The sequence below is a fragment of the Neltuma alba genome, unplaced genomic scaffold (assembly GCF_004799145.2).
Source record: "Neltuma alba isolate B1F8T4 unplaced genomic scaffold, ASM479914v2 tig00004558_pilon, whole genome shotgun sequence".
Lineage (NCBI taxonomy): Eukaryota > Viridiplantae > Streptophyta > Magnoliopsida > Fabales > Fabaceae > Neltuma > Neltuma alba.
The window spans coordinates 292,551-360,465 of NW_021633765.1; the positions used below are offsets into that span (position 1 = coordinate 292,551).

Genomic DNA, 67,915 nt, shown 5'->3' on the forward strand with positions numbered 1-67,915 from the left:
AAAGTATTGTAATTCCAATGAAGGGGTAAAGGGACATTTTCTGAGGATGTTGTTCTTTTATTCCTCGTTCCCCATCAATTGTTCCAGCTTCACACCAAGTAATGATTGACAGATTCCAAACAAAGAGGACGCACGCTAGAACCTGCTATCTTAGAAGCCCAGTGAAATAAAATCTTAAAGTTTATAACTGAAAAACTTTCGGTTTATTGAACTAGTGCTACCCATTTGCGATATCCACTGTCATCACATATATGTACCAAAATACACGCATGCACGCACAATGCAAACTTCGGAATCAAAATTTCACTAGTCGGCAACTTCTCCTAATTAAATGAGACTAAGTAAACCATGTTTGCTCTAGAAAAGTAATTCATGTCTCATGCCAAATGTTTTTGTCAACCATCACAAATAGCGGCCTTTATTGGCTCAATAAATGAACTTAAAAACGCTGATAAAATTGTTTTAATTCGTCATGCATTTTCCTAGCCGCAAGCACATAAGTCGAAATTTAAGAAAAGAAGAAGAATACAGTTTCAGGAAAGAATCTTGGGAATCTGTTCTCAATTGTCGACCGATAAGTCATAATGAATATATTTTTCCCTTAACTACTTGTACCCCCTAATTCGCTAAATGCTTTGTCGATTTGCAAAACAAAAGCTCAACGGCTTTCGGGCCAAATTTCACATACCTGAAGAACCAATGCCCCCATTATCAACTGAAAGTCCAGTGCCAACATCTGTAACACCATCCACTTCCTTACTAGTTCTTCCGCTTCCAACACTTACTTCACGCTGGACACTAACAGAGAGATCGCTAGAACTGGTGGAACTGGAAGAAGAGCTCCGGCGGATTCTGGACAAGTCCGCCATTGCCACTGTCAGCCCGAGGAAGCTATATCGATGGCGTTGATCTGGATCCGGCGTGCTGTCCAGAAGAACAGGGATAGCATATAGAGACGAGAGAGAAAGGAATATATATATATATAATCGAAGAAGCGAGAATTCAGAGACAGAATCTTTCGCCGAGATTCATGACATGGCACATCCAGAGGGTAAGAGAGAGAATACGTGAAAAGGCTTGTTGGCGAAGAAAGAAACCGAATGGTGGTGGCTCGAGAGTGACGCACGTATGTGTTTGCGTGCTGCGTGGGGTGATTTTAGAAACCTTTTCCGACAATACACGGACAAACAAAAACAATAAAAATGGTAAATATTCATTAAAAAAATACAACCTCGGCTTCAAAACAAAAGTTAAATTTTATTAGAATACCTAGTTTTTTTTATAAAATAATATTTATTCTTATCTAAGTATTTAATGATTTTTTTAATTGTATTTCCCATATATTACATCTTTTACTTATTTTCTTTATTAATAGAGCAATCTGGGGAAAAAAAATACATGTCTAATGTGTTTATTATTTTAAACTAATTTTAACTAATTTCTTAATAAATGTAAATAGACAAAGTTTTTCTTATATTTTGAACTGGAGGGCGTACTAGCTCAAGTTTCTTATTTATTATATTATCTCACATTCTTAATATAAGAGTTTGTTTGACTTTTATTTTGATTATAAATATAGAACTTTAATCCATTTTGTCTTTCATATTTATCTATTTTTTTAAAGATAGTTCTTATAACAATGGTAGCTTTAGCCAATATATTTGATTAACAATGATATTTTAGAAAATATAACACATATTTATTATAAATAACTAACTTACCTAATTTTCTTAATCTATTCAAATTAATCAACTAATTTTTATATTAAAGATAAAAGATAGTATCAAGTTTTCAATCACACATCATTATAAGTTCTATTTATTTTATTTGAATTTATAATTAAATAATAATATTTTAAAAATAGACATATTACCATATTTAATTATAGAATTTGATACAATAAATATAAAGAATTTGATTTAAGTCTTGTCCATATACATATTAGTTTTGTTCAAAAATGATTAAATTTTTTAAGAATTTGTAACTAAAATGTTGTTATCATTATGATTTATCTCTTTTGTTAGCTAGGACGTGATATTTGTTTTACTAATTTATAGAACTAGGTATAATCATATATTTGCACAGAATTTAAAAAATATGAGAAAATTAATTTTTTGTGTTGTTATAGTGTTGACTCTACTATAATTCAATTTCTAAATTTTAACATAGTGTAACTCAATTTTTATAATTTTGACTAGATTATAATTTAGTCCCTAATTTTTAACTCTATATAACCTAGTCCTTTATTTTAACTATTTAAAATATTAGTTTCTATATTTTAGAAAATAAAATTATATATTTTATAAAGTTCAGAGATTAAAATTTTAAAGATTAAAACTAGAAAAAATGTCAAAAAAATTTGAAAATTAAAAAATTACATACAAGGATCTGTTTAAAAAAATTATTGTCATTTGGTTATCAGTTGTTATCAAAACTAATAACAATGTTATAATGGGTCTCTATTTACAATTTTTCTATTTTTAAGGTCTTTTTTTAACAATTTTTCTTTAAAATTATGGGAATTAATTTGCAGGAAATTAATATTCAGAAACTGAATTTTTAAGTGAATTAAAATCACATGCATTGAGTTGTTGAAAGTCAAAATTTCAGGACTTAGTTCTTCGAATCAAAATTCAAGAACCATGTTAAAACGTAATCAAAATTATATGGACTAGAAGATTAATTATTTTAAGAAGATATCATACTATAAATTACTTATAAAAAATACTATTTGTAGAAATTTTTATATTTTTTATTGATATTTATTATATTATCATAATCATAATTCATTTCTTCTTTTATACGAAAATCCTTTTTTTAAACCAAAATAGAGCAAAGGTTGTAATTTTATTTTTAAGAAAATTATGTACTCCAATCGTTAATATAAAACCTATTTAACTAATTTAATTAGATTTAAAAAAATTAGGTAAATTAGTTAATTATAAAAAATATGACATGTTTTTTCTCAAATACCATAATTATCTTTCTTAATATTCTTCCTCCCTGACTTAATTAATTATGGTTGAGGGAATATTCATAAAGGTAATTTAGAAAAAATGATAAATATGATAAATAGATCTTATATTTAGAATCAAAATTAACTTAATAATTAATTTTTATATTAAGTATTAAGGATTGGAGGAGTATGAAAGTAGTTTTAGAATCTTACTTTACGGAATGGGTGGGCACCCGGGGATCTGGAGTTTTATTCCCAAAACAGGAATAAAAATTTTTCATCTAAACGTGGAAAAGAATCCACGCAGGTCATGTTTCACTATCTCACGCAATAATAGGTGGGGGTTAGCTTTCTTCGATTCTCAAATCTAAATTTTCTTTTTTCTAGCAGTTTTTTGTTTTTTGGGCCAGCTTTTCCAGCGGCCTTTTGGTTTGCTTCAAGCATAAGAATTAATTAGAAGGTTAATTTTAATGAAAACTAATGGGAAAATGATTTTTTTTTGGTGAACGGAAAAGTGATTTTTTAGTGAAAACTGAGATTTACTTAGGGGGTGTTTAGATGAAACCAAACTATAGTTTGAAGAATAGGTTCTGGAGAATAGATTCTGAAAAAAATGGATTTTGTGAAGAATAGATTTTGTGAAAAAGTGATTCTGAAAAGTGAGAGTGTTTGGATAGTTGTTATCAGAAACACTTTTTATATATACAAATTATTAAAAAAACATAAGTTAATATGATAATTACATAAAACATAGATTGTATGATATATCTTAATTTGAAGGAATAAAATTATTAATAATATATTTTTTACACCATAATTAATAATACATAAGATAATATAATTAATAAATAATTAATATGTGTATATTTATTTATAAGATGTAAGATTAAATATGTTTATAAAAAATTAATTAAAGGGTGTTAAAGTCATATTATTGTTGAGATTTACTCTAATAGGCACAATCATACTCTCCAATTTGAGCCAGAAGCAGAATAAATTCACTTTTCTCGAAACTATGGTTTCAGATAATTTATGCCTGTTTGGTTTGTTTTTTTCCCCAAACTATGGTTTGGATTTCCAAACCATAGTTTGGCCTGCTATTCAAACTGGCCTTAATCGTGTTAAGGAAGAAAAAAACAAAATAAATAGCAATCTCACTTTCCTCATTAATTTCCATCTTTTGCCCGAGAGATAAGAGGGTCATCAAAGATATGAATTAAAGTTTCCTTTGAGACATCTTAGTTAAATGATTTACAAGTGTAATATATTTAAATGATTTACTAGTGTAATATATTTCCCATGTACATTGCTAAATAAGATTTATCAATCCCCGTAAACAAATAATTTCGTAAACAAATAATTTAGTTTCATCCATAATACTCCTCCAATTCTTAATATAGGACCTAATTTTTGAATTGGTTTTGATCCTAAATATAAAACCTATTTCTCATATTTATTAATTTTCTCTAAATTACTCCTATAGATACTCCATCAACTATAATCAAATAGAAGAGGGAGAGAGAGTATTAAGAAAGATAATTGTGGTGTTTTAAAAAAAATGTGTCACTTTTCTTATAATTAACTAACTTACCTCCTTAATCTAATCAAATTAGTTAAATGGATCTTATATTAAAGACTGAATGAATATCTTTACAAAGATTATTATTATCATAATTATAAAGTATTTTGACCAACACAAATTGAGTCTATAGCCTATGTGTGGTCTGATCATTTTTGCAATAGCTAAAAGACTACTGTAAGTTGTCAATAGGAGTTAGTTTGGTTGGTAAAAAATCATCTCATAATTTATAAGATTGTGAATTCAAATTTTATTACTGATGTGAAAATATTATTGAAGGGTAATTATGAATACATCTATAAACATACTCCAAGTCTGAAAGTATGCCTAGATCATAATAAATCTCAACGCTCAACTCACCTAAACTTTTGTCTCACGTTGAAGAAACACTATTATGAGTTTATGATTATACTTACAAATCCGTTTGTCTTCATTGTCCTGCTGCATCTACTTCAATCTCAATGAAACATTATCCAATAACATGCCTCTCCTGTCCTCATGAGTGAATTGTGTTTAATCAAAAGAACTAATCAGACAATCCAAAGCAGTTGCTTGTGCTTAATCTCCCTCAAATTTCGAGATTTCAACAAGAAGGATGAAGAAGGATGGATAATGATGACGCTATTTGATCATATATATGATTCACTATTTTATTTTTAAGTAAAAAAAAAAATTTTACTTACCCGTATGATGTACAGAGAGATTACATTTCAGTTCCTTAATATTTCAAACAAGTAAATTGCATTCTTAAAAAAAAAAAAATAGATCCCATATATTTAAGTGCTTAATAAGGTGTGATTGGGTTTGGTTTTGACCAAAATTTAAACCAAACCAAACCGACTACTTTGAACAAGAAATATATACTTGATCAGTTTTTTATTGAGGTCAATCTGGTTTGGTTTTTATGCGTTTGGTTCATATATGAATCAAGTTTCATTTTTGAATATTTAAAATTATATGCTAGGACTAAGCATAATCTCTCTCTCTCTCTCTGTTTGAAGTCACTTTGATGACATCAAGATTCATGAAGGACAATGAACATTCTCATATCCAAAATAGAAAGGTTCAAATTTCATTATTAGTAAAAAAAATTAGAGTATATGCATTTGTAAGTAGCTTCGTTAAATTTCATTGTAAATTGTGGGGATGACTATAATGAAGTGTAACTCATCCTTAAATTTCATTACAAATTGCATGAATTAGTATTTTTGTTTTTAAATTTCTTAAGCATTTTGGGCTACGCTTTAGTTGAACTGAGAAAGTAAAAACTAATAGACTAATAGCTTATATTACCAACCATAAAATATATATATATTTAAAAATATAAGACGCTGTCCTTCAAGTTTGGTTTGGGAGGCAACAAACCAAAACTTAAACCAAACCATTTTGTTTTAGAATGACAAAATACCAAACCAAGGTGCGTGGTTTCATTAGGGCTGAGAAAATACATTTATAATTAGGGAAAATTGGGGAGAAGTTAATTAATAAATGATGTAAGGACTTTATGTAACTTAATACGGGCAATCCGTCTTTCTTTATGCGCAATTAATATTTCTTGTACCATTACAACTGAACTTTTTTTGTATATAATATTTTTCTGTTTCTAAATATCAAACTCTTATACTAATATGTATAGAGTCTTACATTTAAGATTGAAGGAGTATATCTTTTCTTATGTACAAGTTATATTTGTCATGTGCAAATTAATCTCTTATATTCAATAAATAATGTTTTGTACAAGTAGTCTTTTTTATGCGCAATCCAATTTTTTTTTATGTACAACCTATTTAATTTTCAGTTTTACCTTATAATTATGATTTTAAGAATAGATTGGTTATAATTGATTCATTAGATGGAGTTTGGGTATAGTTAAAAAAAACATAATTAAAAACTCAAAATTAAAATTTTTTTTTAAAAAATCCAAATATCCTAATACATGCTAAAACTAATTAGCTATTTAAAATCACTGTTACCTTATAGGGTATCTTATGTGTTTTTTAATTCTAAATTAATACAAGGCGACAAGCCCACCAACATAACCCATCCGTATTTTTGTCTTTTTCCTTTTCTAATTCTTTCCTGGTATAAACCGCCTTTAATATTATTTTTGACGGCCCCACACACGTGCTGAACGGATCAGTGCGCAACATTAAGGTCCAGAACCTAGACAGTAATAATCAATGATGACTTTTAGCGGTGGAGGCTGATGAGTGATACTTCACCCCGTGAATGAGAGTGTGTAGTTTCTAATAATCCCCATCAAATCTCCGATCATCAAACTCGAAACGCATTAATTAAACCATCCCTCTCACTTTACAGATATTGAGTCTACTGTCTCCCATTTTCAGTTGTTGCCCTCGCATTTTCCTCGGGTGTCTTTCATTTTCATTCCTTTGTCCAATCTCCTTCTGGTTGCGGACCATGAGCTAACATTTGTTTTTTCTTTCTGAACTCATCCTGATAGAATAAGAGTTGCAAGATTCTTTCTTTTCTTGCAGCTCTTTTCGTGTCACTCTTCTTCGATTTGCGGTGAGTGGCGTCTTATACAAAATCAGATCTTGCACTGTGCTCTGTTTGTGAGGCAGAGTACATATAAGATGGAGAAGAAGCTGCATGCGGTGTTTGTGTTGGTGGGTGTGCTTGTGTTCGCCATCTCAGGTACCGCGACGGCGAAAAATCATGTCTCTGCGGTCGGAGACCCGGGAATGCGGCGAGATGGACTGAGAGTTGCCTTCGAAGCTTGGAACTTTTGCAATGAAGTTGGACAAGAAGCTCCTCACATGGGAAGCCCAAGGGCTGCAGATTGTTTTGATTTTCCCAGTAAGTCAAATCACATAATCCACACTGATTAATACCACATTGTTCAGTAAATTCACTCTCCATTCCAATACTGTATTAATTGTTCAAATTTGTAACTGTCTGGTACATCTCATTGTTGTTTCCCTTTCAATCCCTCTTCCCTGATTCCCAACAATTTCCAGTCTTCCCACATTTCTGTGATCACCTCGTGTTTTTCCTAGAAAATATATAGATCTTATTCTGTTGTTGAAAGCTGAATCTGGGTTCTCATGAACAGGTACTCTGGAACAGAAAGTTAAGGAACATGATAACAGACTAGGGGTAGGGGAACCATTTCCTGGTTTGAGTAAAGAAGATATAAACAACACGGACTTATATGCTGCTGATAAGGAACTGTATCTGGGTTCTTTGTGTGAGGTGAAAGACACCCCGAGACCTTGGCAATTTTGGATGATTATGCTTAAAAATGGAAACTATGACACACGATCTGGTTTATGCCCTGAGAATGGGAAAAAGGCTCCTCCTTTTAGACCAGGAAGGTTTCCTTGCTTTGGACCTGGGTGTATGAACCAGCCTATCTTATGTCATCAATGGACCCAGCTAAAAGATGGTACATTGCGAGGAAGTTTCAGTGGTACTTATGATTTGGATTCCAGTTGTGGGGATGAACGTGATGGCCTCTCTTACTATGAGGTAATCTGGGAAAAGCAGGTCAATGTTGGGAGTTGGGTTTTCAAACATAAGCTAAAGACTTCAAAGAAATACCCATGGCTGATGTTGTACCTCAGAGCTGATGCGACCAAAGGATTTTCTGGAGGTTACCATTATGACACAAGAGGAATGCTCAAAATTGTAAGCTTGTTTAATCAGATTCAATGTTTAATACTTGCATTTCTTTCTGATTAATTAATTAATCAATAGTGTTCATGACTCAGCTTCCAGAGTCACCCAATTTCAAGGTAAGGTTGAGCTTAGATATCAAGAAAGGTGGAGGACCAAAGAGCCAGTTCTATCTCCTAGACATTGGAAGCTGCTGGAAGAACAATGGCGCTCCATGTGATGGAGATGTTGTTACAGATGTTACCAGATACAGTGAGATGATCATTAACCCAGAGATTCCAGCTTGGTGCAGCCCCAAGGGTTTGGTGAATTGTCCACCTTATCACATCACACCAGATGACAGAAAAATATACAGAAACGACACCGCCAATTTCCCATACTTGGCTTATCACTATTACTGTGCCCCAGGGAATGCCCAGTACTTAGAGCAGCCTGTGAGCACTTGTGATCCTTACAGCAATCCTCAGGCACAAGAGATAGTTCAGTTGCTTCCTCATCCTATATGGGGTGAATATGGCTATCCCACTAAAAAAGGGGATGGTTGGGTCGGGGATGCAAGGACTTGGGAACTTGATGTTGGTAGGCTAGCTAGCAGACTTCACTTCTATCAGGTCAGATTACTAGCTAACTCCCTTTTTTGCTATTGAAATCTCTCAAAGTCAATGCAAGTTTTCTGATGAAATTTGTTTGTTGCAGGACCCAGGGACTCCTCCTGCCAAGAGAATATGGACATCCATTGATACAGGTACAGAGATATTTGTTAGTGACCATGATGAAGTAGCAGAGTGGAGTGTCAGCGACTTTGATGTTATTCTAAGAAAACCAAATCAATCGATCTGATTTTCCTTTCTTTGGATATTTCCTTAGCCAATTCATTCTTGCCAATCTAGTTGTGATTCTAGCTGGGCAAGTCTAGAACCAGGATCATCTCATTCCTGAATTCCCTTGAAAGATTGATAGCCAAGCATAGAAGGCCCCACAATGTGGAATTTGGCACCTAACTTGATTGGCTCATATATATAGTGAAATTCCCTGCTATGGCTCTTTTATGCCATCTGTATGATCTTTACCTCAATTCTAGTCTATTCATAATCCATAGTTCAGAATTCTCTCTTTTCAACTTGTTATTTTGGACCACTTGATATTCCTCAGTGGTGGAATAATCATAGTCAATCAAGTGAAGACTTAGACAACTGATCATGTGATGTTAGGTGATTTTTGTTTGGTGTCCAGCTAGTTGCTGCAAAATGATTGCTGTATTAGTGGACACATTGATTTGTTGATATTGCACCTCCATTTTGACTTTTTTTGTTGCTAGTTATGCTGCTTTGCCTATTCACTTCCAGTGTAACTGGATTTTTAATTTTTTTTCCTAATTTTATTTTGTGAAGAAGTAAAAATTATTGGATGGGTTTAGACAGTCGGAGAAAAAAGACCCAAGAAATGTTGTTAGATTTTTCTTAAAAAATATTTTTCTTAAAAATTAGTGGTAATTCTTAAAAATATGATGATAACTTTTTTCTTTCGCAAGTTAATTATATTTTTTTGAAGAAAATAACATATTTTCATTAATTAGAAATATTCATAATATTGTATTTCGTAGTCTCAGGATGAGTGGTAATATTTTTCCAGGGACGATATTTGTGCAGCCTATTGTAAGAATCAATTTATTGCAACTAAAATAAATATACCTTATTCATATTCTAACTGTATAGAATGAAATTTAGCACTACCAGAAATTGGTGATTAGAGATATGATTAGCTTGCCATTATAAAAGATGTCCAGGTGCCTGATAAACCCATTAGTTATCGGTTCATTCGAACCGGGTTCGGGCCTGCAAAAATGTTAAAATATGAGTATTTATTAATAATTCATTAATTTTGCTTTTCCGGAATCTACGACTACCTTGAGCCTAACTTTTGTGTTCGTGGCATGGATACGATCAAGGAAGAGTTGGTGCTGGCTTTTTGACTGTATACAGCTATTTTCCCATCGCCTGACAACTCTTTTTCGGCCCTTTTCTTTTTGAGCAAATTTTCTTCGGTCCTTTTTGTTTTTGAAATAAACTAAGTACAAACCATTACTAGCGACTAAAGAAGAAACAAAGGTTTTTGGCCACTTTCTTTCTATAACATAAATTTATCTAATTTATAAATATTAAAAAAAATTAAGGTGCATTTAGTACTCGAAGTATTTTTTTGCATGCATATAATATCTTAAAATATTTTGTAATATATCTAGCAACTTGAAATATTTTTTAAAATGTGTTCATCTCTGTAAAAGATTTTTTGGTATATCTAGTACCCTTAAGTATTTTATTTAAGTTCATTTAGCACACAAAAATAATTTTTGCTACATCTGGCACCAAGGTTAAAAAAAAAAAAAACTTCAAGTTGCTGGACACATATGAAAAATATTTTTAGATGTTGGATGCATTACAAAATATTTAGTATGTTAGATGCACTCGAGAACATATTTGAGGTATTGGATGTAATTTAATGCTTTTAAAAAAATAGTTTTAACCCATTTGTGTCTTCACTTTTTTTTTTTTAAATTTTTATTTCCATCCTCAAATAATTACCGATGGGTTAGTTATTTTTATTCATTAATAAGGGGCATATATAAGAATACCACATTCTTTCGTCTTATAATAAAGAGGGAATAATTTATAAGTACATTATTCACAATTTATAATTAAATTATTTGAATCTTTTATGCATTAATTAAAAAAAGGATTGATCCCACCCAATTTGCTGCTTCCTCAAACAATGTCATTTGGAGGGACGTGAATGTATTGCCCAGCTTATTCTCTCATGTTTCTGTTTTCACTGCTTCTTCTGTTTTATTTAATAATCTTGTTAATTTCTCCCCTCATCTTCATCTTCATTGTACTTTGTAGAGTACTCTTTTATTTCTTAATATCATTTTGCTTTATTGTAAAAAAAAATTGATTTTTTCTTAATTTGTGAATACAATATTTATTAAGACCGGTCTAGTTAAAGAAGTTGGTTATTAATTTGCGAATACAATATTAATTTTTCTTCTATACAGAAGAGAGGGCTACGTGTTTATTGTTTATCCTTTGATAGCATCATATCAATTAAATTCTTAAAATGCGATTTAATAATAACTTTTTCGAATTCTAAATCACAAACCAATCTTAATTCCTTAAAAACAGCTCACTCTTCACACCTCCACACCCCGTCATAGAATTAGCAGCAGTCATAGCACCATCTTAATTCATTCACTAGGAGGAGGATGTCAAGTTGGGTTTCTGGTTATAGGATCAAGAGGTACCATGGTTTTGTTCTTCACTAATCCTGTCCTTGTTATAAGTAATAAACACTTCCAACATGTTTCATAATATCACATATTTTACTTAAGACATCAATTTTTCCTATCTAGAATAAACACTTCCAACATGTTTCATAATATTATACCACCTCCAATCCTTAATATAAGATCTTATTTTATTTTTATTTTGGTCCTAAATATAAGACCCTTTTGTCTCTTATATTTATACTTTTTTTTTTCTCAAAATCGCCCTTCTAATAATGATAGTTCTAGTTAATACACTTGATTAGCAATGATATTTTGGGAAAGATAACACCTATTTAGGACGAACAACTAACTCAACTTACTTCATTGATCTCCTCAAATTAGTCAACTGGCTCTTATAATTAGGACCGGAGGTAGTATATTTTACTTAAGACATTAGTTTTTCCCGTCTAGTATCTCTAACTAATTACAATTTTTTCCTCTAATTAACTAAACTCCTCTAACTGATAATGATGTTTTATAGGAATTAATTAATTTAACTAATTTTATTAATTTAATTATGTTAAGTTGTTATTATGTGCTTATGATAAGGATTGGACTGAGCAGTTCCTAACATAAAATAATTGGAGTAGGTGTCCCCACGGACGTGTTGGCTTTTTGCAATCTACGACTTGAGGGTGGTACTTGGGATTTGACAAGCTGGAATGTGTTATCTTCCACTTCTCCATTGCTAAGAATCTTCCACAACTTCAATAATATCTCCAACTAGAACAAAACAAGGATGGACCAGGACGTGAAACTCCCATATCTCAGCTTAATCATCATCTCACCTCCCTTGTTAAAATGACAATGCAGGGAACTATTATTTCATTATGTTCTTAATACAAGAGTTAGACAGTAAATTTAATTTGGTTTTAAATATAATATCTCAGTCTACTTTATTACTCAAATTTATAATTTTATCCTCTAAAATATATTCCTATCAATTGTACATGTTAAGAAGTTAATCTAAAGTCAGTTTCGATGTACATGATTAATAAAAATATTTTAAGAATCCAACATCTATTTATTATAAATGACTAATTTAACTATTTTTTATAACATTTTTTAATTAATTATATAGTTTTTTATTAAAAAAATATTATAAATGCACATATGCTTCCTTCCCCGCTACTCAAGCTATGTATTCAAAACAAAAAAATATTAAATATATTTATTAATAATTCATTAATTTTGCTTTTCCGGAATCTACGACGACCTTGAGTCTAACTTTTGTGTTCGTGGCATGCATACGATCAAAGAAGAGTTGGTGCTGGCTTTTTGACTGTATACCGCTATTTTGCCATCGTCTAACAACTTTTTCTTGGCCCTTTTCTCTCTGAGCAATTTTTTTTCGGTCCCTTTTTTTTTTTTTTTGAAATAAACCGAGTAGAAACCATTACTAACGACTAAAGAAGAAACAAAGGTTTTTGGCCCCTTTCTTTTCTATAACATAACTTTATCTAATTTATAAATATTAAAAAAAAAGGTTAAGGTGCATTTAGTACTCACAGTGTTTTTCTGCATGCATCCAATATCCTAAAATATTTTATGGTACATCTAGCAACTTGAAGTTTTTTTTTTAAATGTGTTCATCTCCATAAAGGATTTTTTGGTACATCCACCTTTAAGTATTTTATTTAGGTTTATTTAGCACACAAAAATAATTTTTGCTGCATCTAGCACCAAGGTAAAAAAAAAAAAAAAACTTCAAGTTGCTGGACACATATGAAAAATATTTTTAGATACTGGACGTATTATAAAATATTTAGTATGTTAGATGCACTTGAGAAAGTATTTTGGAGTGTTAGATGTAATTTAACCTTTTTTTCCCTTTGTATTTCCATCCTCAAATAATTACCGATGGGTTAGTTATTTTTATTCATTAATTAGGGGCATATAAAAGAATATCACATTCTTTCGTCTTATAATAAAGAGGGAATAATTTATAAGTCCATTATTCACAATTTATAATTAAATTATTTGAATCTTTTATGCATTAATAAAAAAAAGGATTGATCCCACCCAATTTGCTGCTTCCTCAAACAATGTCATTTGGAGGGACGTGAATGTATTACTCAACTTATTCTCTCATGCTTCTGTCACTGCTTCTTCTGTTTTATTTAATAATCTTGTTAATTTCTCCCCTCATCTTCATCTTCATTGTACTTTGTAGAGTACTCTTTTATTTCTTAATATCATTTTGCTTTATTGTAAAAAAAAAAAAGAATTTTTCTCAATTTGTGAATAAAATATTTATTAAGACCGGTCTAGTTAAAGAAGTTGGTTATTAATTTGCGAATACAATATTAATTTTCTTCTATACAGAAGAGAGGGCTACGTGTCTATTGTTTATCCTTTGACACCATCATATGAATTAAATTCTTAAAATCTGATTTAATAATAACTTTTTCGAATTCTAAATCACAAACCAATCTTAATTCCTTAAAAGCAGCTCACTCTTCACACCTCCACACCCAGTCATAGAATTAGCAGCAGTCATAGCACCATCTTAATTCATTCACTAGGAGGATGATGTCAAGTTGGATTTCTGGTTATAGGATCAAGAGGTACCATGATTTTGTTCTTCACTAATCCTGTCCCTGTTATAAGTAATAAACACTTTCAATATGTTTCATAATATCACATATTTTACTTAAGACATCAATTTTTCCTATCTAGAATAAACACTTCCAACATATTTCATAATATTATACCACCTCCCTTCGATTCTTAATATAAAATCCTATTTGATTTTTATTTTGGTCCTAAATATAAGACCCTAATGTATTTTGTCTCTCATATTTATACATTTTTTTTTCAAAGTCGCCCTTCTAATAATGATAGTTCTAGTTAATACACTTGATTAGCAAGGATATTTTGGGAAAGATAACACCTATTTAGGATAAATAACTAACTCAACTTACTTCATTAATCTCCTCAAATTAGTCAACTGGCTCTTATAATTAGGACCGGGGGTAGTATATTTTACTTAAGACATTAGTTTTTCCCGTCTAGTATCTCTAACTAATTACAATTTTTTCCTCTAATTAACTAAACTCCTCTAACTGATAATAATGTTTTATAGGACTTAATTAATTTAACTAATTTAACTAATTTAATTATGTGAAGTTGTTATTATGTGCTTATGATAAGGATTGGACTGAGCAGTTCCTACCATAAAATAATTGGAGTAGGTGTCCCCACGGACGTGTTGGCTTTTTGCAATCTACGACTTGAGGGTGGTACGTAGGACTTGACAAGCTGGAATGTATTATCTTCCACTTCTCCATTGCTAAGAATCTTCCACAATTGCAATAATATCTCCAAGTAGAACAAAACAAGGATGGACCAGGACGTGAAACTCCCATATCTCAGCTTAATCATCATCTCACCTCCCTTGTTAAGATGACAATCCAGGGAACTATTATTTTATCATGTTCTTAATATAAGAGTTACACAGTAAATTTATTTTAGTCTTAAATATGATATCTCACTCTACTCTGTTATTCAAATTTATAATTTTATCCTCTAAAATATATTCTTATCAATTGTACATGTTAAGGAGTTAATCTAAAGTCAGTTTCAATGTACATGATTAATAAAAATATTTTAAGAAGTCTAACATCCATTTATTATAAATGACTAATTTAACTATTTTTTTAATAATATTTTTAGATTAATTATATAGTTTTTATATTAAAAAAATATTATAAATGCACATATGCTTCCTTCCCCGCTACTCAAGCTATGTATTCAAAACAAAACAAAATAGGATGTAGAGGAGCAATCAAACAAATATATAAATCATGCCTCGGGTTTGGACGGCATTTTTTTTTCCCCGCTAAAGTATAAATATCCTCCTATTAGAGGTATTCATATTCAAAACATTGTCAGATATTAAATGTAGACACTTTTTCTAGTTGGAATTCGAATTTTGGATTGTTATGTTATGATAGACTAACTCTTTTTTTTAACTAGACCCAAGTCTTGGGTCTGGACGGTGTGGTGTGGACATAATCAAGAAAATCGGTTTAGGCCCAAGTCGAAACTATGAGACGAAAGAGACATATGTTGGGTTGGTATAATAAAATCAGGCTTTTTGGTGGTTGTTACCTATTCATCACTTGCATTGATAGACACGTTGTTGGTGCCCATATAAATGATTGAAAGAATGAGATCCTAAATATGAACCACCAATCTCTAATTAGTTCTAGTGTTTATCGTTGTTATGAGATTTATACTGCTTAAATAAAATATCCACTACTCTTTTTTTTTTACCAGAATAAAAATCCACTACTTATATTTAAAATTTTCGATATAAATAATTTAAATTAGATCTAGACAGTATATAATAAATATGGGTTTTTGATACTCATCAGTTTACTTAGTATTAGAACTTATTCTCCACCAATATTAATATTGAATGTCAAATTTATATTCAACTACATTATGGACTGGTTTCTAAACTATGCTGCTCAGGTAACTTACGAATAATAAATTTTTAAAATAGATTTTATATCATATTCCTCATAATTTATAAATAATATTACCTTTTTTTTGACAAAAAATATTAGTTGCACTGGCACCGTCCAAGTTTGTACTGGTATTGGTATTAATTGAGTATTATATAAAAGGCAAAAGACAAACTAAAATGAAATCCCAAAATTGTTTGACCTGGAAGCTTTCCGTGATTCTGCACCGTAGGTTCCCAAAAGCTTCCCGGAAAACGTTAATGTCGTGATAGCCTTATTAAATTAACCTCCTTGTTCATCTATGACCTATCATTATCAAAATGCCGGAAAATCGACTAATTAAGATTGAGCTCCGACCACCTCGATTTCAAATTGAAAACTTTAAATATTTATAATTATTTTATGACTCATTCTTCAAATCTATGTTTATAAATCTATATATATATATATATTTGAGATGATGGCAAATGATAATTCTGTAATATCTTTTAAATTGCGTGAGTTTTCGTCCAAAATTTTTTTGTCGTGAGTTATCATCTTCTGACATAGTAAAATCTTAAATTTAACAGTCCACTAAATAATTCTGTAAACAATAAACAGAGAATTAGGAAGAAGGATCAATAGGGAGTGATATTTATGAGAGAAGATCATAAAAATTAAAATTATTTAAAAGGATCAAATACTCAAATATAAATTTAAAAAATATTATATTTTCCCTATCGAAACCTCCTATATTTTTTTCCTATATTCTTTCTTACATTTTATTTTTAAAACTAATGCGAATTAATAAATTATACTAAATTAAACCTGATTTCTCTTAAAGTATACAACTTGTGTAAAAATCAATTAAAAAATATGCAAAAATTGTTCAGTGATGTATAAATTAACGTTTTATTTTCTTTATAAAAATGAAAATTTTATTTTTAAAACCATCATATATTTTAATTGAAAATAAAAGTTATATAATTTATTACATGGGCAATTTTAAAAAATTCAAAGAAACTTTAGCATAATTTATTTTTTATTTTATAAGAAATTTATAATAAGAATGAAGAAATGTCAACAAAAAATAGCATTTAGATTAAGAAAATTTTGTATAATTTCTTTCCGCATTTTGGGTCAAGCTTGGTCTTTATTGGGTTGGTAATTGGCCTCGGCTGTGGAAAACGCGGGGAATTTTCCACCGATGTCAACGTCAACTTTCTTTTAATCCAACAATGTCATCATCACTTGGTGGTTGTGGGGTTGCTGTTCTTTTGTGTAAATTCGTTTGATATACTAGTTTTGAGCACGTTTATAAGCAGTTCAGTTTCTTTCTTTGTTCACCCCCTCGGCGAAGACGGCGACTAAATAGTGACGAAGAAAGGTCCTGGGGCTGAGGCACGGAAAGAATTTCCAAGATGGAGAAAGCTATTCATAGACAAAAAATGCTGCTTGAACATCTTCAACCCGCTTCTTCAATTTCATCTTTTTCCCATCAATCTACTCATCTTTCTGTAAGTTCATCTTCTTTAAGAATCCATCTTTTCGCTCTTCCACTGTGCATGAATTCCACAGATTCTACTCTTTTCTCGTTTTTAAGTTCATCAATCTACTCTCTGCTTGTGTCGGTAACTGATGATCCTTAAAGTTCTGCTCATGTTTCTTTCCCAGACTAAATTTAATAAACTTTAAATGCTTATCTTGCCTGTCTTATAAAGTCGGAGCTAAATTTTCTGATAATTATATTGATATTGATAGTTTCTTTGTCTTGAATATTTGGAATTCTTCAATCTTATAAACTTTGTTTTTTCATTGGCCACAACTTTGTTTTTGGTCTTTCTTTTTAAAGGGATGGCTAATTCTTTGCCCTTTCTTTTTCAGGCTTCAATCTGTTCTGGTGGAAATTTTTCTCATGGGCTACCATCTTCATCTGAAGATGACGTGGTGATTGTGGCGTAAGTTAGTTAATTTGGGAATGTGGATGCGAACTTACTGAGTATTTCTTGATTTTTTTAAATTTCTCAATCAAAGTATTAAACTTATTATCTTATATAATTTCCTGCAAAACCAGTGCATACCGAACTGCAATTTGTAAGGCAAAGCGTGGGGGCTTCAAGGATACCCTTCCAGATGATCTCCTTGCCTCTGTTTTGAAGGTAAAAGTTATTCCATAAAAGAAAACATTGGAAGTAAAATTGTTGACAAAAAATTGGGTTTATGGGAACATATATAATGTTGTGGCTGGTATGATTTACCTCAATTATGAGTTCTCATGTAGGCTGTGATAGAGAAAACAAATGTGCACCCAAGTGAAGTAGGAGACATAGTCGTTGGCACAGTACTTGCACCAGGATCAGAACGAGCTATTGAGTGCAGGATGGCTGCCTTCTATGCTGGTTTCCCTGGTAAATTTCTTAATCGAATAAAAATGACTATCCTCAAATGCATCATTTTCAAATGCGAACTTAACTATAGACATGGATTGAAAGCATGATTTGTGTGAAATTCCAGACTGATTTTACTAGAATTGGAATTCACAGGTTTCTCCATCGGTACCTAATGCTTAAAATTGCTATGCTATTTTATCCCCAACTTCAATATATGGTTTATCACTTTCATGATTCAAACAGATACAACGCCACTCAGGACTGTTAATAGGCAATGTTCATCGGGACTTCAGGCAGTTGCTGATGTTGCTGCTTACATAAAAGCTGGTTTTTATGACATAGGTAAGAGCGAATTCTGAATGTCCGTTAGTTTAAAAGATCTTGTTGTTGACTTTACCTTCCTATTATGTCATGCAGGAATCGGAGCTGGATTAGAGAGTATGTCTCAAGATAATATTACAAGGCCTCGCAAAATGAACCCAAAGGTGCATCAAAGATTTAATTTTTGAAGTCCATATTTTTTTTTACAGGTTAAGACATGGTTTATTAAGCTTTACTTTTCATGTCTGTAACAGTTAGAAACCTTTGAACAAGCTCGGGACTGTCTTCTTCCTATGGGAATTACTTCTGAGAATGTTGCACTGCGTTTTGGTGTCACAAGGCAGGAGCAGGACCAAGCTGCTGTGAGTATGACAAAATTAAATAAAATATGCTAGGAACCAATTACGAGATTGTCAAACTGAATGAAACTCTTTCGATTTGAATCAATAGGTTGAGTCTCACAAGCGTGCTGCAGCTGCAACAGCATCTGGTAAATTCAAAGAAGAGATCATTCCGGTTTCTACAAAGGTAAGTGGCAACAACAAAGATGAACTTTGTAATTGTAAAATTAGACATGAAATATTTTGACAAGGAGGCTTGCACAGCGGTAGCCTCTCTGCTCTTCATTTGTAATGAAATGAAGATAGAAATTAATTTTGATATAAACTTCTAAGGATAATGATAAAAGGTAACTTAGAATCTTCCATAAGAATGAACTTATGGTCTCTAAATAATGATAAACTTAAACCACAGATAAAGATATGCTCTTAATCCATAAGGAGTTCTACTTGAATAGATTTATTAACACTTATGATAAATTTCCATAGTTTGTAGACCCAAAAACTAGGGAGGAGAAGAAAATCATAGTTTCTGTTGATGATGGGATCCGGCCAAATGCAAATTTGACAGATTTGGCAAAACTGAAGCCTGCCTTCCAGAAGGATGGATCCACGACTGCAGGTAACCAGGAAATCTGTTCTTCTTCATTTTATTACTTTGGCTAACTCTTTAACCAGTGGTTTGCTTGTGTTGCGTCTCACTTTATCTTCTAAATTCAGGGAATGCAAGCCAAGTCAGTGACGGTGCTGCAGCGGTTCTCCTCATGAAAAGAAGAGTGGCTGTGCAGAAGGGATTGCCTATTCTTGGCGTATTCAGGTACACAACAATGATTGGGAAACAGATAAATTCTTTGGAGGAACAAGTCACATCAGAAGTTGAACTAGACATAGCTCTGCATGTATGCTGTAATACGTGACTAACTGGCTTGTCCGGAATTCATGTTATCTCTTATAACTAATCCTTATATCTAATTAACAGAAAGTAGTATTTTAAGCAGTTAAAGTTAATCTTCCTTATTTTACCACTTAATTACAAAAGAAAAAACAGGCGCTTGAAAGCACTTATCTGGTAAATATGTACTTATTTATGGATGAGGCATGTAGTGTTACTTCACCTATTCATAAATAGATTCAGGATTTCAGGTGATACCCACCTGATAAATTATATAAGAATGTAGAATACTTTATTAAACATGTTTAAAGCTTGAGACCATCTTCTCTGCAGTGTTCAAAATATCATAGATGGAGCTGTAAAATTATTCGTAACCAGTCTTTCATCAATTCTTTGAGGTCTTGTCAAGTACAGCCCGAATTGCGATCAATTCTTAGAAGAGGAAATCATCCCTAATTTTCTGTGCTAATACATTATGTTAAAATAAAATTGATGCACAGAGGAATTCAAACTTTCTTTGCAGTCTTTGGCATCTCATTTTGATTTCTGTAGGAGTTTTGTTGCTGTTGGAGTAGATCCTTCTGTCATGGGTGTTGGTCCAGCATTTGCTATTCCTCCTGCAGTGAAATCTGCTGGTCTTGATCTCAATGACATTAACTTATTTGAGATTAATGAGGTAAAAGACTAAAAGTTATGTCTTTCTTTCCCTAAATTGAGACAAATAGAAAATTATAACCACGCAATTTGTTCTTAGCAATTTGATGGTCTTGTACAGGCATTCGCTTCTCAGTACGTTTATTGCTGCAAGAAACTGGGACTGGATCACAGAAAGGTCAACGTTAATGGTGGTGCCATTGCTCTTGGGCATCCTTTGGGCGCTACAGGTACTCAAAAGTTGGGAAATTGTTCCATTGAAATTACAGTCATGTGAAACTGGAGACGTCCTGGCGTTCATATTTTTAATTGTTGTAGCATGTTTACTCTTCTGTTCTTGATTTCATATTATTCAACAGATCAATAGGGCAGTTCTCTGCTCATTTTTCATGCTGAATCTAAGATGCTTTATTGTGAAATTATATGCTGCCATTCTGTGTCAGGTGCTCGCTGTGTTGCTACGCTCTTGAATGAGATGAAGCGCCGTGGCAAGGATTGTCGCTTTGGTGTAATTTCCATGTGCATAGGTATTTTTCTACTCCTACTCCATCCGCAACTCAAGGACGTTCGATTGCTCTAGGAAGTTGAAAGATAATACAGAAGATACATATTTGCTCAAGCTTCACTAACTGAAATCAAAGTAGATCTTTTGATGAAACCGTATATCATAAGAAACACAGTAGAATGGTTAGAACTCTATCTCAATGTTTACAGGTGATCTGATGCTCTATGTTGGATTTCCGTGTGATAGAATGTTCATAATAAAATCCATTCTTGGAATCTTTTCCTAGAGCTTATTCTTCTGGGATGAATTGGTCTTTAAACAAGTTGGTATAACACAGAGACTGGCTTGCTCGGGAGCTTGCCTGATTTTCTTAGAAAAAGTAGTCTTATTCAATTGGAGAAAGTAAACAAGTAAAATTGTTGCTCTCTGCCATGATAGTAGAAGCAAAGGAGCAAAAATGAACAGAGGATGTGTGAGATTAATTCACTGTCTTGACTCTGGACTAATAAAAATAACGAATTGTCCATAATCGTTGCAGGGTCTGGTATGGGAGCAGCAGCTGTATTTGAAAGAGGGGACTATTAACAGATCTGTACGATTCCAAAATGGTTGGAGATTGTGACAAGTACAAAGAATTGTTTATACACATGCACACGTGTATGCGCCCACTTCCCCGGTGAAATTTTTCCTCTGTACTTTGTCATTAGAGTTTTCATTAGTCTATCTCAAGTGATTTTGCTTTGTATGAGATAACCATGTGAGATTTTTGTTTCATGAAGTGTAAGAGCTTTTTTTTTATTATGGGGTTTTCCAAACATAATAATATGATTTTTCAGTAATAATAAAATAAGGGCATGAGTGAAATTGAATGAAGAAATACACCATTGTCTGCCAGGGAAAGAAGCTTGTGATATTATTATATTTACAGGAAGTTCATGCACTTGTTACATTTGCTAACAGAATTGCATTTGTATCTCCAATTTTAGCATTGCAATGAGAAGCTTTCTCAATTCTCATTTTGGGTTTCTTCCTTACTGTTTTGCACAAAAATTGCCAATACCAGTTTATCCTCTTCTAAAAGAAAATTGTGGGATAAGTATACCATTTTTGGGAAATGACAATTTGGCTCAAGTATTTATGTTCCCCTGTTTTTTCCATAAAATTAATCTGTTCTGCAGTATCAGCATTTGGTCATCAAAATTTACAAGTAGATCGAAATCTCCGAGAGTCAAATATACGAAATTTGTTCATAAGAAATATCAAATTACCCGTTGAAATATGCCCTTGTTTCTATCTCATCGTTGTCCTCACGATGAGTACAGTTCTGAGATATTTTATTGAAGAAAATAGCAGAGGGAAGTCTACGGCTCACAAGTCAGACGCGGTAAATTTCTAGTCTTAAAAATTATTATTATTTTAAAAGATCAAAATTACCATCAAAATTTTAATATTGACTTTTTTTTTTCAAAATTTGATAGTAATTTGATATTTAAGGATAATAATAATTTTTAATATTATTCAACCTGTATTTGACCAACGTGGATGCTCATATGTAAATTCCCCATAACATGTAACCCTACAAGGGCTTATCAGATATCCACCTAGAGAACATGGCAAAACATTCTTCAGACTTGTACTCTGGTGCTATATGTCCTGCACCCTGCAAGTAAAATTAATAAATATCCTTGGATCCTCACTACTGTAAAAAAAAAGAAAAGAAATAAATTTTAAAGAAAACAAAGATAGTTCTCATTTTCAACAAGTAAATGCATTTTCTTACATTTTAATTTATTTTTTCCAAAAGAAACTTGTTCATACCTTTACAGTCGCAAACGTCATCTGATTTGAGTAAGTCCTCGTGTATCTGCTTAATAAGGAGATTATGTGCTTGGAACACCATAAAATTGAAATTTCAATTGAACTTACTTTTTTTTTTTTTAAGTTTCATTTATTGAAATGTAATTCAATGATGTAACACTTTAAAAGAAATATATTCGCCCTATTATTTTAAAAAAGTTAATATTAACGTGATCAATAACTGTTCCGCTAACATTTAAAATTTCAATATGAGCATTTTTCTTTAATGAAACTAACGATAATAGGTTTAAACAGTTGAAAAAACAATACAAAAGTGAAACCTTATATAAAATTAAATAACAAAAAATACACTTTTACCTATTTTCTTTTAATTCATTCAATTTGTTTTAAAATTAGATTATAGTTGATACTACCCACTAATTCGAATTCAAGTCAATCCAATCACATGCTCATTATAAACTTAATTTTTTTTGGTGATTAAAAGAGTACCCAGCAACTTGGCCTTGAACGAGCCATGGCCTCCACTCATCCAAAATTGTTTAGTTTAAATTTCTGATCCATGCTTGAGTCGCCATGAATGATATAACTGGGTCATGATCCCCACTGTATGATATCCAACCAAATTAAATTATCATTAATTATTTCGAAGCTAACTTTTTTTTTTTTTCAATAGAGTTATTTCATGATGAGATTGAAACAAATCAAACTTTATTACTGTATCAAAATCATAAAAACCACATCTGATATATATACTTCTCTTTTATATTTTCTTCTTAAGAACAAAAAATCTATATAAAAAATGAATTACTCACTTGTATATTAAGGAACGAAAGCCTTTTGCACTGAGATTTAAATGGAATTCAAAACTGTTAACGATTTCAGACTTGTACTTCCCATCAAAACAGCGTCGCCATTTCCCTATGCTTCCCTGCATATATAAGCCAATTATGAATTAATACGAATTAAATATTAATAAGAAATTGTTGGTATAAAAAAGAATATATATGCTCATAAGAGAAAGTGGGGATCATATTATTAAATGTGTCAAACCTTTCTTATATGCAGTGCCTTCTGAACGTTCTCATCGTTGGCCCAATATTTGGCCAGATGATACACATATTTCTAATAAAACCAGAGAAAATAGGAAATCAAATCAAATGATAAATTCTAAAACAAAATTGCTTTGACATTATTGTGATTATTTATGTAATATGTATGGAGGTTAATTATGTAATTTGCATATTGAATATTACCCTGCAACTTAATGGAGGCAATGTGTGATCCACAGAAGGAGGAGGAAACAACTGAATCTTGTCTTTGGAAACTTCTCGTGGCGCCTCACATTTTGGGTCCAAAATGTTGTAGAGATTAAGTCCTAAAATTAGCTGATGATTTATAGAAATACAATTCATCAGAACAAGTTAATTAATCTCTCTCTCACACACCCCACTAGGTTTGGGAAAATAACAAGTTAATTAAAGTGACTTGCCTTGTTGAGATACTCGATGACTTTGGAGCAAGCAACATTTTTCTTGCCTTCCACACAATGATCGTAGAATGACTGTTTACATTATTAGACAGATCCATATTATTAAATCTTGAATAGCTCGAAACTAAATTAGATCAATATATCAGGTTACTTTAAGTAATTTTTGTGATGTGTCAGACAAATATGTCAGAGGAGTTTTATTTTGTAAAATGCCAAAGTGATTATTTGGAGCGAAACCAAATGAAGACGAAATATTGAGTGGTGTAAAATTAAAAAAAGAAAGAGTCGATAACTTGAGGAGACAATATTGAACCTAAAATTTGTACCGTGTAAAGTTCATCAGAGATTATTCCCATTCCATGCAGAAATGGGATGATATAATTCTCAGTTTCTGTATTTGTCGTCAAGGCGTTCCCCAGGAGGTATCCCTGATGATTAAAAAAAAAAAACAGAGATTAAGTCACTAAATTATAATTATTTTATGTCTTTAATTCCTTCCTTCGAAAATACATAGAAGGAATATAATTGATGATGAGCTTGTTTTGGTTCTACATACAAATTTTTAATCTTTTTTTATTTTCCACATTGATATGCGCAACCAATATGAGTAATTTACAATGTAAATTAATTAATAGAATGGATATTTTAATGAAATCAACGCATTTTATTACAAATAACTAATTCGATTATTTTTTAATTTATGTAAATTAATCACTAGTGGAGTACCATATAATTTGATCACTTTTTGTATTTTTAATTTTGAAAGAGGTAAATATTCATTTGGACTGTTTATTAATAAATATTCTCTGACCAAATGCATATATCATGCGGAAGAGTTTTTTCATTACAGAATATATATTATATATGATAAATATTACGTTATTTAAAAATAATAATTAAGTTAATTAATGTATTGAATCAAAGACGATGATCGAGTACAAAGGGAAAATAAGTTACATAACCTAACTCACGTATCAAAGATGGGGTTAGATGTGGGCATCAAAACTAAGAAAATAAATAAAATGTATAAAAAAATAGAGAAATATTTGCAAACCTGGATATTTATCCATGGTTGGATGCCTTCTTCGTTTCCTGTGAATATAGATCCCGAATGATTAGCTTAATTAATAACTAATAATATTCTCTTTACCTAATTAAAAATTACTAATAATATCCCTACCAAAAAAAAAGAACTTGTGTGGGTTTGTATATCCTCACAGCAAAATGTCATAAATTTATGTTTACCCGATTATATATGCAGCAATGGACCAATAAAGTTATTTTCATGAGTAATACTAACTTCAGTCTTTGGTACAAAAACTAACTGACTACTTTGAATAGATTAAGAAAATTAGTTAAATTAGTTATCTGTAATAAATAGGTATTGTCTTTCCTAAAATATTTTTGCTAATCAAGTGTATTAAATAAAATTACTATTGTTACAAGTACTATCTTATAAAAAAATGGATAAATATGAAAGAAAAAGTAGATTGGAGTTTTATATTTAGGATCAAAATAAAAGTAAGACAAGCTCTTATATTAAAGACCAGAGGTAGTATATGGATACTATATACTACCTCCTCCCGTCCTAATTATAATATCTATTTTGTAGTGTAATTTGTATTACATAGTAGACCTTATAATAATTAGGATCAGAGGTAATATATATTATGTACTGAACGTTAATTAGAAAATTAAATTATTTAAAGTTGTATGCATACCATTTGAAATTTCTTGAGCAAGTACAGGGACAGGAATCCCAGAGTATGAATCACCTCCAATATACACTTCATTTGAGAGAAATTCAGGATGATCAATTAGCCACTACAAACAATAACACACAAAATAATTACGCTAGCTTAATGCAGAAAAGCACAATAGTTTCAAGAATAATGGAAAAATATATTATAATATTTTTTTTTCTAAGAATTAATTATTTATGATGAAACCTTTCTGAGAAATCGATGCGCTTGATGAACTAATTTCCAATCACTGGGTTGAGGAGAGGATAACGATTTTGAATAGGAGAAGCCAGTGCCAACGGGCAAGTCTGCAAAAATTATACTACTTACCTGCCCAAACAATACATGCATGAATTAGAATTACTATGTAATTGCATAAATTTTGCAATATCCAACGATAAGCTGCAAATAACAAACCGTTATTTATTTGCGTTGATGAACTGAAACAGATGAAATCATCAATCAATTAATCTATGACTTTGAAATTAATACTCACATCAGTCCTAAACATATGAGCTAGTTAGAGGTTTGTTTTTATTCTAAATGTACATGAGACATCAATTTATTTTGTTTTACAAATTTGTAATTCTCTTTCAAAATAGTCTTGTTGATTACACGTAACAAAGGTAGTTTTCATCAACGAGAGTAGTTTTCAATACAATTAATTCAACTCCCTAAACTAGCTCATATATTGATACCGAAAAGGAAGAAGTAATAATATTTCACTACCTTTGTCCAAGCATGCGGCCTCAAGGTCAAATTAGGCAAACTGCCCTTGTATTCTTCCACTTTGAAAGCAACTGGACCTATACAACATAGACCTAATACGATTAATATATAAATATATATATATATATATATATAGAGAGAGAGAGAGAGAGGAATGATAATAAGAAGAAGGTGGTTAAATAGGTACCTATTTCAAAAATAAGACCAGAAAAAGAAGAGCAAGCAGGGCCACCAGATAGCCAAAGCAGAAGAGGATCCCTGTGTGGATTATTCTGTGACTTAACAAAGTAATAGAACACTTGTTCATCTTCTGATTGTTCCTCTCCCACTCCCACATACCTATACATCAGGAAGGGGGGGGGGGGGGAATGATATTTATATATGATATGATAAGGAAGGCATGTAGAGAATCAGAAAAGACTAAAGAGTGGAGACCCAGTCTGGAGATGAAAAGGAAGGGGCCCTTGGAATCCAGGAAGGTAATGTACAGTATTGGAGCCAGAAGCTGCAGTAAGCTGAGATGAAAGAAACAGAACGAGACACGTAACAAGTAGGATCTGACGATAATAATAATAGTAATAGTAATGCTGATAGTGTTTCTGACATCCTCTAATTCCCATGTTCATTATTCCCTTCTCGCATTCGTCTCCCAGCTTCCAGGTGATCTCACCATGAATAAGTAGGATCGATCATATAAATAAGACAAATATTTATATATGTATATCTTTGTATATTAAATAACAATCTGTGTGTGTGTGTGTATAGTCTCTTCCATTTGTATACTACAAAGCATAGCCTGGCTGCACGGATTCAAATAAAAAATAATACAAAGCACATAACCACGTTCCACGAGTATAATCAATATGAAATAATACATTTTAATATATAATTCATAAAATTAAGGGATAATACAAATTTTAGTCACTTAAATTTGGACCTATTTTGATATTGGTCCCTGAAATTTTAAATTCGTGATTTTAGTCCTTGAAATTTTACCCCTTTCAAACCGTTAGTTCCTAGTAGTATCACACCGTTAATTTTTGCTGAGATGGCACTAACTCTGTTGACATGATGATATGGAGCCTAACTTAGAAAAGTGAGCTGATCATGTGGCATGTCAGGGAACGCTAACCTGGACAATCAGAGGAAAAAAATAAACAGAGACGAGCTGAGGTAAAACGCATATCAGTCGCACACACCAAATGATCTGAATTTTTATTAGGGCATAAAAGAAGAACGCAGTCGAAGGTTCAGTAGGGGAGCAAGGTCGACGAAGGCAAGAAGGACCGGTTGAACGCAAAGCTGTTTAAAATCATTCATGGCCTATCAATTGCAAGTTTTGACCTCTCATGCTCTTGCATGTTTTGGTCAACATTCAAAACCAAATTGACCTGATTATCTACAGCATTCACTTACTCTTCTTCTCATAACTCCTTTCAATTCTTGGATTGCTCCTAATACCCCATGACTTATATCAGAAACCTATGCCCATAAAATTCATCAAAAGATAGACGCTCCTCTGCAACATTTTGGAAATATCTCATTATTAAATAGATCTCCATGAGGATTTCAGCTAATTAATATCGATGCTGATGATGAGGATGATTTGATGTACCAAAAGCAGTGTGCATGACCTGGATTTAAAAACAGTCGGGAATGCATAACTTGCCAAAGCAAAATATTTAAACTCAGAATTGGGCAACCAGAAGTAAAATAATTTGTCAAAGCAAAATAATCAAACTCAGAATTGAGAAGTTGATGAAATTGCTAGGCAAAGGTTCTTCGCCCAACAGCCACCGGTAAACCCACTGCGCCGGTGACGTCACTCTTTGCCGGTAATGTCAGTCCTCTTGACCTAACCCTTTTCCCTTTCCCTATTCGTTCGTCAACGTCATTTTCTACTTTTCTCCGTCTCTTTTCTTTTGTCGTTTGTGTGTGTTTTATTTGACCTATTGCCTTCCCCCCCCCCCCCGCTTTCTTTAACAATATATCCACATCATCATGCCACATATGTGCCACCTTGTCTTTCCACATCATCAAGATAACAGTGTTAGTGGCATCTTAGGCAAAGTTAACGGCGTGAAGTTACCAAGGATTAACGGTTTGAAACGGATAAAATTCTAGGGACCAAAATCATGGATTTGAAATTTCAGGCACCAATAACAAAATGAGCTCAAATTTGATGGACTAAAATTTATATTAACCCATTAATAAATAAAAGGTTAATATAACAGACAAATTCACGGTTATTATTCTTAAAATATCAAACATTTTTGTTTTATGTTGTAAAGTACCCCCTTAAATATATGCCACACATTATTTCTTTGTAATAAATTTTTGAGAAAATAAATTTTTTAGTCTTCCAACTTTTAACCCACTTGTAACTCAGTCTTTCAACTATGACTTGGTACAACTCAGTTCCTAAACTTTTGACTCACTTATAATTCAGTCCTCCATTTTTTTTTTGCTTTTTATATTATTATCTTTATCATCTTTTATGTGTCAAACATTAATCCAAGTCAGCTCCACATGGCAAAATTTCTTCCACCTCAGCTCCAGGGTCTACGACTACGACCTCACCTGCATTAGAGGATGTTCCCACCTCTGATCATCTCAAGCTTTAAAGACCCTCTCTAGCCCAACTATCAGAAGCCGCCGACTCCCTCCCGAATGCCCACATCGCATTGGAACTCGTCATTGTTCCCATCAACCTATCTTTTTTTCCTACAGAATGACTGGCCTTCTTGACGACCTCTACTCTAATCAGCACCAACTATGCACTCGCAATTCTTCACAAAATAAAAAACATTAGAATAAACAAGAACCTAGCTTTTGATTTATATCTGTAGGTGATTACAGCTTTTGTGATTGGAAAGGTGATCCGATCCATGGATAGTGAGTTTGAGGAGGATGACATAGTGGTTCATCCATATTTACCAGCAGTAAGAGTACTGTGTGGTGATCTCACACACGTTAAAAAAAAAAAAAATTGATCCCAACATTGGCATTTCATTGTCTGATTTCCTAAGCTGCTTGGGTGGATTGGAGGTTGGAGGGAAGGAGAGAGGCGGCGGGAGAAAATGGGTACTGGGAGGAGAGAGACGGTTAGAGAGGTCCAAGGTGGTGTATAAGTTGGGTGAGGTCAGAGAAAAGGAGGGCACACAAGCTAGAGGCCGCGAACGTGGAGCTGAATAAGAAGAATTTTTGCCATGTGGAGCTGACTTAGATTAATTTTTGCCACATAAAAGATGATAAAGATAATAATATAAAAACTAAAAAAAGTAAAGGATTGAGTTATAAATGAGTCAAAAATTCAGGGATTGAGTTGCATCAAATCATAGTTGAGGGACTGAGTTACAAGTGGGTTAAAAGTTAGAGGACTAAAAGATTAATTCTTCCTAAATTTTTGTTCATTATTTCTTATCTACTCTTTTAACAAATAAAGATATAATTAAAGACATGTATATATCTTATATATTTATTACTTTTAACTAATATTTTTTAATCACGTAATTTTAGTAGTCGTTTCTTATAAGAAAAGATAGAGGGAGTAGTAAATTTCAAAGTTTGACTTTTAAATTAAAAGGATCACTTGTAAATGTAAGAAGATTAACTTATAAAACAATTTTTAAAATTGGAAGAATTATAAAAACAATTATGCAAATTCACTTGTGTAAATAAGGTGATAATATTCTCCTTCTCCTCAACGTGAAACTCGATTATTCTTACTAAATTTAATTCTGTCAAATTAATAATACATTTGCGATCTCAAGGGAAATAAGTTTGTGCTAAATAATCGAAAAAATAGGTTTTTTTTTTACTGCATATACTTGTTTTGTAAATATTTATCTTTGAAGATTTACTCTAAAGGAAAAGATGTGATCCCTACTTTTTATGGTCCGAAATAAAATGTTCCTGATTCGTTACTTCGACAGTTCTACTCTTGTTTAATTCTCTTTAGAATAAACAAAAACATGCATGAGCTTTTATAAATTAAACTGTCTGAGCATACCGATAATTCAATTTTATGAATTATTGAAAATTAAAGTGAGGCATCAAAATATTAGGGACATAATCATAAAAAATTCATTCCGGTGGGTGGACTTAAAATAAAAGAATGAATTGACGAAAATTTCAAATTTACCCGACCAATGCCCATTCGTTTATAGTTTTTAGTCAAACTTACGATGGTTAAAAACATTACGATCCTTTCGGTAGTGCGTGCATATATACACAGATATCGTGTAAAATAAAGTCCAACACTGCAAGGCTTAACAGATCTGTATGATTCCAGAATGGTTGCAAATTACTAACAGGAATTGGGTCTAACAAAAAGACCCATAACATAATGAACTAAGATTTGAATTCTTGTTGGGAGAGATACTCATTGTCTGACAATACTTCAAACAGGATTGCCTCCAATAAGAGGATACATTTGCCTACCCAAAAAAAGAAAGGAATACTTGCAAATTGTGACAAAGACAGAGAATTGTTTAGACACATGCGCACAGGTCAAAATTTTCTCCTGTGTACTTTGTCATTAGACTTTTTATTAGTCTATTTTAAGTGATTTGGCATCATTCATATAAGAGGAGTTTTGTCTCATCAAGTGTCAAAGAGCTTTTTCTTTTTTGGTAATTAATAATGGGGTTTTCTTCATATGATCAATCTGTTCTGCCGTATCAACATCTGGCCATAAAAATTTAAAAGTAAATCGAAATTTTTTGAGGGTCAGATATGCAAAACTTGTTTAATATTTATTGGAAATATCAAATTACACATTGAAATCTGTCCTTGTTTGTACCTCATTGTTGCCCTCATGAGGAGTACCGTTATGAGATATTTCAATATTATTGAAGAGAATAACAGAAGGAAAGTCTACATCTCACAAATCAAAGACGGCAAATTTTTTATTAAATTGTCTTAAAAATGATTGTTATTTGAAATATCAAAATTACTATCAAAATTTTAATATTAACTTTTTTTAAAAAAAATGATAGTAATTTGATATTTTAAGCATAATAATAATTTTTAATATTAGTCAACGTGTATTTGACCAAACGTGGATGCTCATGTAAATTCCTCATAATACGTCAGCCTACAAGGGCTTATTAGATTTCCACCTAGAGAACATGGAAAAACATTCTTCAGACTCGTACTCTGGTGCTATATGTCCTGCACCCTGCAAATATAATTAATAGATATTCTTAGATTCTCATTACAGTAAAAAATAATAATAAAGAGAGTTCTCATTTTCGACAAGTAATTACATTTTCATATTATATACAGTTTAATTTATTTTTTCAAAAGAAACTTGTTCATACCTTTACAGTCGCAAATGTCATCTGATTTGAGTAAGTCTTTGTGTATCTGCTTAAAAGGGAGATTATGTGTGCTTAGCACACCATAAAATTGAAAATTCAATTGAACTTACTTCTTTTTAAAAGTTTCATTTATTGAAATGTAATTCAATGTGGCATTCAATGATGTAACATTGTAGAAAAAAATATATTCGTCCTATTATTTTACAAAGTCAATATTAATTAACATGATTAATATTTGAGACTGTTTCGCTAATATTTAAAATTTCTATACGAGCATTTTTGTTAATAAAACTAATGATATTAGGCTTAGATAATTGAAAAACATCTTATAAAATTAAAGTACAAAAATAAAATCTTATAGTAGTGTAAAATTAAAGGACAAAAAGTACACTTTTACTTATCTTCTTTTAAGCCATTCTCCTAACGCCTTGCTATACTCAAATCACTAATAAGTTTACTGAACCAAACCACCCCCCCAAAAGTTAACTATTCAATTTGTTTACAATTAGATATTTTATGATACCAACTAATTCAAATTCAAGTCAATCCAATCACATCCTTATAAACTTAATTTTTGGGTGATAAAAAGAGTACCCAGCAACTTGGCCTTGAACGAGCCATGGCCTCCAGTCATCCAACATTGTGTAGTTTAAATTTCTGATCCGTGCTTGAGTCGCCATGAATCACATAATTGGGTCATGATCCCCAGTGTGTAATATTCAACAAAATTATCATTGATTTTTTCGAAGCTAACTGTTTTTTTCCCAATAGAATTATTTCATGATGAGATCGAAACAAATCAAACTTTATTAGGGTATCAAAATCATAAAACAACACCATGATATACTACTACTATTCTTTTGTATTTTCTTCTTAAAAAAAAATCTAAGGAGAATTATCATGAGGTCTCAAAGAAGGAATTTAATTATCAAGAAATCTGAATAAGAAGTGATTAGCATAAACATGTTGTCATTTCCTGCCTTGGAACTTGTTATTTTATGTTTTAACTAAATCCCTTTCTGGAGATTTGATTGTAATTCTCCCAAAATTTTATACGAAAGTGAATTACTCACTTGTAGATTAAGGAGCGAAAGCCTTTTGCACTGAGATTTAAATGATATTCAAAGCTGCTAACGATTTCAGACTTATAGTTCCCATCAAAACAACGTCGCCATTTCCCTATGTTTCTCTGCCATATATAAGCTAATTATGAATTAATATGAATTAATTACTAGTGAAAATTTGTTGGTATAAAAAAGAGAATATATATATATATATATATATATATATAGTCACAAAAGAAAATGGGGATGATGATGATATTCATAAATGTGTCAAAGCTTTCTTATATGGAGTGCCTTGCGAACGTTGTCATCATTGGCCCAATATTTGGCCAAATAGTACACAAATACCTTGTAAATCAGAGAGAAATTATTAAATCAATTGTTCGATAAAATCTAAAATAAAATATCTTTGACATTATTACATTATAGCGAATCTATATATGCATGCATGAAGGTTAAATATGTATTGAATATTATTATACATCCATGATATGAGACAGTACTGTGATGATTTATAGAAATATAAAATTCATCAGAACAAGTTAATTATAATTATATATGAGACAGTACTATGATAAAGTACTATGTGGCTACAGACACACATACTTGCCTTGTAGAAATGGTCCATGTCTTTGATGCAAGCAACACTTTTCTTATCTCCCTCAAAATGCTCATAGAATGACTGTTCAAGATTAGACAGATTATTAATTAGTACTAAATCTTAAATAGATCGAAACTAAATAATCATGAATTTTTTTTTTGGAAGAAAGTAAAGAAGTTGATAACTACTTGGGGAGACATTATTAATTAATAATGAAGCAACAATTTGTACCTTGTATAGTTCATCAGGGACTATTCCCATTCCATGCAGAAACGTGATCATATAAGTATCATGTTCTGTATTTGTTGTCAAAGCGTTCCCTAGCACGTATCCCTGATTATCAGATTGATTAATTATAAATATAAGCACGCAATTTATAATACTTTACCTAAGAATTTTAAGTCTCGCAACATTATTATTTTAACTTGTAATTCCCTCCTATCCTAAATGTGGGAGTCGGTTTGATAAACGCGGGAGGTAGTTGATGAGTGTTTGTTTTGATTCAATCTTAATTTCTTTCCTCTCCTATATTTATTATTTTTTATTTTTCAAATTATTTCTATTGATCGCGCACACTAATGTGAATGCATACAAGTAATTTCTAATATAAATAATTAAAAATAAGGATATTTAAAAAAACACATTTTTCACAAATATTTAATTTAATTTATTTTCTTAATTTGTGTGAATTCTACCACATGTAGAATCAGAGAGTAATATGTAGTATTAAGTAATTACATTTTTTGTATTTTTTTTATTTTGGAGGGGATAAATATTCATTTGAGCTACTGTTTATTAATATATGTTCTCTTAACCAAATGTATTATGTGGAGGAGTATTTTCGTTATAGAATATATATTATATGGTAAATAATATATTTTCTAATGAATTAAAGAAACGAGTGAGTAGAGAAGGGAAACAGTCAGAAAGTTAGCTCAAAGTAAATAGAAAAAAAGGAGAGAAACTTGCAAACCTGAACATTTATCCATGGTTGGATGCCTTTTTCATTTCCTGTGAATAAAAATGTAGGATATAATTAGCTTGATTAATTACTAACATTATTATCTTCACCTAATTAAAAAGTACTAATAATATCCCCCCCCCAAAAAAAAAACTTGTGTTTGTAGGTTAATAGAGTAATATTCTTGACAAATAATGAATATTACCTCTGGTCTTTAATATAAGAGCTTGTTTGACTTTTATTTTAGACCTAAATATAAGACCCCAGTTTACTTTATCTCTCATATTTATTCATTTTTTTTCAAAGTAGTCCTTATAATAATGACGATTCTAGCTAATACACTTGATTAGTAAGGATATTTTAAGAAAGACAACACCTATTTATTATAAATAACTAACTTAACTAGTTTTGTTAATTTACTCAATTAGTCAACAGTTCTTATATTAAAGACGGAGGTAGTACTATATATTATCTACTGTACGTTAATTAGACAATTAAATTATTTAAAGCTGTGCACTTGCCGGTTGAAATTTCTTGAACAAGCACAGGAACAGGAATCCCAGAGTATGAGTCACCTCCAATATACACTTCATTTGAGAGAAATTCAGGATGATCAATTAGCCACTACAAAAAATAATAACACAGAAAATAATTAATTACGTTAACTTAATGAAGAAAAGTACCGTAGTTTCAAGAATAATGGAAAATAATTATTTTTTATACTTTCTAAGAATTAATTAATTAATTATGATGAAACTTTTCTGAGAAATCGATGCGCTTGATGAACTAATTTCCAATCACTGGGTTGAGGAGAGGCTATTGCTTTTGAATAAGAGAAGTCAGTGCCAATGGGCAAATCTGCAAAAAATTATACTACTTACCTGCCCGAACAACACATAATGAATTAGAATTATTATGTAATTATATAAATTTTGCAATATCCACGTCGATCCTGAACATATGAGCTAGTTTAGGATTTATTTTGATTTTAAATATAAGGCATCAATCTACTTTATCTCATAAATTTATAATTTGATCTTTTTCAAAACAATTTTATTGATCACTCATAACAAAGGTGGTTTTCATCAATGAGGATGGTTTTCCATATAATTAATTTAATTTCCTAAGTAGTTCTTACGCTGAGAGCAAGAGAAGTAATAATATTTCACACCTTTGTCCAAGCATGCGGCCTCATGGTTAAATTAGGCAGAGTTCCCTTGTATTCTTCTACTTTGAAAGCAATTGGACCTATACAACATATACCCAATACCATTAATATATATATATATATATATATATATATATATATAGGGGAGAGCGAGGCAGAAGAATAAGAAGGTGGTTATTTAGGTACCTATTTCAAAAATAAGACCAGAAAAAGAAGAGCAAGCAGACCCACCAGATCCCACTCCCACATACCTATACATTGGGGGGGGGGGGATGATGTATATATATTTATATATGATAAGATTGATAAGGAAGGCGTGTGGAGAATCAGAAAAGAGAGGAGACCCAGTCTGGAGATGAAAAGGAAGGGGCCCTCGGAATCCAGGAAGGTAATGTACAGTATTGGAGCCGGAAGCTGCAATAAGCTGAGATGAAAGAAACAGAACGATTAGACGAGTAATAACAAGTAGGATCTGACAGTAATAATAGTAATACTGATAGTGTTTCTGGCATCCTCTGATAATTGGCATGTTCATTGCTCCCTTCTCGTATTCGTCTCCCTCCAGGTGATCTTACCATAAATAAGTAGGATCGATCGTATAAACAAGACGAAAAGATCTAGGAAGAATTACAATCACCTTTCAAAGAAGGAATTTAATTACCCTCAATTTTATTGACAACTGAAGAACATGTAATGACAAATTTTAAGATAGAGAATGGTAATAAATTTATGTTGATCACTTGTCATTAAGATTTTTTGGTAATTAAATTTTTTCCTTAGATCTCATGATCATTCTCCCAAAAAAGATATTTATTTAAAAGATAAGGTACTTAAATACTCTGAAAGTATACTTGAAAAATCACCTAGCACCTGAAAGTTTTTTTTGGCTCTTATGTATCTTAAAAGTTATATTTTGTAGCATTTCTGTCCTAAATTATTATACATCATTAAGTTTGATCATTAAAAACATAAGTCAAACTACATAATTTCACGATCAAATTTAACTGCGGATAACGGCTAATGTATTTTTGATATGAAAATAAACTTCTAGAGCATATAAGTGCAAAAAAAAAAACTTTCAAATGTTATGTGTTGATTTATAAATTCTTTTGAAGTATTTAAATACCTTATCCCTTTATTTATAACAATTTGCGTGTGTATCGTGGCTTTCAGTTTTAGGTTTTTTGCCATCAGACGCTTTCATTTGGATACAATACAAGGCATAGCCTAGCGCGAGCTGCACGGGTTCAAATAAATTTAAAAAAAAAATACAAAGCATGTAGCCACGGTTTACGAGGATAATCAATATCAATAATATATCACTACCTCGTGATTTAATTATAAGATATCGTTTATAAACTATAAACGACGTCTTATAATTAGAATAGGAGGTAGTAATATGCAATTCATATATTTAACATATAATATATCATAGCAAAAAAAAAAAAGAGTTACATTATTACCATATTAAAACGGATGCAATATATATGCTATTAAAAGTATAACGGATTTTTAATATCGTTATTGTGTGGACATTATAAATAAAATATGAGTGTTATATAATTTTAAAAGATAAGTAAATAATTTCGGAGAGAAAATAACCGTGAACATTTTTGTCCATTAATAATTAAACCAAAAAAGAGCAAAGAAAGGCTTAAAAAAAAAGCTGAGAGATATGCACGTTTGGCATGTTATTGTGATGTTTGGATCAGTTTTTGACCTATTTAGTTTATGTTTTAATACTAATTTATGTTTTCAATATTATCATTCTTTCCTCCATTTGAAATGACGTATCAGCCACAGACATGTGAAAATCACAATGGAAAATTAATCTTTTGTTTTTTAATCTGGTTATAACTCAGTCCCTCAATTATGATTTAGTTTCTGAACTTCTAGCTTAGTTAAAACTCAATCCCTAATATTTTCTCATTTAATAAATTAATTCTTATCATATACAATTCACATTGAGTCATCACCCAATCATCCCATGTGGCAGAATATGCTCTTCTAAGTCAGCTTCACGTGGATTTGATTAAAAAAAGAAAACTAATAAAAAATGGTGTCAGATTTAGAATAGAGCACAAGCTTGAAAGCATGTTAGCTACTAAAATATGAAAAATCAATGTCGATACGCAAGCAAAAATTCCTTGGAAAAATCATATAATCTCTTGAACAAGTTTCATACATAAGGCTCGTTTGGAATAGTGTTTAAAAACCCTTATAAATACATTTGATGTAAATTAAAATAATTTTTTTTTACATATTTATCTTGTATTTTGTAAATCATGATTATAATTCTATAATTGGTGAATCTTATGCTTTCAAGTACTAATTAAGACTTTGCCAAGTTCTGATTTCTCAAAAAATTAATGGTGGCAACTTTGTTGGAAAATAGGCAGATGTGGTAAATCTTGTGGAAACATTTCATTCTGTTACGGGCAGTTTACTCTTCTTTCTTCACTCTTCTGGAGTCTGGATTTTTCAGAGGATTGCCGGAGAGGAATTCTTCTTGCTCCGATATTGCCGGCCAGTTTGCTTTCCTCAGCGTCAATGGATGAAGACGAGGCAATCGCTATCAATGGGGAAGAATTAGAGCATATGGAGAAATACACACTGCCGCAACTTTTCTTCCTCCAGCATTTGCGCGTCGTCCTCGTCATTTGTCTCTGCAATGCTTTCTTCTTCCACAAACCCATGCTGATGCGTTCTGTTCTGCCTTCCTAAATCTGACACCATTTTTGTTAATTCTTCTATCAAATACCCGTGGAGCTTACTTGGAAGAGTGTATTATGCTACATGGGATGACTAGGTGATGACTCAATGTGAATTATATATGATAAGGATTAATTTATCAAATAATAAAATATTAGGGATTGAGTTTTAACTGAGTTAAAAGTTCAAAGACTGAATCATAGTTGAAGGATTGAGTTATAACCAAGTTCAAAAGTAAAGAACTAAAAGATTAATTAATTTTTCAAATAATTAATATTTTGTACTTCAACTAAAAAGTATATATAAATTTGCAATTACTTAGCGTCAATGTTTTAAAGTTGGACTAGATATTAAACTAGAGAAGCCAATGGGTTACAGTTTATCTAGTCAGACAGGTAACGTAATAATTAAATAAAAAATAATATTTGATACCTACATACTAATATATATAAAAAACAGAATATTAAGTTATCAAATAATTTAAAAATAAACTGAAGTGGTTTAATTTTATAACATATTGACAACTTATAAGACAATAATATATCTCAAAACTGCATATGTTTATCTTAGATAAAAGTAAAAATTAAATAAACAATGTGTAAATAAATTCCAAAAAATTTAATAAAAGGAAAAACACAAAGAATCAAAAAATAAAGGGGAAAAAGAAAGTGCATAAATATCTTGATTTTAAAAAGATGTCGGTTGGTCATTTCATTCAAAATGTAAAAGACTAATGAAAAGATTCATTTTCCTCGATGAATGTGTTTAGCCCGCGGGTGAAATTAAATTTATGTACATTGAAAATAGCAAATTGGTGGAAGTAGTAGTAAAAATGGCAGAAGAAAGAGAGTATTGATGATTACTTCTCTTCTGTCCTTATTTTCGCTCTCCTCTTCTCATTTCTTGCCGTACGTCTTCCCCTTCTTTCTTCTTTCGTCTTCCTCCTAGCTTGAGCATATGGGAAGGCCGTGGTTAGCAAATGGTTCAGGTTTTATTTTGATTTCATCACCATTTTTTCCCTATATCTGTTATTATTAGCGTGAAGGGTAATTTAGAAAAAAAGTGTAAGTTTGTATTATGGAGCTAGGTGTCCTGTGGACTTAAAAATTAAGAATCACTTGAAGATAATTTCAAATTTACCCGACTGATGCTTATTCTGTTATCATTTTTACGTGGTGTTTGGATGTAAACCAAATTATAATTTTAAAAGTAATTTTGTGGTATACAAAATAAGTATATATATAAGAAGAGTTTTGTTTCGACTTACATGAAAATACTTTTTCAAAGTGGTTTTTGCTCAAACCAAACTCCCTAAACTTATCATAATTTAAAAGAAATTTTATGATCCTTTTTTTGGTAACAAATTTTAGGCAGAGGCTCAACCCAAGGAAGAGGCTTGAACAGTTTCTTTTAAGCAATACCAATATTGAGCAGGACAAATCTATATGATACCCTCAGGCATTAACCTAGACACTCTCATTTTAGGATGCCTCTTCAAGTGTCGAGACGGAGAATCGAATCCCCTTCCCTTTGAGTGAGAGGATGTGATTCTTATCGCTGAAACCCACATGATGGGTAATTTTATGACCCTTTGGTATATATGTGTGTTTGTATATTTGTTTAAAACAAACCCAGTAATGTAAGATTTAATAATAATAATAATAATAATAATAATAATAATAATAATAATAATAATAGTAATAATAATACTAGTAAGAGGAGTGATAAAAGAAATATATTGACGTTGAATCCTTACAGACAATCCATTATTAGAGAGCGTACAAGGATAATTTAGATTTCACGAACTGAAATGATAATTAAAGAGCATTTATTTATGCCATATGTGTCATTTTTAATTAGAGGATGACTTACAAAGACTTCTTAGAAATCCACCTACTAAACATAGCAAAACATTCTTCAATTTTGTATTCTGGAGCTAGATGTCCCGCACCCTGTAATTTACAGTACGTTAATTAATTAGATCATAAAAAATTCATATTTCTTTTTCAATAAAAACCAAATTAAATAAATTGTTATTAATACAATGCTAATTCTGGCCAACCAAACCACATATACTATCGAAATAGTGCTTCATCTACCTTTACTGTTGCAAATGTCATTTGATTGGAGTAAGTCCTCGTGTATCTGCTTCAAGGGAAATATGTGTAAGAGATTCACAAACACAAAATTTGAAAGCAATTTAAAATACTTCCTACGGTTTTAAATGTAAGACTTATTTTATAGTGTAAATTATACTGTAAGAGTAAGTAAGGTTGTGTGAAGAGATAATGTTCTATTCTGTGATGTTCACAAGCCTTAAGTAATATTGCAATCTTATATTTAGGATTGGAGACAGTATCATAACTATTTTATATGCATATTCCATGCAAATGAGCATGCATGGGACTGACTCAAACTTTTAAAAAATGAATCGTGAAATATCAATACTTTCAATGGTCATATCTTTGGAATATTTTCTCTCCAAATAAATCAGAGTTTAAGTATCTTAATTAATATCTCACATGGTGATTTTATGTAAAACAATATGAAACAGATGTATCCCAAGTTTGAAGTGTATACATACCCTGCAACTTGACCTTTAACAAGCCATGGCCTCCAGTCATCGACAATGGAGTAATTTAAAGCTCTAATCCACTCTTGAGTCGCCAAGAAAGGAGTTACTGAGTCATGATCCCCACTATAAAAATATACATATAAATGATTCAAAGCGAATAAATAACCCACTAGTTTAAAATAAGAGAGAGAGATATTGAATGGTGTCTATGTCCTTTTGAAAACAAATATAATGTTGTATGTGTATATATACACACATGCATATAGATTAAGGTGCAAATTTATCTTAAAAGTTTTTTTTGATAGAAATTTAAAGCTCTAATCCACTCTTGAGTCGCCAAGAAAGGAGTTACTGAGTCATGATCCCCACTATAAAAATATAAATATAAATGATTCAAAGCGAATAAATAACCAACTAGTTTAAAATAAGAGAGAGAGATATTGAATGGTGTCTATTTCCTTTTGAAATCTAATATAATGTTGTATGTGTATATATGCACGTACACGTGCATATAGATTAAGGTGCAAATTTATCTCAAAAGTTTTTTTGGATAGAAGTTTGTCTCAAAAGTTTAAAATTGTAACAATGTTTGTCTCCTGTCATTAAAAATGTCAATGGTTAACATTACTATTTTAGCAATTAATATTAATTTTTTTAATTGTAGGAGAATATTGTTACGATTTAAAACATGCTGGGCAAATTTGCATTTAAAAAATTACAAGTATCCAGTTCTCCTAGTGAAAACTTACCAATCAAATTTACAACTTAACCATAATAATAGGTAAATAAAAGGGAAAATTGCTGAATAATCTCACGTTGCAAATTTTATTGCGTAAGGGCATCTAAAGACCTAGATCCTTGAGTGGGTATAACTTGTCTTCAACCAATCTAATCCTTGTTCAGTTGTGTATGGCATATCTTTAACTATATGCAAATGTTTTTTATTTTGCATATTGTTAATATATGACACACAACTAAAGAAGAGTTGCACCGGTGGAAGATGGGTTAAATTTAGGTCCAAATTAATAGTGGGAAGAGATCTACGTGGCCTATGATGATAGGTGCATGGTTACCTGTATATTAAAGAACGGAAACCTTTTTGGCTGAGATTTGCATGATATCCATAGCTTTCAGGAATGTCTTCGATATACTTGTCACTATTGCAGCGTTGCCATTTCCCTATGCTTCCCTGTGGCATATATTCATCCAACAACCGTTTATATCAAAACTAAATATTAATCGCAAGTATTTTATGATTCATCGTGTAAGAAATTCTCAGCTACATATATTGATGGATTTTTCTATGGTTATAAGAAAATTTAGTGTATCGATAGTTGGGAAAAAAAGAATTTAGTGGATCGATATGTGTTGATAATGATAATTAGATGCTACTATTTGGTAAGAAACTATAGTCCCTCTGGTCCTTACAGCTAGACACCTTTCGGAAGAAACAGATTATCTTTATTGTAAGTGCTCAAGCAGGGAATTAATTATATATTTTTTAAGTTTGCCCCTGTTTGAAGTCTCATTATTAATTACAATTTCTATGACTCATAGCTTGAATGTAATTTATGATACTAAATATGAGCAAATTTGAAATTTTCTTTTCATTATCAACACAATTAATGACTTAACCGTATTTTATTGATTTTGATAAGGTGGTTAAAAATGCCTTATAATAAGAAGTAGAGGGGAAAAAATAGGAGTATATTGAATGCAAAATTGGACTTTTTAAATACTAAATTTTATGTATTAATAATTCTTATGACTTGTCCGTTATATCAAAAGAGCTTCAACTACTTGCAATTGTTCAGACCACCTCAAGCTTATATATCTTTGATTTACATTTAAGTATGGGCGTATGACTTTGCATATCATATAGTGTAATATTACGATCTATTTTGCCAAAATGGCTTAAACTACTTGGTTAGTTGGTTAATTCACATTAAACTTAATTTATATATCTTTTTCTTAATTAACTCTCTATATAACTGTAAGATATGGGACTTTTTATATTTTCTAATAACCATAAAACAAAACTTAAGTCAAGTTATTTATATTGATTAGATCAGATTCTCTAATTACGCTTGTTATTTTGTTATTTTTACTTGTTAAATTGTGTGCATGAACTTTGTAAATTCACTTATGAATACTTGTAAATATTTGTATAAGCTCTTATATAATGTAAATTAGGATTTACACATTTTCATATAGACACTTATTATTTGTTATTGTTAGTTGTTAAAATGCATATGTACACTTATGAATTCACTTACGAAATATGGGCGCTTGTTATTTTGTAGTTGTTAGTTATTAAAATGCGTATATGTACTTGTAACAAAATTTATATATGAACGTGACACAATAGATATTATAAGCAATTCAATCTTCTTCTTTTTTAATAACCGTAAACCCTTTAAAAAATTTTGAAATTAGCAAAATCGATTAATTGAAAAAGTCATAAGTTAATAAGGTTATAGTTATGTATAATATAGCAAACCTTTCGCACATGCAATGCCTGGCGAACACCGTGGTTGTTGGCCCAGTGTCTGCTGAGATAATACACATAATCCTGAAGGAAGAAAAAGAGGGATTCTCAAAACATAAAAGATATATATATAAATAGTCCAAGGTTTTGGAAATTCGTAACGAGGTACATGGAAGATTATATTACTCTGCAACTTAAAGGTGGCAATGGGAGATCGGAATCAGAACGCTCATTGAACCGCTCAGTAAGTGATCTGCTTCGAGACACTTCATTTGCCTCAGCTGAAATTGTCTTGCATAATGGTTCCAAAATATGGAAACGATTGATTGGTAATATGAGCTGTGGGCATTATTATTGTATGAAAAGAAGCTTATTAATATGGTCATTTGTTGATGAAAAGAAATAAACTAGAAGTTAATTACTGTGAAAGAAATACGACAAGAGACCCTAAAAGTCCCTATTACATACATAGATAAATAAAGAAGTTGGTCCAAATTTTAGATATAATTCAAGTGTATCGTATAAATAGGGCTGTGTCCACGTCAAAAACTGTATCTTTATAGGAGCACAGGGCCTAAAATGTTATAAAAGAATACTCACGTGACTATCGGGAAAAAATTAATTAATTTAACAACTTTTAAAGAATATTAATTGACAATTGACACAAGGGGGTTGGGTTTAATAAAAAAGGCTAATCCATCATAATATACCAAACCAAATTTTGAATCCTCATTAAAAGAGGTGCCTACAATTAGTGTCCGACAATGTCTCAAATAAAATTATTTCCTATTGAAGGATACCTATGCATAGCCAAAAAAAAAAAAGTAATTGATAATTGATATCTTTAAATTTGTAAAATGCGCAAGATTTTTTTTTTTTCCTTCCCTGAAATTAATGACCTTAATAAAGTGTTGTCAGGGAATTAAAAGCATATAACAACTTATTGCCGTTAAGGATCAGGCAACATTGGGGAAAAAAACTAAATGTACTATTTGCTCTATATTTAAGAGGAAATGGAATTTTATAACTTTGCGCTATAATTAGGACGGGAGCAAGTACAATTTTCAAATTTGAAGTAATAAATGATTTAGAATCTTTTATCAAAAGAGAATAATTATTTATCATCGGTGTGTCAGCATTAGCATCTTGTCTATTTTATTATCTCATGTTTCATATGATTCATTCTTAAAGTTTTCATGGTTTTTAAGATAAAGCCTCTCATCGGCATCTTATCAAGTTTAATAGTCCTATCTATAATACTTTTTGTAAAAGTTTTTTATGGTCCTTAATTAATGTAAGACTTTCACAAAAGTTACGAATCATTTAGTGTCCCCCCCCCCCAAAAAAAAGCATCCTTCATAATTATAACCCCTCTTAATTCTTACTGTTACTTGAAGGAAGTATGTTTGATTTTTCAAACATAAGTTAGAAACATTTAATGAGGAGTAATTTGGGCAAATCATTACATTATAATTTTCTTATAAAATTAAAAATATAAACCAATTATGACCCAATTAATTAAAAACCTTATAAATAGGATTAGAAGTAATAAATTATGTGATGGCCACTTACCTTATAGAAGGGGATGACATATCTTGCACATGATGCAGAATTGTTGCTCTTGTCTATATACTCTCCCTTACAATTTTTCTGCAATGACTGTTCAGCAGGGCAGATTATTAATTTAGACCCCTTGATCGTTAATTTGCTCTACCTTTATTATATAAAAACTATTCATAATTGGGGCATAGTTTATTGAAAGACGATATATATTATGATCAAATGGAAAATTATTGAGAACAATATGCAATTACCATGTACATTTCATCTGAAATGAGTGCCATTCCGTGAGCAAATGGGATCACATGATTCAATTCTTTTCGAGTTGTTAAAGGGTTTCCAAGCAAGTATCCCTTCATCAAAACCAAGAACATTTTAAACACAAAGGAAAATTAGTAATTTTTCGCCAAAAAAAGAGGATATTTATCCAGATTTGCTTTGTTTTCTTGTAGAGCAAATTGGATAACCTTCAATATGTCTTCATATATTGGGAGAAAGATGATACAAGATGATGATGATGATAATAAATATGATATATTCATATATCATAATTACACTCATCGACATTTTTGTCTCTTTAAAACTGGAGAACTAGTGATATATTTTTGTTTAGAGGATACAGTTAAGAATTTCTCGAGTTTAATTCAAAATGAGAGATTAAAAATAAAAAAGGGACTAATTGCAAACCTTAACATTTATACGTGGCTGTAGGCCTTTTTCATTTCCTGTGAATCAATGGATTCAAAAAGAATAACAGTTAGTTGGCATGGTTTAGTAATAAGCCATCATTTTTTTAATACATACCCAACTCAGAAATCCAAATTCATTTGAAAATTATGAATAAATATAAACGTAAACTTCCAGGAGATCAAGAACATTTCTCATTTTTTAATATTTCTTAAATATCTAATTAAACTCAGAAGCATGCATGTGTAACTAATTAATTCTCTCACCATTCGCAATTTCTTGAACAATTGCAGGGATAGTAAGGCCGGAGTATGAATCACCCGCGACGTAAACTTGATTTGAGAGATATTGTGGGTGTTCCAGTAGCCACTACAAGATTAATTAGATGTGTTAATACAATTTCTTATGATATACTAGTATTTAAAAGATGGTGCCTTTCAAATGGTAATAAATAATTAAAAAGTTAAAAGTTGTGATTCAATAATGAATAGGTCATGGGGCGGATGATTATACCTTTCGAAGAAATTGATGAGCTTGATGAACTAATCCATAATCGCTTCGTGGAGGATTGGGTGTTTTTCAATAAGAGAATCCAGTGTCAGCAGGCAGATCCACAAAAATGATGCTACATTCCTGAAAGAGAATAATAAGTTTCAATAAAAAGTTAGCAGTAAACCGAATATAATACTCATAATCCCCTTCTTTTTTTCCCCCTTAGGATCTCATTTTTACTCTTATAAAAAAAAAGAAAAGAGAATGGAGCAAAAGTGGATATGAGATTCTAGGAAGAAAATGAGAGGATGTTTGTTACTTTATCATCCCACAAGGCCATCACAATGAATCTATTGATATAATAAAATATAAGGGTAAACATACTCTATATCTCTGTACTTTTAACGAGCTTTGGATCTGGTCCATACATGTAAACTCTATCAATATTAGTCAACAGTCCATGTCAGCTTACTCAACGGTTTTAGTTGTCATCATATCGGTGAAGTTAACATTAGTTAAGCTCATATCCAAGTCCTTATGAAAATATAAGGACTAACATTTTACGCGATATAAAGAGCATGGATGGAAAACAAATTATAGTTACCAACAAAATAAATACTACATTTGGTCCTTAATATAAGAGTTAGTTTGACTTTCAATTTGGTACTAAATATAAGACCCTAATCTACTTTGTCTCTCATTTAAAATATACTAATACAATTAAATAAAGCATATTATATTAAGACAAACTTTATTTATCAAATCGTATCATTATTTATGAGTCGTTAACTCCCTTAAAAAATTTATATAGTGCAAATCACCACACGCACAATTTTAATAATAAAGAATGATTCAATGGGATTATATATATGTGCGACAGATAAAATGAATGTCGATTTCAACTTGTAAGGTCTTATGAGTTTGTGTTTTCGTGTAAAAATCAAGCATGAAATGTATTGTTCAAAGTACCAATCATCACTTGTGTAAATTTTTTTATCTTTACTTTTTCAAATTTTTATTATCAGCACAAAAGTTTTTAATGAATTAGTTGAACTGTCTACAAATTGATTATTCATACGCCTCTTTAATTTCTTGCATCAAAATCTGTGATATATCTTTACCTTTATCCAGGACTGTGGCCTCAATTCTAAATTAGGCACACCCCCGTTGTATTCTTCAACTTTGAACGCAAGAGGACCTACACAAACACACGCACGCACGCACACACACACAAAACATGATAATAAAAATATTTACTTTAATTAAAGATTGCAATAAAGAATATACGTGGGCGAATAACTTTGCTAAATCAAATCAATAATATGTGGATATGAGTGGTAGGTAAAATCAGTGATAAATGTATGGTATTAGAAAGAAGAGTTTTTGGAACCTATTTCATAGACAAGTCCTGAAAGCGAAGAGCAGCAAGGACCCCCAGATATCCAAAGCATAAGAGGGTCTTGTTTAGGCTCTCTCTCTGACTGCATAAAATAGTAGAATACTTGTACGTTTTCTGATTCTCCTATTCCTACGTACCTGCACCATTATATATATACACATGAATATAAAATATAATTTGTAACTACTCTCTCTCTCTCTCTCTCTCTGTATTTGTAGAAACCTTTTAACTAATTCATCAAAATTAAAATAAATAGTTAAATTAGTTATTTGTAATTAGTTAGTGCATCGAATATTTCTATTGATCTTTTGCATTTATCCCTAACATTTAGTGGGATATCTTAACTAGTAACGAGTTTTTACTAGAAAAAAAAGTTAAGCACTAAATAAGGTACTTTGGTAAATGATCGTTTAATGCATATGACGAAAATGAATGGGTTCTCATATAGAGTAAAGAACTAAAAAGCAAAGCATTTAAAATGATCTTATACATATATATATATATATTTTGCAAAACAATTCATGAGTACTCATATTTAATATATCTTTCATGTTTTTGAACACTTACCTTTTCCGTTTTTGCATTAAAAAAATTAAAAATTAGCATTGAATAGATCAAAGTTAAGTACTGAAGACATTAGAATGGTAAGTGTTAAAGAAAAGATGAATATTTAAAAAAACAAGGGAAAATCCCATATAAAACCACCCAAAATAGGAAAATCTCAAATCAAGTTGGCAAATTCAGTAAATCTCTAATTGGTTTGTGGATCTAATTTGGAATTTGTTATATTGGGTACTTTGCCGCATTGTCTCTAATTTTTTTTAAAGCCACCCCTTTATTTTGTCTCAAAGCCACCTTTGCCGGTGATCGATGGCTGCCCGAGCTTTAATCACAACTTTATTGCGTACATTTTGCCGCAAATATTCAATGAAAACTTATGAATTGTCAAATCAGACTTATTTGATCTCTAATATTCTCTTGGAATTGAATAATAGCAAAAGTTTAATGGAGAGTGCATTTTTATTGCAAAAATTTTATTATGAATAGCTAGTAAGAACTTGCAAGTTACTAACAAATTAAACTTACTAATTTGAAAAAATTAACGTTATTATGTCAATTATTTGAATGTTTCATCAACATTCAAAATTTTGATATTAATAGTGTTTGTTAATTCTACCATTGTTAGGATCATTACACGATTAAATATACACTTTATAAAATTAACTCAGCCTTTTTAAAAAAAGAAAAAAGAAAAAAGAAATGTGTTGAGGAGTTAAGAGAAGAGCTGACCCAGTTTCAAGGCGTGGAAAGGAAGGGGCCCATCAAATCCAGGAATGTACTGTACGATTGAACCTGAACTTGCCCTTACTTGACAGGACATCTGCAACCAAACAAGAACAAGAAGAAGAATAATATTACGCATTCTAGGGCTATATGAACCTTCTTGTCTCTGCATTCTTCTTCTTCTTAATGGTCTTCTGATCTGATCTTTAGCTACAGGATCTTGCTAATATATAGATGGAATTAACAAAGGTGTTCTCGAGAATATATACAGCACGAGCTATAAAATAAAGGAAGCAAATTTTCTGCACAATTATTGCACGTGCTTGAGAGTTTAATTTCTTCAGGAACACTACTCAAGCGAGGAGCTCGAGAATCATCAACGTTATTTGCTCAGCTAATTATTAATACATATCTGCATGTAAAATCAAGCACGAGTAACTCGCAAACTCAACCGACAATCACTTTATATGTATACGTTTGTGTATATGTATGTAGTACATAGAAAAAAGGTTGAATTATTGAATGAATATTAAGTGAAATATATTAATATTACATTTTTTTATACATACATTGATATTACATTGGTTCCAAGTGATATATATATCTGGAAAAAAAAGTGATGTATATATATCCTCTTTTCAAACACAACAAAACTTTTTTAAAACCTTCAGAGATATCCTCCTATACGAATTTCAACAGTGGCACCCTACTTTTTATCCACTTCCAAGTCATTTCAATGACAACTTTGTAGTTGTTAACGTCATCTTAGTGCCAGCACCATCCGTTATATTTGAATGAGAAGATAGATATATAATGTAATTGCACTTACGTAACTGACCTCGCCTAATAGAATAAAACATATCCTTACTGCTAGCTACCTCACTGATGTCCTGATGAGGAGTACAATCAATTCTTAGATATTTCAATTTATTGAAGCGAGTCACAGAAGAAAAATCTACATCTCACAAATCAGGCGATGTAGATTTTCGATTCAATAGTCTAAAAAATCATCATTATTTTAAAAAAATCAAAATTAATATCAATTTTTTTAAAAAATTTGACAGTAGGTTGTTGGATCTTCAATAATAATAATAAATAATTGTTATACTGCAATTTATTTAATAAAATGTGGATGCTCAAGTGCAACTTCCCCAGAATATGTGACAACGCAGTCGTCTGAAGATGAAAAGGAAGAGGGCCTTGGAATCCAGGAAGGTAATGTACAGTATTGGGGCCAGAAGCTGCAATAATAGGCTGAGATGAAGTAAACAGAACGAGACAAGTAACAAGAGCAATATAACAGTGATAGTAATCATGATGTTTCCGAAATCCTCTTCCCCTGTTCATTATTGCCTTTTTGTTTTGAAGCTCATTTAGAATGACTCAGCTTTTCAATCATAATTTATAAAATATCAGGTAAAAATATAAGAAAATTTTTATTTCGATTTATACAAGACATGTTTATAAGTAATTTTAAATGTGATTTCAGAAAGTACTGAATTCGTCTCCCAGCTTTCCGGGTTGCTTTTGATTCCGAACATACAATCTTATATATATTGAAGATAAAATCAGATGAAAAGAAATAGTACTCTTCCAGTTTTTAATATAGAACCTAATTATTGAGTTGGTTTTGGTCCTAAATATAAAACTCATTTCTCATATTTATCAATTTTTTCTAAATTATCCCTATGAATACTCCCTTAACCATAATCAAGTAGAAGAAGGAGAGGGGATATTAAGAAAAATAATTATGGTGTTTTAGAAAAAATATGTCACATTTATTATAGTTAACTAACTTATCTAACTTTCTTAATCTAATCAAATTAGTTAAATAGGTCATATATTAATAATCGAAAGAGTATTAATTAAATAACAATGCGCGTCCTCATGTAGTCGCCATTCATTTTAATTTGTCTAGCAGCGAGCTGCACGCAGGTTCAGACAAAACCATCCGAAGCGCGCGCCCGCAGACAGATATAAATATATAAATATATAAATTTTTATATAACCACACATTCAACGTGTATAATCAATAATAATATATTATTCTATCCATCCTTGGTATAATTAATAAAAGTGCTTTATACTTTTTGATAAGTCGAGACAAATTCCTTCATATATTTATTTCGTATACGATAAAATTATTTTTAAAATCATGATTTAATTTTCACCAAAATACTCCTTAATTAGATGGTTAAATTTAATTTTAAATATGAAATTGTAATTTATTTTATCTTTTATTAAGGATGAAAACAGATTAGTCGGATCAGGCTTTGGTCAAATAAGCCTAAGCCTATAACGAGAGTTTAAAGCCTAGACTTAGACTTGAACAGGCTTTTTTTTTCAGGCTCAAGTTTAAGCCTTCGAAAGGCCCCACATGCCCGAAGCATTTTTATAGCTTTACTTATAATGTAGGCTTTTACTAAGACTTCATGTTTTAAACTTTGAAGATCATAAATAGGCTTTGAGGTTTGAGCCTACTAAAGCTTACGAGAATGCAGGCTTTTGGTATACTTAGAAGTCTGCATGTTTTAATATATATTAATAAAACAAATTTAAAAAAATTGCTTAGTCTAAATTTGCAGGCTTTCAAGCTAGGTTTTAAATTTAAAAGCCTAACCTATTTATCTTAAAAAGCCTTTGAATAGGCCTTAAGCCTGGTTTTTTTGGCTAAATAGGTTAGGTTGTAGACCTAGCCTATGTTCATCCCTATCTTTTATATTTATTTTTTTCAAATTATTTTACTTATAAATTGATATATAATATAATATAATATACTGTTATATAGAAAGATGATAGATCCTGCCACATTTTTTGTTATAAACTGATAACTAATTTATTTGACTTTTTTAATACACTCCAATTAGTTAAGTAATTTTTAGAAATTGTGAGAGTAGTATACATAATTAATATATTTAACATATAATATATCATTGCAAAAAAATTATTACTACACTAAAAAGAATTCAATATATGCTGTAAACCCCTTTTTTTAAAAAAAAAAAAAGAAGGAAAAAATCTGCTTCCAGTAACATATTTTATGATTCATATTTTATACATGATCTTATTGAGATTATTGAAAAGTAAAATATTAAGTAATATAACTTTTTAGTCCAAAATAAAAGTTCATCATTCCCCAGTTCGACTTTAAATAAATAAAAAAAGCCTTACGATGCACGCATCAATTTGAAATTTACCCCTTTCCTTTTCTCTCTTCTCTTTATCTTTAATTTGACATTATTTGGATGCGCAGGTTACATTAGATTTTATATTTAAAACCGGAGGTAATATTATAATAGAGAGATGAAAACTGTAAACACATATCGAATATAAAGGAATAACCAGGACACAATGAAATGTGTGTGTGTGTGTGTGTGTGTGTGTGTGTGAGATCACTGCTATAAACAAAACAAAAAAGGAAAAAAGAAGAGCATTGATTCATTAACTAGTAAAGGTCTAAAACACAAGTCCAACAATAATCCACATATAACAACAACATTAACCAAACTTTTACATCATATTCTTGAAAACACTGAAGTCCTTATGTCATTGGAAGAAATAATCTATAAAGCCTTGATGGATGTCCACCTACTGAACATTGCAAAACATTCATCGGGTTTATATTCAGGAGCTATATGCCCTGCACCCTGCAAACACAAATACATTTTTGAGTTGTTATTATAATGTCTTCCAACAAAATAATAATTAAAGATTAACATATATATAGCACATATATATTCGGTTTCAAAAGTTGATTTGACTGGGGAGAGCTCCTTGTTCTTAGTTCTTACTTTTATAGTTGCAAATGTCATCTGATTGGAGTAACTCCTTGTATACCTGCCCCAAAAGAACAAACGGAAGGGGGGGGGGGGAGAAGGAAGTGAGTAGGAAAAAATTTGAGTAAGCCACCTTCTTCAAACATCCCTATTTAAATTGAATTGGGACGATTTTTTAGGGAGTGGTTGATTTATAAAATCTTTCTGATTAATTCAGGTAAATATTGCATAGAGAATCAAGGGAGTATTTAAGAAAGTTGGGGTTGAAATTGTAACATTCTAAAGATTGAGGGGGTAAAATAATTGAACAAGTTTAAAGTATATACATACCCTGCAACTTGACCTTCAACAAGCCATGGCCTCCAGTCATCAATGATGAAGTAATTCAAAGCTCTAATCCACTCTTGAGTCGCGATAAAAGGAATAATCGAGTCATGATCACCACTAACAAAATATAAATATATGTTATTCAATTTCAGAGTTATATATGTATAGGGATTGTAATTAACCAACAATTTGATAAAAGACACACACACACACATATGTATATAAGGTTAAGGAGCATCTAGCACCTTAAAACATCCTTTCAATATTACTTAGTATTATTCTAAAGTAATTTTGGAGCCCCAAACATCTTAAAATATTTTTTTTTTCAGTAACACTTGATATTCTAAGTTTAGGGTACTTGTTGTTACTGAGAAAAATACTTTAGGGATAAAATTCTACTGAAAATTACTTTGAGATATTAAGTGCCATTGAAAAAAAATATTTGAAGACATCGGCCACACACATTATGTCTCTTCTTAGAGTTACCTGTATATTAAGGAACGATAACCTTTCTTACTTAAATTCGCATGATACTCAAAGCTACTAGGAATGTCTGTTGCATACTCTTCCCTATTGCAACGTTGCCATCTCCCTACGGTTCCCTGTGTCACCGACAATATTAACTGAAAATTAATCGTATATAAGGACAGATTTCTGCAGTAATATTGACTGTATTTAGATACTATACGATTGAAATCAACATTATGCATTAATTATATAAACACATTAACAAGTGAGATTAATTAAATCAAACCTCTCGAACATGCAGTGCCTTGCGAACTTCGTCATGGTTAGTCCAGTAATAGCTTAGAAAATATGAGTAACTCTAAAGGAAGAAAAAGTATAAAAGTTAAAAGACATCAGACATGAAACATGAATGAATAAATAAATAGTCAAAGTTTGTAAATTTGTTCAGGCAAAGGTAAAGAGAATGAAATGTTACTCTGCAACTTAAAGGTGGCAATGTGAGATGATGATGATGAGAATCAAAATGAAAAAACTGGTGAAATTTCTCAAGTGATCGTCGCATCCCAGAAACTTTATTTGGTTTAGGTGAAGCCATCTCGCATTTGGGTTCCAAAATATGGAAACGATTAATTCCTGAAATGAGCTGAGGGTAATGATCAGGAAATATAAGTTCATCAACATATGTGATTTTTATATTGGAGCAAGAAAAATAATAAATAATCAAATAATTATCAAAAATAGAAGTGACACTACACAAATTAATTAAGTATTGGAGTTTTATTTTCAGCATTTAGAATGAAACAGGTAATATGAGCATTCTTTTCTGATAAATTAAGGTTCTATTTCTATTTCCTAATCCCCCCTCTCCCTATTATAGGAGCTAGTACATATGAGGTTAAATTTAGTTATAAATATAAATATTTATTCCACTCAGTCTTTCATATTTATTATTTTTTTAAACTAGTTCTCTTTAAATCATTGACTAAATTAATTATTTTGCTTCTTTAATATACCCAAATTAATTAAGTAGTCTTATATTAAGAATCGTAGCAAGTGCCGTGTCTGTGAATGTGAACGTGAAGTTACGTACAGACGTTCCCACTTCTCATCTTACATATGAAAAGGATTAATTACTTGCCTTGTAGAAGGAGTCGACAACTCTTGAACATAAAAGGCTTCGAGAATTTGAATCTATTTCCAATCCATCACAATTTTTCTGCCACGACTATTGAAAAGACAACGTCATCAAAGTATTCGATTCATTATATTAAATATACATATTTAAAAAATAAATTCATGGCCACCCAAAACCATATTATAAGTTAGGATCACATGAAGCTTATATCATTCTTCATATTTCTTATGATGCACGCGAAAATGTTTCAAGCTAATTATCTAGAGTGGTTTAATTTAATATGCTCTAACTTTCATATATGGCACCATAGTATCAGTTATTTTATGTTGAGGGGGGGGGGGAAATCTCACCACTGATATTACAGGAAAAAGCAATTACCATATACAATTCATCAGAAACAAGTCCCATTCCATGGGCAAAAGGGATTAAATATGTATGATCCATGTCTTTCCCAGTTGTTAAAGGATTCCCCAGAAAGTATCCCTGCATAAATAATTGAGAACGCTTTAGATCAATCGAGACACACACATGATGAATTATATTTTTGAACACTAGCTAGCCAATCCACTTTAATAAGGCGACACCATTCTCTTTATTTTTTTAATTTAGATTGAGAAAGAAAAATCAGTGCAAAACCTGAAGATTTATCCGTGGTTGAATGCCTCTTTCGTTTCCTGTGAGTTAACAGTTTGAATGAAGAACAATCAGCTTAGAGAATAATGAGTCATAAATAGCTGATAATAAACAATGAAATATCAAGCTACAAAATTGAAAACGAACAATGAAGGTGCGCATTTATTCTGAAAATTTTTACTCAACAGTATTGGGTATCTGGAATTTTCTTGGGTCCAATGTTACCCTAGAGTTTAAAATCCTAATAAATTTACCTCTACTGTTAAAAAACTAACTTGATTATTAAAATAGCAATATTGACTGTTAATATTTTTAATGGTATAAGATGAAATTGCTATAGTTTTAAATTTTTAGAACAATATTGAGTCCAAAAAAAAACTTTTGATTGTTCAATATTCATAAATAAAAGTTTTTAGGGCAAATTTATACCTTAACCCAATAATAAATTAATTGTTAAATTATTAATTATGTTATCTTTGTTTTGGCCAGAATATTTATTATGTTATCTGTAAATGTAACTAATAAATAAATAAAATAGAATTTCCCACCATTAGAAATTTCTTGAACAAGTGCGGGGATGGTAATGCCAGAGTATGAGTCAGCCCCAACGTATACTTGATTTGAGGAATATTCCGGGTGTTCCACGAGCCACTGCATCGAAAACTAGGTTGATAACTTAATACTTGGTTTACGTATAATATATCTAAAGATGTGGTAGAACAATGGTGAAAAAGGTGATTAAAACATAGCGACTCAATGATTAAATCAGTATAATGATTATACCTTTCGAAGAAAATGATGAGCATGATGAACTAGTCCATAATCACCTCGTGGGGCATTGTGTGTTTTTGAATAAGAGAATCCAGTGCCATGGGGCAAATCTACAAAAATGATGCTACAAACCTAAACCAGCAAGAGTTTCAATGCATTTTCTTGAAATTTTGGACTAGGATATATATTAGGATGATTTGTGGGACCCTAATAGTACTGTCAGATGTATGTACAATCACATGTACCAATTTCTTGTTATAAAAATAATGCTACCTCCTGTTCTTAATATAAGAGTTATTCAGAAGGTTAGATTGGTCTTAGATATAAGATCTCAATTCTTTGTATCTCCTAAATAATTTATAACTTTTTTCTTAAAATATTCTTCCTAATTGTAAGAATTCCCACCAAGAAGTAAGTTTACTATACATGATTAAAGAGGCTAGTTTAACGAAGTCAAACAATTAACCAGCTTAACTAATCTTTTTATTTTCTTAAATTAGTTATTTAACTCTTATATTAAGTACCAAAACTAGTACTTATTAAAGCCAGTGCCACTTTTTTGGTGTCCAAAGACAAGGCCATGTCTTCTTCTTACCTTTGTCCATGACTGTGGTCTCAATTCTATATTAGGAATGCCCCCTTTGTATTCTTCAACTTTAAATGCTAATGGGCCTAACAAGTAAATACAAAATTATACTCTAAAATGAAAATCTGCAATAGAATTAGGCAAAAATTCGAGCTAAATTAACTCATAATCATGTTTGTCAATGAGTGGATAAAAATCAGTGATAGAAACACGATTTCTGAGAACCTATTTCATAGATAAGTCCTGAAAGTGAAGAGCAACCAGGACCCCCAGATATCCAGAGCACGAGAGGGTCTTCTTTAGGGTTTCTTTCAGACTGCATAAAATAATAGAACACTTGTACTTCTTCTGATTCTCCTGCTCCTACATATCTGCACCACCACTCAGATACACACACAAACACACGAACACTAATATATATATATATATATATATATATGACAGGGCTATAAATTGAAATCACTGAAACTAGAACTGACCCAGTTTCCAGATGAAAAGGAAGAGCCCCTTCAAAACCAGGAAGGTGGTGTACAATTGAGCCGGAAGAAGCGACTTGATAAGCTGAAATCTGCAGTAAAAGTGCAGTAAAAAGAAGTATCTCATACTCAATTGTATGTGGACCTTCCTGTTTGGGCATCTTCAATGTCTCTCCTCTTTCTTTCTTTTATGATAAAGGGGTCTCTTCTCTTTCTTTTCGATGCACTTTTCTTTCTCTCGAGAGAAGTATATGCAATGAGCATGAGCTCTGTATAAATAGTTTAGATACACGTGTTTTGGCTCAAGAATTGCATTCTTGCACGAGTCTGCCAAAAAATGCATAAAGAATTCAAGCGTGGAGATCAAGGGTACTAACTACATATATAATAATGTTGCTATGGTTAAATGTAAGTTAAATATCTCTACATATAAATGTTTAAAATTGATGCCTCGTTTTAAAAATTTAAATGAGGTTTAAAAAAAACAAAAAGAGGCTATTATTGTTGAATATATGGTAACAAGGATATAATAAATACGACTTGATCTCATGCAACACGAGTTTATTAAGGATCAATATTATTTCGATGCTATTTTAAACAAATAAAATTATGTTTACACTTTAGGCTTCCTTCGTTAGCTGTCTCTCCGCTGCCCATAAATCGTCGCCGTATAAAACGCGAGGAAGGGTCGAACGACTGCATGAGTAGAGGAGCCCCACTGAGATGAAAAAAAAGAGAAAGAAAAGAGGAAGAAGCTAGTTATAGTACTACCTTTATCCTAAATATAAGAATTAGTTAATTAATTTGAGTAGATTAAGAAAATAAGTTAAGTTAGTTATTTGTAATAAATATGTGTTGTTTTTCCTAAATTATCCTTACTAATCAAGTTTATTTTTCAAAACTACTATTATAAAAGGATTATCTTGAAAAAAATAGATAAATATGAGAGATAAAGTGAATTGAGATCTTATATTTAGAATCAAAATAAAAGTTAAATAGGATATTATATTAAGGACAGGAAGTAGTAGCAAATTAATAACAATGATCCCTCCCGAAGGGCATTTTACAAAATCACAAAAACATAAAAAAATATTTTTAGTAGTAGTAATTCAATGTCTTAAAGTAATTTTTATGTATTCAATATCATAAAGTATTTTTTACTAGCACTTAGCATTCTAAATTTTTTTTGGGTATAATTTTGTTCTTAAAGTATTTTCTCAATAGCAATGAAAATCCTAAACTTAGCGTACTAGATGAACAAAAAAACTATTATAGGATATTGAATTTTAGTTACTAAAGAAATATTTGAATGTTACTTATCCCAATTATTTTACTCAATTTTTTTTTTGTGATTTTATAAAATGATGCGCCGAGGAGACATTTGCATTAATGTCTGACTCATAGCTCAAGCGTTAACTGCAAAAAAAAAAAAAAATGGTCCCTTTTGTATGTGTTGGATATGATTTTGTGATATTGTGGATTTAGTTTAGAGCCATCATATCCTTATTCTTAGTCTGTTGTGGATCATTACCAAAAACAGATTTCTTAGGTAAAATGATTTACTCAGCTAGTTGTACCAGAAATTTCCCGATACTGCGAGGCGTTATCTTCCTTTTCAGATCAAGATGCTGAAGGATGTGAGAACCAAGATTTTGCAGGTGACTGAGGCATCATTCTCAAATTCATCAGATACTAAAAGCCATAAAAAAGAAGCCTGTTTCAAGAATGAAAGAACTTGTTAGATGGGCAGAGAAAGGAAGAAAATTCAATGGACGGAAGAAGGTAAATTCTTCATAGCCTCTTCATTTACGCTTAGCTATTAATGATAGATTTTCATGGGTGGCATTTATTGAATATGTGTTTATCATAACGTTCTCATGTGTTTCTTCCTTCCTGCAAAGTGGGTAAAGATCAGTATGTTAAAGGGCTTCACGTAGTAGGAAACCGTTGATCAAATTATGAACTGTGGAAGCAATTGATAAAGAAAACGAAGCAATTAGCGGCCCCATCACTCTCTCATGTGCAACAACTGGCCACCTTTGCCTCTGAAGGCAGGCCACATGAAGTAAATTTGTTTTTCAGATATGCACACTCAATTTCAGTATCAATGGAATTGGTTTGATCTCTGAGAGCATATTTGTGTCACTTCAGTATCTTAAATTTAATTCTGTTCTGATTTTGTCCTGTCACAGATGCTACAACAGTACTAAATGATATGTTATATCTTGTCTACTTCTCTGCTTTGCTCTGTTTTTCATCAAATTTTCAATAACATCACACCGTACCTTCTTCGAATATCAATTTCTCTTCTAATAAACATATACTATCTCAGGTACTTAATAGAAGAGCTAGTTAACTAATTTTAATAGATTAAAAAAATTAGTTAAGTTAGTTATTTGTAATAAATATATATTATTTTTCTTAAAATATCCTTACTAATGAAGTGTATTGGTTAGAACTACTATTATTACAAAGACTATCTTGGAAATGAATAAATATAAAACACAACATAGATTAAAATCTTATATTTAGAATCAAAATAAAAGTTAAACGAAATTTTATATTAAGGACTAGAGGTAGCATAATAATACAAAATAAGATAGTTGATAACACATTCCTCCATATATTAATGAAACACATATCCATTAGGTTCTAAAAGGCATTAGCAGAAGACAAACAAATCCTGTGTTATTTACATTGAATAGGGAACTCGCAAGCAACAACACAGGAGACAAAAACGTCATTAATGCTACACTGAACAAAGTCTTCATGATCTGATTCCTTCAATATTCCAAGTAACATGCAGAAAGATTAGGTTAGACAAACTACAAATCAACACTCACAAGGAGATATATAGTGCTGAAAATGAAACTGTCAAAGCAAGTAGATGTCCAAGAGAATCCATAAACTTTAGGACTCGATGAAATCACGCAGCCTACTAGTCTTGTCATGCAATAATACTAAGGATTCCTCCACAGAAGCTAATTCTCTCTTGATGGATTCAAGCTGAGCTTTCAGATTTGAAGCCTGACCTTCAGCCTCCTCAAGCTTCCTCTTGAGATCTTCTCCATCTTCACATTCCTCAATGCAGCCATGCACGTAACTGATCCAGGACTCATCAAAGCCAACCCCTTGTAACGCTGTGCAACATTCTCTGATGTAGTTCCGATCATCTTCCGTCAAGTCAACTCCTCGAGTAGTCCTCAAAATACGGGTCACCTCAACAAATAAGGAAAAGAAGGAGGAAGCAAACACTCTTCGTTGCTTTGTGTTGAGCCAATCAAGTACTTGAGGATGTCGCTTAACCCCTGCCTCCAAATATGGCATGTTCTGTTCAGGAATGTCAATCATTCCCTTATAGTTTCCACAAATGTTTGATTTTTGTATTGATGAAATCTTAGGTTCTGCAGCATGTGAAGGTGATGGATCAACAGCTGAATAAAAAAACAAACATGAAAAAATAGGTTGAAGCAAATTTTGAAAAAATGAAAAAAGAAATCTTGCAAAAAATGCATTTCTTTCCCTATCAATTCATGTCAAATTGATCTGAGCTTGCAAAATGAAATCAATACCGGCTTCATGAATCATGGCTGAGTTTGCGACATCTTGATGAACCTCAGTATACGAATCACGTGAGTCTTCTGGTAGATTTTTATTAACACCGTGATAGACTTATTAGTCACAGTTTCACCGAAAGAATACAACAACAAAAATGAAGATACAAAGCAGGATAAGAACCTATGTTCTGTGCTGTGGCAAGTTTCTTTCTATCCTGGTTATTAGTTTGAACCAAAGGTTTGTCCATGGTGTCATGAATCTCTTTAGTTCCAATAGCTGAGGAAACATTTGCTGCTGGTGTTGCGGACGAAGACGTAGCTTTTGAAGCTTGTGAAGGAGGTGGATCTATAGTTGATTAAATAAGTAAGTGGAAAAATAAGGAAGTAAAATTACTCAAGTTTTGCAAAAAAGAAAAAAATAATAAAGAAGTTATTTTCTTGCTTCTAAAAGGCTAAAATACTCTACGTCCTCTTTTTTTAGAATCTTGAAAACAATATTTAATGTATTATAACCGAAACATTCTACAGATATTTGATTCTTCATATGGCAACTGGGAGGTTACAAAATAATATGTTATCAATACCTGTATCGCAAACCATGATAGGACTAAATCCATTTTGAGCATCATGAACTGAGAATCTCCTCTTGGATTCATACGTCTCTTGGGTTCCAACACCTGGAAAAACAATTTCTTAGAAAATAGAAGGACACAAGATTTTGGCAAAATTGAAATAATTTTCCACTTCAACAAGCTAAAAAATGAATTACTTTCTTTGTAGTCTGCAGCTGTAGAAGTTGTGGTCTGGTCAAATAAATTCTTGCTGAGGTGAATATCTGAGTCATGTGATTTTTCTGCTTGATTTCAATTAATACAATAAAAAGTTAGAATTATTAATTAATCCGAAGTCTTCCACAACTCTTTTAATATAACAAATAAGTATTTGACCAATTTGGAGAAAATAAAACCAGATTGATTAAATTAAACCTTTCTTCGGTATGATGGCAATGTCCCATGCACTTTGTATAGCTTGAACTGAGGGTTTATCAATTCTCTCATGCATCACATGAGTTCCAATGGCTACACAAATAAGTAAAACAGATAAAAGAGAACAAAAATAAATGAGAAGATTTTGACAAAATACGTATTTTTTTTTTCCTTCCAAAATGTATAAAATGCGCTAATCATTACTTATGTCGTGAACTAAGATAGAGATTGACATGTCATCTTCATGCAAATAAGATTTTAAAAAAAAAAAAAGTTACATGCTCTATTTTTAGCTACTACAAGAGTTTACAGTTTGACTCGTCAAATTCTCGTTGAGAAATATTTTTGGATCATGTAATTCTTTAATACATTTTGATTCACATGAAACACAGTAGCATAACCATTAATAAGAAATAGATCAAATCAAAACAGTTTGGATTTGATGAGTTTGAATACTCATAAACTCATTTCATTAATGAGTTATTAAAATCACTTAAAAAAATAATAATTGTAAGTACAGAATCAGTACCTATATTGTCAACCACATAAGAGCCTAATACATTTTGAGGAATCGGAGCTAAAACCTTCTCTAAGGTCTGGTTTATTTCGTGATTCCTGATACCATCTAAATGTAATTTTTCCAATAGATTAGTTAACATAAAAAATTAAATTATTATGATTTGTGGCAAATAGGAACAACATAATAAGATTAATATACCTGTTTGTTGAACTGAGGTATGAGTTAATGTGCTGTCATTAGCTTCAGCGAATGGTATTTGAATGGCATCATTCATCTCTTCTGTCCTAATGTCTAGACAGACAGATTTAATTTAGCAAAAAATAATTAATTAATAAATAAATGCTACAAGAATTGGCAAATTAAAATGAAATATTTTTCCTTCAAAAAAAGTAAAAAGAAAAAAATTACGGTTGTTGTCATCAATCATAACTGATGTGTGGATTTGCACTTGCAATGAATTTTTAAGTCTTATTCACCTAATGTATTTTAGTATGCTAGCGGGAAGAATAGATTTTAATACATATGAAAGAGAGCCAAAATTTTGTTAAAAAAACAAAAAAAGAGAGTTAAAATTTTAATTACATTGGGCTGCACGATATTGGGGAACACAAAACAATGTTATAATATCTAAAAAACCATAAAAGTAATTTAATTAAGGAAGAAAATCCAGAGAATCAATTTTTGGGATTTATTTGGTAATTAAGTACTAATAAGAAGGGTGTAAAATAATAAATTCATCACCCCCAGCCCAAAATTGATTTTGGGTTAAGCTTAAGCCCAAAGCACAAAGCCTAAAACGTGCCCCACCTAAGCATGACGATGAGTTCCGGATTTGTGGGGAGATTGATCCAATATAACCTCAAAGAGTCAAAGGGGTGCCCCTTCCCAGTTCTAACTGGGCACTACACTCGCATTGCGGAACAGAACAGAGTGAGAGAGGGGTTTGAAGGCGAGAAGAAGCGGAGGACATCGGGAAAGGAGAGGGAGCAGGAGAGCACGATACCCACGTGCAACACTGGTTTTAGGACAAGGTCAGTCTCCTAAACCTTCCCCCCATCTCTACTTTCTTCAATGGTTGCTATTTGGGAATGATGAGGCCAATTGAAATCTACTTCTATTGAGGATGGTTTGGCATGGTTTGTGGCTCCTAAGAGCAAAATTTAGTGTTGTATGTGTGTAATCGTCGTTGTATAGTTTGAGGTTCCAAAGCAACCTCTCCTGATGAGTGCAGTATCAGGTTCACAGTAGAGAAGTGAAGGGAAATATTTTCCAGATTATATAGTGTTGCTGTTTGGAACAACTTCTTTAAAGTCAAAAGATGATTATAAACTTACGAGAGATGAGAAATAAGTGTATGCATGTATGTGTGTGTATGAGGGTGATGATGCTTGCTGAACCGAATTGTTGAACCTTGAAACCAATTATAATTTGCTGTTTTGAGGTTTTAAAAGTTTAAACTAGTAATCAAAGTATTAAAGTATGATTAAGGACGCTTAAATGATGATTAAAGATGTTATTTTGGAGGCTAAGATAATATTCCAAGGCTGGAAAATTTCCAGACTGTACGATATGGCCGTACGGTTTATAAGGAAAGGCAAGAGCCGGCATTCCTAAATGTTATGAATGTGTGATATGTATTCATATATATACAGTTACGCGTGGATGAAGAGTGAAGAATTGAGTTTTGGAAGATGGAAATTTAACTAGGGGATACCGTTGTTGCCTCTACAGGATTAACAACTAATCTAGATGTTTAAAAGTTATGTTCAAAGCGTTTGGAGGATGATTGCACTGTTAACTATAAAGCCGGAAAGTTTTGAAGCTAGGGACTGCTGAAGAGGTTTTACTGTTTTTAAGCTCCTAAAGTAGGAGATAGTTGTTCCAAATTGAAAGTTTTATTATAATATGGTTTTAGAAGCTACTTGCTGATGATTGGTACCGAATATAGTTCTAATATAGTTTTAGAATATTTATGGAATGCTGAATCTAATAAAACATGACCAGTACCTGCATCTTGAGCAGTGGTAAAGCTCAATGTGTTTTCAGCATCCTGAACAATATCTCCCTCGGTAGTTTCTAGCATCTCTTGAATCTCAATAGCTAAATAAACAATTTTTAAAAAAAAAGTTAAGACAATTTTTTGGCAAAATTCTAATAAATTAATCCCGTCCAAATAAATGAAAAATAGTCTTGCATAACAAGATCAGCACCTGCATCAACTTTTGTAAGACTTAGTGCGTTTTGACTAGCTTGATCCGGGGGCATCTCAGTGATTTCACATATCTTTTGAGTGTTAATACCTAAATAAATAAAATATATACATATAGAATGTGACATGGGGTGGTAGTAATAACAAAATAAGGTTAGCTTGAGTGCAGTAACATAGAAAGCCACTAGGGTCTGTAAGGGAAGAAAATTAAGGCCAAAATTTAAGCAGTATAACGATCACTTATGAATAAACGAAGAATGCAGAACAATCTTAATAGTACCTGTATGTGGAATAGGAAGTTTGTGGATTTGTTGCTTTCCTAAATCAACAATCTCACCAGCCTTTGACTCTGCTCCATGCTCCTCGGTGCTCAATGCTCTGCTTTTGCCTGCACTCTTTTGGTGTGTTTGACTACTTTGTATAGCAATACTTGTAGATTCTTGGTTGTCATCTTGAATTCCTTCTCCAATTGCCTAATTAAGTCAGGCAAGCAGACATCATATTATGATACTTAGTGCTTGTTCTATAGTTTCTCCAGATAGAGGTCAAAGGCAGATAAGGAGAGTTTATCACTTGTTGGGGTCAAAAAATGAAAAACAAGTAAGACAAGAAGGGTATATAAATTCTGGAATTTACTTTTTTGATGCACATACCTTGTCTATGAACAATTGCTTGACAGTGGTGTTAAGGTCCTCTTTCCAACATTCATTTCCATTTTCCACCTGGACTGATTTCAAAAATGGGGCAGTGATGACTCCAGATGAGAAATTTTGCATTTTGTCGCATCCCATCACTTTTAGTGTCACCAAAGATGGGAATATGAAGGTGTGTTTTCCAGAGCAAAAGCTTTTGAAGCTTGATAAACAAGTTAGTTCCAAGTACTTCAAGCTTTCAAATCTGACCTCTTCTTCCAATTCTCCTTCATCCGTCATCACAACCTCCTCTAGCATCCCACAATTGATAACATATAAGCTTGTGAGGCGGATGAGACTTTTAGCAGTGCAAGATGTCATGAAGTACATGAGCTCATTGCAACTCTCCACATACAGACATTGTAAACTTTTAAAAGATGCAAAAAATGGTGCCAATCTCATTATTCCTGAACATTGCACTACATTCAGATTTTCAAGGTTTTGAACTAGGGGATGTGACGCTGAGTCGTCGTCATTCCATATATGCTTAAGCTGCTCCATTTGAAATAGCTCCAAACTTTTAATTTGGGTGGGGCTTTCAATAGTTGAATGACCAATTTCTCTTGAATTGAAGAGTGTTTCAATGGAACTCGAGCGTACTTGAAGTATGGTTGTAGCTGGGAATATTTGGATCAAATCATTTAGAATCTTTATTGGAGTTTCATGAAAATATTGCAAACGAAGCATTTCAACCCTTTCAAAGAGTCTTTCATTCGACATCCTTAGAGCATCCTTTTCATTTAATGACAATTCCTCCAAGTTTTCTGATACCTAAAAAGACAAAATAATCTGTTTATTTCATCATATAATCAAGTAACAATTTAACATAATCGATTTCTTTGCAAAACACATGGATAATTAGAGTGCATATATATTTATTAACCACATATATAATTATAATGTGTGTTTATTGGATTGCCTTAATCATTGTTTTGTTTAAAAAGAATTAATTAAAAACAGATAAATAACTAGAAAAAGAAGGGTGTATACCTTTTCAAGATGAAATAAAGCTTGTTGCATTGGCAAGTCAGCACAAAATGCAAATATTTGCAGTGCTTCGCATCGGTAAACATTTAATGTCTTCAGTGAAGGGCACTCTAGAGAATATTTTTTTGGATAGAAATCATTGAGCTGCGTCAAATATATTAACCTAAAGATTCGCAGCAGGGGAAAGTAAAACTTAAGCTCCTCTAATCCTTCTTCATTTGCAACAATTTGCTCAACACCACAATACTCAATAGTTAGCTCTTCAAGCTGCCTCAAATCTTGGCACAGTGATGATGAAAACACATATTTCAAGTTTGGACATTTATCAACCTTCACAATCTGTAAATTTCCAAAGTTGATTATTTCTCTTGCTTCTCTGTTCCATATGTATTTCAAATTTGGAAGCTTTGAGATTATTAATTTTTTCAACCGACTAACTTCCTTTGATTTCATTGCTTTTACACCAAATATTGGTTCTAATGAATCACACTCCGATACTTCCAGTTCCTCCAAAGTATTTAACAATTGCAATGAATTTGACAAAAAAATCACATTGGATAAGAACGTACATTTATTCACCACCAAATGCCTCAAATTGCAGAATATTTTTTGCCCAACGTGGCTATACCATAGTTCTTTCAATTCTGGATACTCAGAGAGTTCCAAATAAGTGGAGCTACTAAATGCCACCTGTGCAAATGATTTTCAAGGTAAGTGATAATCAAAGTGTTAAAACACATTAAACAATGTCTTGGATAAGATTGAAGCATGTCCCGTGAGCAATGAACTTACTGACTATTGACAAAGAATTAATTACAAAGATTGTCATTTTCTTTTTTCTTTTTCTTTTTTGTGTTTTAATGAAGTTAAATGACGTCTAAAATCCATTTAGATAGCATTGAATGCCACCTTCATAAATTAACATGCAGGATTAGTTAAAAATAAAGGCCATTAAAGCATGTTGGGCAAAACGGAACAAATAATGGATAGCATGCTTAATCAAACTTGACTAAACCATTTTTGACATGGAAAAATTATTATAGAAGAATGCATTTCTATGTATGGTGTTCAAATCACAATAATTAGGAAGTTCTTTTTATAATCATGCTCATGCGCATAGACATATAGCATGGCATTGAAGAGTAGTTAAACAGCAGGCCTTTACTTGGCTTGTTATTTCCAGTACTCTATGTGACACCATTTTTTGAAATGGAATAAAACATACCTTATCCACGTGGATCTTTTTTATTGTTCTATTCAAGTCATCGTCCCAGCACCATTCTTGATCTTTCCCCTCTTTGGTTATTACTTTTCTGAGCATTGGTGTGCTTGTTGCTCTTTCACAGAAGGTTTTCATCCTTGGACATTGCCTCACAACAACTTTCTCCAACAATGGGAACCTGAAGAAGCACTGACTAGAAGAAAAACTATTGAGCCTCGGCAAGCTTTCTAACGCTATATTTCTCAAACTTCTAAATACAATTTCATCTCTTGTCTCATTCATCCACTGCGTCACTATTTCTTCAAGTGAATTGCATTCCCTTAACATCATGCCTTGCAGATTGACCAAACTTGTTGCAGTTGATAAGTAAATCAAGTTTGTCAATCCATTACACTTTTTGATCTCCAAATATGACAGGTGGGAAAAAGTG

The 67,915-nt window shown here is 31.5% G+C and overlaps 3 protein-coding genes and 2 pseudogenes across 5 annotated transcripts in view; 2 read left to right on the top strand and 3 right to left on the bottom strand.

The window, feature by feature from the left end:
- LOC114745190 (sterol 3-beta-glucosyltransferase UGT80A2-like) overlaps positions 1 to 869 on the bottom strand; it is a 10,914-nt gene extending 10,045 nt beyond the window's left edge. Inside the window, exon 1 of the mRNA XM_028933342.1 lies at positions 689 to 869. Coding sequence (XP_028789175.1) covers positions 689 to 869 — 181 coding nt within the window. The remainder of the gene's footprint in view (positions 1 to 688) is intronic.
- A 5,989-nt stretch (positions 870 to 6,858) lies between these two features.
- Positions 6,859 to 12,260, top strand: LOC114745213 (uncharacterized). 3 transcript variants are annotated; one of them, XM_028933363.1, is made up of 5 exons: positions 6,859 to 7,355; positions 7,612 to 8,186; positions 8,270 to 8,785; positions 8,871 to 8,919; positions 12,087 to 12,260. In XM_028933363.1, exons 1-5 carry the CDS (start codon positions 7,133 to 7,135, stop codon positions 12,221 to 12,223), a joined length of 1,500 nt encoding a protein of 499 aa, XP_028789196.1. In that variant the 5' UTR covers positions 6,859 to 7,132; the 3' UTR covers positions 12,224 to 12,260. The 3 variants fall into 3 exon arrangements, with proteins under 3 accessions (XP_028789196.1, XP_028789198.1, XP_028789197.1); XM_028933365.1 differs by lacking the exon at positions 12,087 to 12,260 and adding an exon at positions 9,042 to 9,476 and having other exon boundaries at positions 6,862 to 7,355; XM_028933364.1 differs by lacking the exon at positions 12,087 to 12,260 and having other exon boundaries at positions 6,865 to 7,355; positions 8,871 to 9,476.
- A 5,027-nt stretch (positions 12,261 to 17,287) lies between these two features.
- Positions 17,288 to 21,915, top strand: LOC114745214 (3-ketoacyl-CoA thiolase 2, peroxisomal-like). Its single transcript, XM_028933366.1, has 14 exons — positions 17,288 to 17,464; positions 17,832 to 17,905; positions 18,022 to 18,106; positions 18,229 to 18,355; positions 18,581 to 18,679; positions 18,755 to 18,822; positions 18,913 to 19,020; positions 19,109 to 19,186; positions 19,486 to 19,618; positions 19,717 to 19,813; positions 20,441 to 20,564; positions 20,664 to 20,772; positions 20,986 to 21,069; positions 21,586 to 21,915. The coding sequence occupies exons 1-14, from the start codon at positions 17,369 to 17,371 to the stop codon at positions 21,630 to 21,632; spliced, it is 1,329 nt and encodes a 442-aa protein (XP_028789199.1). The 5' UTR covers positions 17,288 to 17,368; the 3' UTR covers positions 21,633 to 21,915.
- Positions 21,916 to 22,623: 708 nt separating this feature from the next.
- LOC114745200 (serine carboxypeptidase-like 17) lies at positions 22,624 to 38,679 on the bottom strand (annotated as a pseudogene).
- A 1,844-nt stretch (positions 38,680 to 40,523) lies between these two features.
- LOC114745201 (uncharacterized) lies at positions 40,524 to 57,473 on the bottom strand (annotated as a pseudogene).
- Between the last annotated feature and the right edge of the window lie 10,442 nt (positions 57,474 to 67,915).

Excerpts from the sequence above, each read along its gene's own strand:
- LOC114745214 (XM_028933366.1), top strand. The coding sequence starts at position 17,369 with ATGGAGAAAGCTATTCATAGACAAAAAATGCTGCTTGAACATCTTCAA. Across the intron at positions 18,107-18,228 it reads TCCTTGCCTCTGTTTTGAAG|GCTGTGATAGAGAAAACAAA; the intron begins GTAAAAGTTATT and ends GTTCTCATGTAG. Across the intron at positions 19,814-20,440 it reads CCTATTCTTGGCGTATTCAG|GAGTTTTGTTGCTGTTGGAG; the intron begins GTACACAACAAT and ends TGATTTCTGTAG.
- LOC114745213 (XM_028933363.1), top strand. The coding sequence starts at position 7,133 with ATGGAGAAGAAGCTGCATGCGGTGTTTGTGTTGGTGGGTGTGCTTGTG. Across the intron at positions 7,356-7,611 it reads AGATTGTTTTGATTTTCCCA|GTACTCTGGAACAGAAAGTT; the intron begins GTAAGTCAAATC and ends TCTCATGAACAG. Across the intron at positions 8,920-12,086 it reads ATGGACATCCATTGATACAG|GTGTCCCCACGGACGTGTTG; the intron begins GTACAGAGATAT and ends TAATTGGAGTAG.